The sequence below is a fragment of the Impatiens glandulifera genome, chromosome 6, assembly GCF_907164915.1.
Source record: "Impatiens glandulifera chromosome 6, dImpGla2.1, whole genome shotgun sequence".
NCBI classification, from domain to species: Eukaryota; Viridiplantae; Streptophyta; class Magnoliopsida; order Ericales; family Balsaminaceae; genus Impatiens; species Impatiens glandulifera.
In genome coordinates this window covers 8706135-8778223 of record NC_061867.1, presented here as the reverse complement: position 1 = coordinate 8778223, position 72089 = coordinate 8706135, and the positions used below count along the sequence as shown (strand labels likewise).

The 72089-nt window shown below is 27.3% G+C and overlaps 3 protein-coding genes and 2 pseudogenes across 3 annotated transcripts; 1 reads left to right on the top strand and 4 right to left on the bottom strand.

The window, feature by feature from the left end:
* Nucleotides 1-7657: 7657 nt before the first annotated feature.
* LOC124943086 (60S ribosomal protein L35-like) lies at nt 7658-10552 on the bottom strand. Its single transcript, XM_047483645.1, has 3 exons — nt 10548-10552; nt 8001-8157; nt 7658-7878 (listed from the first exon to the last, which is right to left on the bottom strand). The coding sequence occupies exons 1-3, from the start codon at nt 10550-10552 to the stop codon at nt 7762-7764; spliced, it is 279 nt and encodes a 92-aa protein (XP_047339601.1). The 3' UTR covers nt 7658-7761.
* Nucleotides 10553-37328: 26776 nt separating this feature from the next.
* Nucleotides 37329-40897, top strand: LOC124941268 (protein DOWNY MILDEW RESISTANCE 6). The gene is made up of 4 exons (XM_047481567.1): nt 37329-37588; nt 37722-37969; nt 39940-40264; nt 40360-40897. The coding sequence occupies exons 1-4, from the start codon at nt 37391-37393 to the stop codon at nt 40609-40611; spliced, it is 1023 nt and encodes a 340-aa protein (XP_047337523.1). The 5' UTR covers nt 37329-37390; the 3' UTR covers nt 40612-40897.
* Nucleotides 40898-40950: 53 nt separating this feature from the next.
* LOC124941267 (caffeic acid 3-O-methyltransferase-like) lies at nt 40951-43662 on the bottom strand. Its single transcript, XM_047481566.1, has 4 exons — nt 43144-43662; nt 41711-42021; nt 41480-41544; nt 40951-41403 (listed from the first exon to the last, which is right to left on the bottom strand). Exons 1-4 carry the CDS (start codon nt 43533-43535, stop codon nt 41101-41103), a joined length of 1071 nt encoding a protein of 356 aa, XP_047337522.1. The 5' UTR covers nt 43536-43662; the 3' UTR covers nt 40951-41100.
* Nucleotides 43663-50960: 7298 nt separating this feature from the next.
* Nucleotides 50961-51802, bottom strand: LOC124943085 (annotated as a pseudogene).
* Nucleotides 51803-61262: 9460 nt separating this feature from the next.
* Nucleotides 61263-62653, bottom strand: LOC124943084 (annotated as a pseudogene).
* Nucleotides 62654-72089: the final 9436 nt, after the last annotated feature.

Here is a 72089-nt window from a genome sequence, read left to right as displayed (position 1 = left end):
AAAAATCTGTAAAGTGGATTTCAAATGCCCACAAGAAAAATGGGAACCGAAAAAAGATAAGGATTTGAAATCAAGAGAAAGCCAAAGATTTTTTGCCTCCGTGAATTTAGAAAAAAAATAATTTAAAAATAACTATTTTTTTATTTAATTATTTATTTATATTATTTCATAACACAGTCTAATAAGATATTTATAATAAATTATAAATAAAATTATATTTTAATAAATAATATTAATATTTTAATTATATGTATATAAATGTTTGAATGTACATCAAGCTCTCTCCAAAATGATCTTCATCATATGTATTTTCTCTTTATTTATTTATATATATATATATTTTCATTAATTCTTAACAAAAATTCATCATTAATTATTTTATGTCGGTTACTTTTTTATATATATACTTATATATATATTAATATTTTAATAGTAAATCTAATAATTCTCATCTAAAATATTATATATATTAATTATAAAAAAATGCAAAAATAATAAGAGTTTCACATTTCATATATTAATTATATAATGTGATGGCTATGTATAGGAAAATCTGTAAATAAGATTTTAAATGCCCACAAGAAAAATGGAAGGCAATGATTTGAAATAAAGAGAAAGTTGAAGATTTTTTGTCTATGTGAATTTAGAAAAAAAATTAAAAATTATTATTTTTTATTTAATTATTTATTTTTATTATTTCATAACACAGTCTAATAAGATATTTTATAATAAAATTATAAATAAAATTATATTTTAATAAATAATATTTTAATTATATGTACATTAAGCTCCCTCCAAAATATCTTTTTATATATATATATATATATATATATATATATATATATATATATATATATATATATTTTATGATCTTCTTTTGAATCCTATAGGGTCAAATTATGAGTAATGATTAAATTTTATGACTCATTAATAAAATAAAATAAAAAATTAAATGCATATGATCTCTATATTCTTAGCCTAATATTTTTTACTATTTTTTAATTTTTTTTCAAATATTATTATTATTTATTATAACATTTAATTAATTTATTTATTATTCACATTATTTTATAATATTTATTTAATTAATTAATTTATTATTCTCATTATTGTATAATATTTGTCTTCATTATCCTATTTAATATATTCATATTATATTAATAATAATGTGATTTAGTCTGAATTTAATCATAGCAAGTTGTTAATTCTATCATCATTTATTATTTGGTCATGCGGTGTTATCCTATTTGTTGTTCTCGCTAGATACCTACTGTTTTAAGATGATAACGTGATGGTTATGTATAGGAAAATCTGTAAAGAGATTTTAAATGCCCGCAAAGAAAATGAGAAGCAAAAAAAGACAAGGATTTAAAATCAAGAGAAAGCCAAAGATTCTTTGCCTCCGTGAATTTAGAAAAAAAAATTTTAAAATCATTATTTTTTATTTAATTATTTATTTATATTATTTCATAACACAGTCTAATAAGATATTTATAATAAATTATAAGTAAAATTATATTTTAATAAATAATATTATTATTTTAATTATATGTATATAAATGTTGGAAATGTACATCAAACTCTCCCCAAAATATCTTCATAATCATATATATTTTTTCTTTTTATATATATATATATATATATATATATATATATATATATATATATATATATATATATATATATATATATATATATATATATATATATATATATATATTAATATATATATATATATATTAATTCTTAACCAAAATTCATCATTAATTATTCTATGTTAGTTACTTTTTTATATATATACTTATATATATATATATATATATTAATATTTTTTTATTAATTATTTTAATAGTAAACCTAATAATTCTCACTTATCATATATATTAATTATATAATGTGATGACTATGTATAGGAAAATCTGTAAAGAGTATTTCAAATGCCCGCAAAAAAAAAATGGAAGACAAGGATTTGAAATAAAGAGAAAGCAGAAGATTTTTTGTCTATGTGAATTTAGAAAAAATATTAAAAATTATTATTTTTTATTTAATTATTTATTTTTATTATTTAATAACACAGTCTAATAAGATATTTTATAATAAAATTATATTTAATAAATAATATTTTAATTATATGTACATCAAGCTCTCTCCAAAATATCTTCATATATATATATATATTCATCATTTCTTAACAATGTTTCATCATTAATTATTCTATCGGTTACTTTTTTATATATATACTTATATATATATATATATATATAAATATTTTTTATTAATTATTTTAAAAGTAAACCTAATAATTCTCATCTAAAATATTATATATATTAATTATAAAAAACTGTAAAAGAGTTTTAGTTATCCTATATATTAATTATAAAAAAAATTATTAGTTAGTGAAATTTTGATCATTTTATCATAAAATTCATTTATTAAAAGATATTTTAATTTTTTTATTACATTAATTTCTAATTTTATTTGGTTTGTTTCAGGTACTTTAAGTCATTGTAAGCCATTATACTTTTGGATGCAATCTATTATATTTCTAAATGTTTGTTCACTTAAAATACTTTAATTTTAAGATAATTGTGTTTAGCTCTACATTTATATATTCATATGTATACACTAACTTGGAATAATTAAAATCAAGTATTTTGTTTAATACACCTATTTTTATTGAAATAATAATGTGTTTTATAAATTTAATTTTATTGTGCAACTTTTATTTTTTATACTCCTATTTTTAAAGAAAATATGTTAGTAAAAATAAACTCAATAAATATAACATACCATCCATATATATTAATATTTTTTATTAAATATTTCATCTAAATAATTTGATTATTTATAAATAAATTCAACTAAAATAAACCCTTCTCATCTAAAAAGTCATCTATAATTATTGAGATTTGTATTAAATATTAATATTAATTATAAAAATTATTTAAGATGAAAAATAACCTCACATCCATAAAATAAATTATTTAGTTTTATTCTAATTTATAACTAATTAATGAAAATAAAATTAACAGATAATAAATATTATTATAACATTCCATTCATATATATTAATAATTTATCCAAATAATTAACATCAAACAAAACTAACCCCTTCAGTTTATTTCAGCCATAATTCATAACTAATTAATGTAAATATTGTGGAAATTGAATTATAAGAATTTCAACACAAAAAAAAAACAAATGAGTTTCATTTTACAAAATTTTAGACAAATTATTTAGGTGGTACAAATAAATTCATAAACAATGGATACTTTATTTTTATTATTATTATTAACTTTATTATTATTATTATTATTATTATTTTTTGTCATATTTTAACTTTAATGTTATATTGCTTGATGTTCAATATCTACTTTATTTTGGTATTTATATATGTATTTGTCTTTCCATTTGGTAATAAATTTATTTATTTTTCTTGTCACTATTCTATATTTTGGTGATTTGAAATTGAAATAATAAGATGTTTATTGAGAAGGTTACTAAACTCTTAGCCTTTTGATATTATACTTTTCATTCTTTACTACTTTTTCATCTATTTCATTTAAAATGAAATTGTCTACAAGAACATAAAAGGAGAAATTTCGAACATCAATTTTATTGTTTGAATGTGTAAAACCACTAAATCCTTATGAGATGGATGATAATTTCAATCGTATTTATTGATCTATGTAATTTAATTTGGATAAATTTTGATTAAATCGACACTATGAATAAGAGTTTTGTTTGATATTTATAGTCTCAAATTGGTAGGACTTTTAATTGATATTTATAGTCATAAATTTTGAGAAATTAAAACTTCTTATTTCTCGTGTTGTGTCTAATTACGATCCTTACAACCTTAAAAAAATGTAGTAATAATTGTTTAATTATCGATATTCATTCCACTTATTATTTCATCTTATATTTTTTTATATTTACAACTTAGACTAACCATTATAATATCTATTGATATTAGAATCTCAAAAAATAACACAAAGGAATCCATTTGAATGGTAGATTTAATTAGCGTGGACAACTACAAGCATTTAGTGGTCGTTCGAAGAACACGATAATTTATTAAGACGGAAAAAAACAAAAAATGTAATTTTTTTTTTAATTTTCATTTTTTTACATACTTTTTTAATTAATATATGTGTTAACTTAGCTCCGTGCGAATTTTTGCTAGTGACATTTGTAATGATAAAATTTTGAAAAGTCACACATTAAACTTTAATAAAACAAAAATTAAATTTTAATATTAATATAGTTAGTATAAGATTTGAGTTTCGCATACTCCCTTTCCACAACTATGTACCCGACCGGGTAATTTTTTCTCATCCCCATATCCGACCCCAATTATCGTGTACCCACGGGTATAGGGCATACGAGTATTCATTGATTGTCATTCCTACGTATGCCTAATATTTATGGGTACTTGATTATCGGGTACCCAATAGGGTACGAAGTAGGTGCCAGAATATGTAAAATTCAAACTCGATACCTTATTATATTAATATTAAAAACAAAATATTTTTTTTATTTAAACTTAAATGTCACCTTTCAAACTTCTCATCATTACAAACATCATTTATGATAAATCATTACAAACATAATTACAAACATAGTCATAAATATATCATTTACTTTGATATTATCCACCTTCCACTTCATTATATATTTTATTACTTTTATTATTATTATTATTATTATGTATAGTTAAAAGAAATAATATAAAAAACATTAGAACAATTGAAACAAATAGCGCATTTGGCTTTTGACTGGTTAGAGACAGATCGAACGGAAGAGCACACCCGGTCAAAAATGAGACGCGCAAAGAAAACTTCCGATCGGGATAGGGGATGTAGGGAGCCCTCGGTTAAAGGAGGAAGCCACGGGAATCACCCGATCGATCGACGGAGGTTTAAACGTCTAGCCGCGATCCTATTTCCTCACATTTTCAACTTACAAAACCATCTAACGAACCTGATAAACGTGTCTTGAATTAAACAAGATCAGAAAAACAAACAAATAGAATAAACTTGATATATAGACTCTTATAAAGGGAAATTTGATAATATAACCCTAAAAAGAAACTAATTTTGATATTTAACCTCCATAATAAATTTTTTGATTTTTAACCTTTTTTTAAAAATTTTTCCAATTTTACCCTTAATAACCTTTTTTCTTTTTACATTTTTTTTTTCTTTTTTTCTTTTCTTTTTTTCTTTTTTTTTTTTCTTTTCTTTTTCTTCCTTTCCCCCATTCCCTTTCTTTCTTTCTTCCCGTTTTCCTCTTCCCCTGAAGCCGCGGCGACCGTTGGCTTTTCCCGACCATCCCCACCATTCTTCCGGTCCCTTTCTTCCTGCCGAGCATCCCGACGATCGCCAAGCCACAGCCGGACGATCTCCAAGCACCAGCCGGACGTTCTTCGTTTCTCGTTCTTGTTCGAATCATTCAGAGACTGAGGTTAGTTCTCCCTTCTCGTTCTAATCATTCAGTTTAGTTTAGGGATTAATGATTACTGCAATATGCCTAGATTACTGAAGTTTAGTTTAGGGATTACTTCATTTCGGAAATGCTCAGTTAGTTTAGGGTTTGGGCTTGGGCGTTGGGTTTGGGTTTGGGTTTGGGTTTGGGTTTGGGCGTGGGCGTGGGCGTGGGCGTGGGCGTGGGCGTGGGCGTGGGCGTGGGCGTGGGCGTGGGCGTGGGCGTGGGGCGTGGGGCGTGGGGCGTGGGGCGTGGGGCGTGGGCGTGGGCGTGGGGCGTGGGGGTGGGGTTTGGGCGTGGGCGTGGGCGTGGGCGTGGGGCGTGGGGCGTGGGGCGTGGGGCGTGGGGCGTGGGGCGTGGGGCGTGGGGAGTGGGGCGTGGGGCGTGGGGCTTGGGGCTTGGGGCTTGGGGCTTGGGCGTGGGCTGGGGCTGGGGCGTGGGGTGGAGCTTGAGCTTGAGCGTGGATCATGTTCCCTGGCTATACTTGTGTCTGCTACTGGCTGGGCAAATGCAGCAACCATAGATGTCATCTATGATTTACCGAGGTAATCTTCTTTCTCCATTTAGATCTACAATCGTCGTTTCATTTCATCTTCTAGTTCTGTTTCCATCTCTGATTGATAAAAAGTATTGCTTGGGCGTTATTTTTTTATGCATTTGAATCGATGTTCATGTTCATGTTTATGTAACAACAGATGGAAGATGATTCATCGAATTTATTGGTGAATTCGTCTATACATGGGGGAGAATCAACCATTGTAAGTGGTTTGAGAACAACCCCTGTATATGAATCTGACCTAATTTCTGGGACCAGAGTTGAAACTGAGGCCTCTCATTGAAACACTTGCGGTGATATATGGTCAGGTTTTATGCATCATGAGGAGGAGCTTGAAGAATCGTGTTCAGATCATATCTCTGTGGAAAATCATGCCAGCGATGTTTCGACAAGTTATAACCATGTTCCTATTCGTTTGCCTAGCCATGAACATATCAATGTTAATGTTTCGGATACAGAAGAGGATGAAGAGGAAGACGAACAAGACATTGATGATGAAGGACAGACGGGGAGAATGGTTAGTATTTTGTCGAGTTCTAGTAGTCCTTCTGAAACTAGTTACAGATTAACGAGGGAAAACAGTAGAAGGCTTTTCTGGGATGCTTTCTCTAGACGGAATTCTATAAGAAGGCATAGAGGAGATTCAATTGCTGCTGCTGCAGATGGTTTAGGATCTCATGATAGATTCCTCTTCGACTTTGATCTTAGTGCTGATTCTTCTGATGATGATCAGGGTAATAGAATTCACAGCTCTAGCATTCAACGTCTTCAATCACAATCTGAGGTACTATTATGTAGAGCTTTTGGTTTTTCATGTTATCAAAGAGTTATTTGAACAATGGTTTTTTCGTGTTGTCAAAGAATTGAATAATGAAAATAGATGATATAGATATGGTATCCCCATTGATCAATTTGACGAATTCGTGTCAATTCTTCTTCCAGGCCCTTTCGAAGAGAATTCACTATTGGAAATTTGTATGTAGCAGAGGTTAAGTTTCGAGCTTCGCCCGAGGACTATACAAGTGCAATAAAAGCACAAGTAAGTGTGTGGGAGCACTTACATAAAGTTCCTGTTAGTTGTTACAATAGAGCTTCCTCAGGTTTTTCACAACCTCAGTGTCGCTCAGTGTCGCCTGGAGCACTTACATAAAGTTCCTGAATTTATTATGAGTATCGGTGACTGAGTAAGCAAAAGAGGCAAATGTTTATTTTTCAATAAAATTATAATTTATTAGTTTTCATTGAAATGGAATTGAATAATAATCTTTTAGTTGGGCTTGGACAAAGGGGTTGAATAAGACATATTTTATTGTTGAGCAATGAAATTTGTTTGCATGTTCTTGTTTGATTTGTAAGGTCTGTTTGCCTTTACTGGTAGTTAAATTCACAGGGTATATAGTGTTGATTTTAATATTTATTCTTAATAATATAAAATATATTATTAAGATTCAGAATAGATATATTAATAATATATAAAAAAAGAAATTAAACATATAAATGAAAATTTATCTTACTTAGTTCTGGATTCAAAAAATTAGCATAATATATTAGTGAGATTATAATGAAAAAAATTGAAAGGCTTGAAAAACATTATAATCTAGCATAAATTTTTTAAAAAAGAAATAACTAAGTTGAAATTCAATTCAAACTTCAAAACAAAGTTACAACCAAAATAGCTATTGAATGGTCAACAATTTCAAAACAACCAATAAATCCCTTCAAAACATGATTTTAACAATGCTTGGAAAAATAAAACAAACACAAAACAGCTTAATTGCAAACTTCCTCAATGGGTAATAGATCTCCTTCTTCTCCCTTTCAGTCTTCAATGATACCTACAAATAAAAAAAAGTACCCATCAAAGATTATGTAAAGACAAACCAACCCCTTCAATATGCCCTCATTAGAACCCCCGTCAAAGACAACATTTGATCATTCATTCATCTATGAATATTACCTGATGTTTTGTGAAACGCTTTCTAATAGCTCTGGTTTTCTTGGGACGAAGGTTGAGTGGCAAATACTTATTGTTCTTGTACATTTCTCTCAATGCAGACTTCTGCTTCGGTGAAACCACATTCAGAACTTGGGCAATCGACAACCTCACCACCTTACTGCACAGCAACATCCAACAAAAATTTAATGAAGACCCAATTTCTCTTATCTTATTGTCAAATTATTAGAATCATAAACCAAATACAGAACATTACAATGAAAAACTGTTCAATAGTTTCATCAATTCTGAAAAAACATAACCAACCAATCATCATTTTTCAACCCCAACTATTATCTACACTTAAATAAGAAAGCAATGATAATCAACAAATTCTCACAATGCATAAAGGACAGATAGCCAAAGACTTCTCAAAATGTTTGTACACTGAAGCCACGCCCAACTCCCACGACCCACGCCCCACCCCCACGACCCACGCCCCACGCCCCACGCCCACGCCCACGCCCAACCCCCACGCACCACGCCCAACCCCCACGCACAACCCCCACGCACCACGCCCCACGCCCCACGCCCCACGCCCAACGCCCAACGCCCAACGCCCAACGCCCAACGCCCAACGCCCAACGCCCAACGCCCAACGCCCAACCCTCACGACCCACGCCCAACCCTCACGCCCAACCCCCACGCCCAACCCCCACGCCCAACCCCACGCCCAACCCCCAACCCCACGCCCAACCCCACGCCCAACCCCCACGCCTCAACCCCACGCCCAAGCCCACGCACTAAACCCTAAACTAAAACCCTAAAAGTAATCTTGAGGTTTTAAGCATTCAGGTTTGTTCAGGTGAACCCTAACTAAGCATTCAGGTTTGTTCGACATTTAAGAACAGAACGAGAAACTGAATGATTAGAACGAGAAAGGAAGAATAGAATGTGAAAAACCTGAGGAAGCTCAGCGTCGCTCAGTGTCGCCGGGGCTTGGCGATCGTCCGGCTGTGGCTTGGCGTCGGATGCTCGGCAGAAAGAAAGGGACCGGAAGAATGGTGGGGATGGTCGGGGAAAGCCAACTGTCGCCGCGGCTTCAAGGGAAGAGGAAAAGGGGGAAAATGGGAAGAAAGAAAGGGAAAGGGAAAGGGAAAGGGAAAGGGAATGGGAAAAGAAAAGAAAAGAAAAAAAAAAGAAAAAAAAAAAAAAAAAAAGAAAAAAAAAAAGAAAGAAAAAAGTGTAAAAAATAAAAAGGTTATTAAGGGTAAAATTGGAAAATATTTAAAAAAAAGGTTAAAAATTAAAAAATTTATTATGGAGGTTAAATATCAAAATTAGCTTCTTTTTAGGGTTATATTATCAAATTTCCCCTTATAAAAGTCATATATGATTTTGTAAGACTCAACCTAATTAAATCCTAAAAAAAGTGTATAGGAATGGGCTTTGGTAATCTGTTAAGACATGGTTCTTAATAGATTTTTTAAAAACTCATAAAAATTAAACATCATTTCACATCTCTTTATTAATTATATTATTCAATTTATTTTTCAAAATATTAAAATACTCATTATTTTAAATTATTATTTTTTAATTTATTTATATATAACAATGCTTTTTAAAATTTTTAACAAAAATAATTATTATCTTTTTAAAATTATCACTCATTATCCAATTTTTTCTTTTCTATTTTTTTAAAAACTAATAAGGCTTATGAAAAAACGGTAACTAATAAGGCTTATTAATGGGATAGACTAATAATTTTTTTAATACATATGAATTTACTTGAAATTATTGAAAAAGTTAACAATATGTTCATTTTTATTAATTTGTTTGATTGTTTTTATTTGAAAATAAACTTTATAGTTAATATTTGTAATCGAATTAGATAGTGTTTAGGTAATGATAATCAAAGTTAAGTAAAGTTAAAATTGATTAGTTATCAAAATGTTTAATCATTGAGGACGGTGTATTAATTATATTTTATTCAAATATTCCATTTTTACTTAAAAAAAAGAAAAAGAAGTTAATTTCTTTCCGCATAACCTATAATTTCAATAAATCAAGATCAAACAAGGCCCTATTGAGATATTTTTGTCAAAATAACCATGATAAATAAGTCCAAATCATGCTGACGGCATTAATGATCATAAGTAATCACACATACAATCTATCTTATTCAATCCTCTTTTCTTTTTTAAATTGTTTGAAACCAATTTTTTAATTAAATCCAAATAAATTAATATCTTATTATAAATCACTTAATTTATTGTTTTATAAAATTATTAATTAAAATATCAAAATAATAAATATTTAATTAATTAATATATAAAAAACAAATAGTAGTTACACAATGATAAATAAATATATATATATAAATATATATATATATATATATAAATATATATATATATATATATATATATATATATATGATTTGAGAGGTAATTTGGAATAAATAGATAAAGAAATTATGTGACACAATCTGATTAACCGATAAAATAATAAAATTTATTTATTTATTATTTTTTCTTATATTTTTTTTTTGTCACGAATCTATTGTCTCACCTCATATCTAAATGTATGTCCCATTCTTTAAAACTTTTTTAAAAAAAAATTCTCACTTGATGAAATTTTTTTTCTCTATATTGTTTAAGGACAACATATTCTGCTCTTCTTTTCCATGTATCATATCATTCCATCTCACATTTCTCCTATATAAATATATAGAAAAATACATTATTGGTAACCAAACAAAAACTCACAACTTTGGTATTTTGGTATGCCTTAAGCGCCTTGCATTCTATGCGGTCCGGTGGGCCTAAACTCTGTAAGGTCTTGGTCTAGTTAAATCCTCCTTAAATTGGACCAAGACAGTTCACTATTTTTTATTTATTTATTTAGGTTTATGTTACTATATCAATTTTTTTAAGGTTTCGTCTTAGTTTTACGATTTTATCCTAAGGTAGTTGACCCTTGAATTATGGGAACGTTATACACCGGTGATTGTTCAAGTTCGATGGGTTATTTTCTTTTTACCGGGCAAAGTGATGTCCCTTTACCGGAATTTTGTGTAAGTTTGAATCTTTAAATAATCTCAACTTAATTAAACATTATTTTACTCTCATCATAATTAAATTATATCACTTAATTTATTAACAAAAATATGTAAATATCTTATATTTAAAAAAATATATCAATATATATCAATACTTTTTAAATATTTTTACCTAAAATATTCGAATTCATCAAAATATCGCTCTATCAATTTTTTTATCGATTAAAGTTATAGAGTGATCTACGAGGAGAGGGACCCTATTGATACGCGTTGATTGTTAGCACTTTTCAAATAAAATGAAGGATTAATGTAAGCCAATCCTTATTATTAGAGGTCATTTGATCTTCATAGCTAGAAAATGAATGTACACCACCCAAAAATCACATTAATTTGAAATGAATAATGCAATGAAAGATTAGATGTAGATAATATTTTAGATTGAAAGGTTGGGAAATCATATGAGATGATTGCATACAAATACCGTGTCTTTTGGGGTTATATTAATATGATGTGGTCCATTTCATTATATATGGTCCATTTTACAATCTAGACTTCTTTTAATCATAAAATAGTGATATTTATATTTATTTCTTTATTTTTTTATATTACTTTTTAAAAATATATAATATCTGAATTTACTTATTGTATTAATAAATAAATTTGAAATACATCTATTACTAAAAGTAAGACCAATTTATTATTCTTATTATTATTTTAGTTTTCATTTTTTAATTTATTTTTATTAAACTTTTTTATTTAAAAATATATAATTTTTGAATAATAATTTAATTTTTTTTGTTTAACAATAATATTAATTATTATTTTTATTTATCAATATACATGCACATAATAATAATAATAATAATAATAATAATAATAATACAAATATGATGGTATAATAATAACATAATATTAATATGTTATTTAAAAATATACCACTGTAATAAAATTATAAATTAAAAAATAAATATTTATCAACTATTTATTACATAAAAAAAATATAGTATTAAATAAATTAATTGTTTTATTTTGATGTTTGAATATATATATATATATATATATATATATATATATATATATATATATATATTATCTATATTTTATGAATATATATTCAAATGGTTTTTTGTGCTGCCTTAATATATATATAATTATTTGTATGGTAAAAATATGATTATAATAATTTTTAATTTTTCTAAATTTAATTATTTATTTTTTTAAGTCATAAATAGTGTGACAATATTTATATATTCATTTTAATTATAATTTTTTTTCTCCTTAAATTTATTTCAATTTTTGTAAGGTCACTTAACTCAAATCTTGAATTTATTCCTATATATATTAATTAAGGAAAAAAACTCACTTAGTCGTATATACTAGTTCACTTAGACGTATATACTAATAAAAGGTCATTTAAACCTATGTACTATCAAAAATTGGCTCATTTAGTCTCTTTTAATAACCATAGTTAACTTTTATTTTTAAATTTATATATTTATTAATTAAATATTAATATATTTTCTCTCTTATTCTTTTTTATTAATTAAACTAGGTAATTTATTTTATTCTTAATTTTTTTATTATTTTAATATTAATTTCTCTTTTACATTTCATCTTCTTTTTTTATTAGTTTTTATTTCTTATATTTCTTAAATTCTCATTTTTTTTTAAATTTAACAACTTATTTATGAATTTTATGTTTTACTGTAATATTTTTTTGAAGGGTTTATCTTATTTAATTTAATATAATAAAAATGAAAAAGAGTTTTTTCTAATTTAGTTTATTATAAATAAAAATGAAATTAATAATTTGTTATTTAATTTTTATTCACAGACTTATATTAATAGTAAAGGAATTGTTTTGTCTAATATTTGATTATTACTCTTTTAGTATTTGATGGATGAGTTTTTATTATTATTCAATTCTTAATTTTTAATTAATTTATTTTTGTGTTGAAGGATTTTCATTGTTATATTCCATTATTGGGATCAAACCATTTTAAAATAATTAATAATTAATGTGAATATAAAAAATATATATAAAAAAGAAGAAAAATATAAAGTTAAAATAATTAATTATGAATGCTCATAAAAATAAAATTAAAACAATCAATCATAAATACTCATATAAAAATAATAAAAAAGATAAAAATAAAGAGTTCATTTATCAGTAATAAATGAAATAATAAATGAAAAAGAAATAGAGAGAAAATATATTAATATTTAATTAATAAATATATAAATTTAAAAATAAAAGTTAACTATAGTTACTAAAAGATGCTAAATGAGCCAATTTTTAATAATACGTTTAAATGACCTTTTTATTAGTACATACGTTTAAGTGAGCTAGTTGTACAAGTAAATACGTCTAATTGAGTTTTTTTCATTAATTAATTCATTATATATGTTTAATTTAATTTTGTTAAATTTCTAAATAAATTATTATATTTTATTTTTGTTATTATTAATTAGTGTGAATTATTTGAATAAATTGAGCTATTAAATACCGTGATTGACTCACCAACCCAATTGAGAATTGAAAAAAAAAAAAGTGCACACATAATTATAAATTTACGACCGACATAAAGAAAGCGGCAAGCCAATTAAGCTTAGCCCACACATATTGAAATTATTATTATTTTATTTGAAAAGTCCCTTCAATGTGATATAATTATAAATGTGAGTGGAGAAATGTAATTAAAATAATTTTAAGCAACTCAAATATTAAATTACTCAATTTATTAAAATAAATAATAAAATATTTTTTATTTTAAATTATTATTTACTATTTTATTTATTTATTTCAATATATTTTAAGTTTTTTTAAGAAAAAAAAAAATCACCAGCTTAATAAAATCATTATCTATTATTATTTTTTTTCAATCTCATAATTTAGATTAACAATCGTATCGTATGTATAAAGTGTCATTAAATACATTAGCAAATCTTGAAGATTAAAGTCAATATATGTATGGTAATTTAGTTTTGTTTTGAATAATTATATTAATTTCATTCTATATTATTTTTATAAATTTAAATTTTGAAACCAAATAATATTTTAATAAATTATTATAAATGCGTTTTGTGTTAAAGTGATAGGCCGTTTTAGTGATTGTTCGGACGTCTCAAACGTTGAGACATGGGAGACTAGATCAAGTTTTAGGAGCAATGCTTTGATACGAAGGTCTATCACTCAAAAAATCTCAAGATCAGGCTAATTTTTCGTCCACATTTCTTTACTATTGACTTATTTATTATTATTATTTCTAAAAAAAAAAAAAAAAAAAAAAAAAAAAAGACAGAATAGTGAATTAGATGGTCGGCAAAAAAGTTGATTTCAAATATCTTTCTTTTCATGATTTTCAATTTTTTTTTTATTGCATCTCGCCACAAAGTAGGTGGGTTGGCTAAATAAGTTTTCCGTGAAAAAAATCTTTCAAAAATCTTTTTTTTTTAATGAGTTTTCTAATTTGATTCCCACATTAATATATTCAATTTCAAAAACGAATATATAAGTGAAAGTAATATTATCTCGTAATAAATACATATAAATATTATTATAGTACAACTAAACGATAATTTAAGAAATATAATAATTTATTAAAAAATTAAAATAAAAAATACTCTTTTGTTTCGAGAAATTTGATAATCATAATTCCCTTAAAACAATTTTAATATTTTTATATTTTGCTAGAGAGTTTTTCGTCGATGACAGCTTATCTGCATTGATTTAGTACAAAAAAAACTTACTACCTAACAAACATATAAATGGAACTTATTCACAATTATCGAATTTAAAAAAACAAAGTTGTCGAACAAGAACTAAAAAAACACAAGCTAACAAATAATAAAAAGTTAAAAAATAATTTTTAAAATTCTAGATTGTGAAATAGTAAAATAATATTTTAAAAAAGTTTAAATAAAATATATATATATATATATATATATATATATAACTTGAAATTAAGTTATCAAATAAATAATATCATTCATCAATCATTAATTCAACAATTATTATATGGACATTTTCTCATGTATTAAACATTCGATAATGGTTAGATAAGGTATTAATATTAATTAAATAATTTAAATTTTATCATTAATTTATATTTGAATTTAATGTTAAATTTATTAATTTATTTGTCCAAATTTTTATTTCCATAAAATTAGTTTACTACATAAGAAGGATAAATTAATTTTCTTGAAATTTTACTTATATATTAGACATCTCATATTACTAATCAAAATTATTATTTCTTACATAATAGACATCTTATATTACTAATCTCATAACATCATTTTTGCACTCAACTATCTCAACAATATCAATCCATTATTACTTGTCTCTTATCCTTCGACAAATCAACCATCAATCTCTCTCTCTCGATCAAATAATCTGGACACTTTAAAAATTAAGATCATTATATACATATAGATTAGTTAGTTAAAAAGTTGAACTTATATTGTTAAAATGTCCCGCGTTCATTAAATTTGATGTTGGATTTAAAATATAAAGTGTTATTAGCATAGTTGTTTAAAGGGTTTTACTTATTTTGTTAGGTTGCAAGATTAAAACATACATATAGCATTTTTATTTTATTTTTAATTATTTTAAGTTTATGGGCAGGTCAACCCACAATCCGACTCAAGTATTCATTTACTCTCACATATATATCCAAATTAATCACAGCCCTCGACACGGAAATCCAAATACTTTAAAAATTAAGCATTATTATATATATTTAGTTAGCTAAAAAATTTAACTTATATGGTTAAAATATCTCGCGTTCATCAAATTTGGTATTGAATTTAAAATATAAAGTGTTATTAGCCTAGTTGGTTAAATATTGTATTTTTTTTGTTATGTTGCAATTTCGAAACATACATATAGCATTTTTAATTTATTTTTAACCATTTTAAGTTTATGGACAGGTCAACCCATAATCTGACCCAAATATCAATTACTCTCACATATATATTTAAATTAACCACATCACTCGACCCGACAATCCAGACACTTAAAAATTAAGCATTATTATATATATATATAGATTAATTAGTTTAAAATGTGAACTTATATTGTTAAAATATTCTGCGTTCATCAAATTTGGTGTTGAATTTCAAATATAAAATGTTATTAGTTTAGTTGGTTAAAAAGTTGTACTTGTTTTGTTAAGTTGAATGTTCGAAACATACATATAACATTTTTTATTTTATTTTTAACCATTTTAAGTTTATGGGAAGGTCAACCCACAATCCGACCCAAGTATCCAATTACTCTCACATATATATCAAAACTAACCACAACTCTCAACCTGACAATCCGAACATTTTAAAAATTAAGCATCATTATATATATATATATATATATATTAGTTAGTTAAAAAAATTGAACTTATATTGTTAAAATGTCTCGCGTTCCTTAAATTTGGTGTTGAATTTAAAATATAAAGTGTTATTAGCTTAGTTGGTTAAAGAGTTGTACTTGTTTTATTAAGTTGTAAATTCAAAATATACATATATCATTTTATTTTTAACCGTTTTAATTTTATGGGCGGGTCAACCCATAATCTGACCCAAATATACAATTACTCTCACATATAGATTCAAATTAACCACAGTTCTCGACACGGCAATCCAGACACTTTAAAATTAAACATCATTATATATATATTAGTTAGTTAAAAAGTTGAACTTTTATTATTAAAATGTCTCGCGTTCATTAAATTTGATGTTGAATTTAAAATATAAAGTGTTATTAGCCTAGTTGGTTAAAGGGTTTTACTTGTTTTGTTAGGTTGCAATATTGAAACATACATATAACATTTTTAATTTTATTTTTAACCATTTTAAGTTTATGGGTGGGTCAACCCACAATCCGACTCAAGTATCCATTTACTCTCACATATATATCCAAATTAATCACAGCTCTCGACCCGTCAATCCAAACACTTAAAAATTAAGCATTATTATATATATTTAGTTAGTTAAAAAATTTAACTTATATGGTTAAAAATATCCCGCGTTCATCAAATTTGGTGTTGAATTTAAAATATAAATTGTTATTAGCCTAGTTGGTTAAATATTGTACTTGTTTTTGTTATGTTGCAACTTTGAAACATACATATAGTATTTTTAATTTTATTTTAATCGTTTTAAGTTTATGGAAATGTCAACCCACAATCCGACCCAAGTATCAATTACTCTCACATATATATTCAATTTAACCAATCTCTCGACCCAACAATTCAGACACTTTAAAAATTAAACATTAATATATATATATATATATATATATATATATATATATATATTAGTTAGTTAAAAATCTGAACTTATATTGTTAAAATATTCTGCGTTCATCAAATTTGGTGTTGAATTTCAAATATAAAGTGTTATTAGTTTAGTTGTTTAAAAAGTTGTACTTGTTTGGTTAATTAAGTTGCATGTTCGAAACATACATATAACATTTTTAATTTTTTTTAACCGTTTTAAGTTTATGGGCAAGTCAACCCACAATCCGACCAAATATCCAATTACTCTCACATATATATCAAAACTAACCACAGCTCTTGACCCAGCAATCCAGACATTTTAAAAATTAAGCATCATTATATATATAGATTAGTTAGTTAAAAAATGAACTTATATTGTTAAAATGTCCCGTGTTCGTTAAATTTGGTGTTGAATTTAAAATATAAAGTGTTATGAGTTTAGTTGGTTAAAGAGTTGTACTTGTTTTATTAGGTTGTAAATTCGAAACAAACATATATCATTTTATTTTTAACCGTTTTAATTTTATGGGCGGGTCAACCCATAATCTGACCCAAATATCCATTTACTCTCACATATATATTTAAATTAACCATAGCTCTCCACGACAATTCAGACACTTTAAAATTAAGCATCATTATATATATATATATATATATATATATATATATATATATATATATATATATATATATATATATATTAGTTAGTTAAAATGTTGAACTTTTATTGTTAAAATGTCCCGTGTTCATTAAATTTGATGTTGAATTTTAAATATAAAGTGTTATTAGCCTAATTGGTTAAAATGTTTAATTGTTTTGTTAGGTTGCAAGTTTTCAAACATACATATTCATTTTTTATTTTATTTTTAACCGTTTTATGTTTATGTGCGGGTCAACCCACACTCCGACCCAAATATTCATTTACTCTTACATAAATATTCAAATTAATCACATCTCTCGACCCGACAATACAGTCACTTTAAAAATTAAACATCATTATATATATATATATATATATATATATATATATATATATATATATATATATATATATATATATATATATATATATATATATATATATATATATATATATATATATATATATATATATATATATATATATATATATATATATATATATATATATATATATATATATATATATATATATATATATATATATATACGGTAATATAGTTTTGTTTCGAGTGTTTTATATTTCTTCTAATAATTATATTAGTTTCATTCTATTATATTCTTATAAAAATAAAATAATATTTTAATAATTTATTATAAATAGCGAGAACCACTACAATAAACATGGGAGACTGAATGTCTCCCACTATAATAAGAATCTCAAGGTCAAGCTATTTTTTTCTTTTAAATGTCCACATTGCTTTACTACTGACTTATTTATTATTATTATTATTATTATTTCTTTTTTAAAAAAAAGACAGAAAAGTGAATTAGATTGTTGGAAAAAAAAGTGAATTTCGAAAATCTTTCTTTTCATGATTTTCAATTTCTTTTTGTTTGATTGCATCTCTCGGGCACAAAGTAGGGGAGTTGGCTAAACAAGTTTTCCATGAAAGAATCTTTCAAAAATTAATTTTTTTTAATGAGTTTTTTTAATTTGTTTCATACATTAATATATTCGATTTTAAAAAAGAATATATAAGTGGTAGTAATCTTATCTTGTAATGAATACAAATAAATATTATTACAATACAACTAAACGATAATTCAAGAAATATTATAATTTATTAAAAAATTAAAATAAAAAAGTACTTTTTTGTTTCAATGCATTTGATGATCATAATTCCCTTAAAACAATTTCAATATTTCTATATTTTGCTGGAGATTTTTTCGTCGACGACTCCTGAAGCCATGTATAACGAAATTTGCAATGATTTAGTACAGAAAACTTATTACCTAACGAACGTATAAATGTAGCTTATTCACAATCACCGAATTTAAAAACTAAGTTGTCGAAGAAGAACTCAAAAAAACACAAGCTAACGAATAATAAAAAGTAAAAAATTATGAAATAGTAAAATATTATTTTAAAAAATTAAAATGAAAAGATATATATAGCTTGAAAATTAAATTATCAAATAAATAATATCATTCATCCATCATTAATTCAACAATTATTCATTTTCTCATGTATTAATATTAATTATTCTAGAAAGATTCTCATTAGATTAGATTCATATAAATAATATAATTTTAATAAATAATAATAATAATATGCATTTAATGTTTAAAATTCTTAATAAATTATGAATAAAATAATAAAATAAAAAATAGAACGCTCTTATTTCACATTTTATTCACTTCGGTAAAACAACTTATCTTCTTACATATCTCATCACATATTTTTTTCGAATAACTTTTATCTCGTAACCTTACACTTTCACTTTTGTCAATCAAATATTTGATTCATATTTTAAAATATTTAACATCGTGACATCACACTTTGATTAATCAAATATTTGATTCATATATTTTTAACCACTTTTAATTGATATTGGTCTATTATCCTTCGGCAAACCACATCTCAATCACACTTAGTTAAAAGGTTGTAAGTTTGAAACATACATATATTATTTTTAATTTTATTTTTAACCGTTTAAGTTTATGGGAAGGTCAACCCATAATCCGACCCAGGTATTCATTTACTTTTACATATATAACCAAATTAGCCATAGTTCTCGATCCAACAATTCAGACACTTTAAAAATTAAGCATCATATTATATTATATATATATATATATATTAGTTATAAAAAAAATTAAATTATTGTTAAAATGTCTCTCGTTCATCAAATTTGGTGTTGAATTTAAAATATAAAGTGTTATTAGCTTATTTGGTTAAAATGTTGTACTTGTTTTGTTAGATTGTAAGTTCAAAACATACATATAGAATTTTTAATTTTATTTTTAACAGTTTTAAATATATGGGCAGGTCAACCCAATCTTACCAAAGTATCCATTTACTCTCACATATATATCAAAATTAACCACAGATCTCGACCTAGCAATCCAGACACTTTAAAAATTAAGTATCGTCGTTATATATATATATATATATATATATATATTAGTTAGTTAAAATTTTGAACTTATATTTTTAAAATGTTTCGTATTTAATCAAATTTTGTGTTGAAGTTAAAATATAAAGTGTTATTAGTCTAGTTGATTAAAGGATTGTACTTGTTTTGTTAGGTTGCAAGTTTGAAACATACATATAGCATTTTTTTAACCGTTTTAACTTTATGGACGGGTCAATCCACAATCCGACTCAAGTATCCATTTACTCTCAAATATATATCCAAATTAATCACAGCTCTCGACCCTGTAATCTGGACACTTTAAAAATTAAGCATCATTATATATATAGATTAGTTAGTTAAAAAGTTGAACTTATATTATTAAAATGTCTCGCGTTCATTAAATTTGGTGTTGAATTTAAAATATAAAGTGTTATTAGCCTAATTAGTTAAAGGATTTTACTTATTTTGTTAGGTTGCAAATTCGAAACATACCTATAACATTTTTATTTTATTTTTAACTGTTTTAAGTTTATGTGCGGGTCAACCGAAAATCCAACCTAAATATTCATTACTCTCACATACATATTCAAATTAACCACAATTCTCGACCTAACAATCCGAATACTTTGAAAATTAAGCATCATAATATATATATAGATAATTTAAATTTTATCATTAATTTATATTTGAATTTAATGTTAATTTTATTAATTTATTTGTCCAAATTTTTATTTCCATTTACTACATAAGAAGGATAAACTAATTTTCTTGAAATTTTACATGGTATTCAAATTTAATTTTGATTATAATTGTTTATGTGGTGTCAGCATGTTCGAGGCAAGATCCTTTGCTCTTAATATCTCTGTGTCCCTATTTCCTTTCACAAGGAAAGGGCAAAACTATTCTTTTAAAAATATATATATTTATTCAACTTTTATCTCCTGTAGGGGAGAACTAGGAAGAAAAAAAAGGGAAGGTGGGAGTAGAAGACCTGCTTGGCTAGCATGTTCAACAAAATATTATAGTTAAAAAGTGTTAATTCTGAATTTTCAGAATGTGTTTATTTAAAAAAAATGAGAATTAATGAAGATCATCTCTTTGTTGAAAATGAAAAATATTGTGTTGGTACATACAAGATTTATGAAAGAGAACAAAGTATCTAGACACGAAGCATCAATGAAAGAATGACATGGTCATTGAAGAAAATCTTAAAAACAAGAAAAGATGTCTTTCAAATAGTACAAACCACAATTGGAAATGGAAGAGAGGTACTATTCTGGCATGATTCTTGACTGGATAATATTCTCATTATATTCAAAGAAGAAATGCAAGGAAGCAAAATAAAATTGTGTTTAGGGGTGTGCAAATGATAAACTCAACACAAATTAAATTTGATCAACCCATTATCCAAACCATATTAATAAATAATACGGGTTTGGTATAGGTTGGTTGGGTAACCCAAACTAAATTTTAGTTTGTAACCCTTTATATTTTTATTCATTTAATATTTAACACGTTTTTGTCTCGATTAACACATTTTGATCCGTTTTAAAATTGTTTTATTTGTTTTACATAATTTAATACGTTTTTTTACTTATTTAACACGTTTAACTAATATTTAATTTGTTTGCTCAGTTTTGGCTCATTTAATATGTTTTTAGTTTTAACAAGTGTAACTCGTTTTAATTAATTTAATACATTTTTAGCAATTTTAACACATTTTGGCACGTCTAACACGTTTAACACGTTTTTTGTACGCTTAACACGTTTTTGATATTTTTAACACATTTTGGTACGTTTAACACGTTTTTGACACATTTAACACATTTTTTACATTTTGGCATGTTTAACACGTTTTTGACATGTTTAACATGTTTTGACTCTTTCAACACATTTTTGACATGTTTAATGCATTTTAACACGTTTAACACACTTGTGACACATTAACATTTTTGGTCCGTTTAATTTGTTTTTTGTTTCGTCTAATATGTCGTTAACATTATTATACGATTTTATCTGTTTCATATAATTTTGATTTGTTTGAAATTATTTTGATAATTTAATTATTAAATTAGTTGAAGAAATAATATGTTAGATTAATATGAATTATTTAAATAATTCATATTAAATAAAGTTTTGAATATTGTAAACTCTGTTATTTTTATAAACAAGTTATTTCATAAATATATGTTAGTTGTGTATGACTAGACTATAATTAATAAATATATTAATAATGAGTTTTAAACTTTTCAATTATTTTTCATTTGACTGTAATGGAAATCAATGTAGTAAAAATTAAGAGAATATATTAGAGTTGGAAGGTGGTTAGTTATATTGAATTGATAAGAGAAAATTAAATTAAATTAATTTGGGTAACCATAACTCAACCTGAAATCAACTCAACTCAAATTCAACAAATCCCAAATTAACTTACCCAAATTAATATTTTGGGTTTAGGTCAACCCAAACTAAGCTCACCCCTAATTATGACCTCGTTTGATTCGGCGTTAATAAGTCGCGTATGAGCGTCTGCGTAATAAGTTGTTACAGTAACTTTGCGTAATAAGCTCACGCAAAAAATTATAATCAACCACACAATTTGCGTTTAAACTCAATTTTCTCTCTACATCCCTCTTCAGCGTTTAAAATTATAATCTAATCGTTTTTTCTCTTATCATTTTTAAATATTTTTTATTCGTTCTCTCTCATCTATTTCATTATTTTCTAATTATTTTATTCATTATCTCATTTATTTAATCTCTTTATAGTCATTTTATTTATTCTCTCATCTATTCTATATATTTATAATATATATATATATTTATATAAAACTATTATAATAAAAAAATTTACATTTAAATATATTTTTATTTATAATATATGTATCTTAATATATAAAATAATTAAGCAAAATATAAAATATAAATACACTGCAATTTTTTTATTTATAATTATGGTTTCAGAAATCAACCTAGCCTTAATTAGTTATCGAAAAGTATCTATTACAATTGAAATTAATCAAACGTGACCTGACCGAAAGAATGATAATACGAATAGGGTGAGAGAGCTCGAAAATGAAAAGCTCGAAAATGAATTGACAATTGAAAGATTGAGTAGGAGAGGAAGAGTTCGTGAAAAATATATATAATAATAAATTACTTTCTTTATTCATTTCATTTATTTTAAAATATATTAATTTTTAATTTAAGTCATTTATTAATATTTAAAATTATATATTAACGAAAATTTATAAATATTAATATATTAATATAATTTATTTTCAAATATATACTATTTTTTAATTTAAATCATTTATTAATATTTAAAATTAAATTAATAAATATAACATTATATATATATATATAATATTATTTATTAAATAATATTATAAATATAAAAAAATAAATAAGCTGAGCGTATAAGCAGAATCAAATATACCCAAGGTTAACGATTAAATAAGTTGAGATCATATCAAACGTACCTCAGAATAAACTGAATAAGCTGGCGAGAATAAGCTAATCAAACTAGCCTAGGTTCATCCAAACAAAAAAATACTTAGAATTCGAAAAAAAATATATTTTTTTCTAATTGGAAACCAATATGTTTATACACAATTATAAACTTAAGTTTAAGTTAAGACGTTTTTATTAGTAATTGAATATGTGATATTTAATCTTTTAAAGACGACTATTGACATTTGAACTGAACTACTTCAGTGAGTTTTGAAAACGATAATTCTTTAGAAAAAAATAACATTAAATTGTATTGATTTGGAAGTAGTTTTCTATTTTGATTGGTGTTTCTTTACTATTTGTTTTGCAGCCTTCTCCTAACCAACGCCACTTATTAAATTTAGTTATAATTAATTATCACAAAGATTGATAATTGTTTTATGATTTTATTAATTGAGAAAAGTATGTTTATTTTGAATCATAATTTCTTGCATGTTTTTTTTATGATACAATCAATATTGAATTTTAGGATGAATCCGATTATTTTTGGGAAGTATTTGTTAGTCTTTGCTGTGACTTGTGAGGCTGGAAATACTTTTTTCATCTTTTATGTATATATATAAAATATATATATATAAAATATATATATATATATATAAATATATAATATATATATATATAAATATATATATAATATATATAATATATATATATTTAAATATATATATATAATATATATAATATATATAATATATATATATATATATATATATATATATATATATATATTGTAAAATGTGACAAATAGGAACACTTAAATCATACATTTTATGGAGACATCAGAAAAAATAAGAAAATTGATTTAACTATTTCTTACAACTTACAAATCACCTTTTTAGTGTATTATTTAAATCTAAATAATAAATTAAAATATCAAAAAAATTCTACTTTTGCATAATTTATATGAATTATAATAATCAATTATGATTGTCTATACATTGTTTGTTATGTGGTTATTTGAATAATTAGGTGGTATATTATATTATATTATATTATATTATATTATATTATATTATATTATATTATATTATATTATATTATATTATATTATATTATATATATATATATATATATATATATATATATATATATATATATATATATATATATATATATATATATATATATATATAATGATGCTTAATTTTTAAAGTGTCTGAATTGCTGGGGTCGAGAGTTATGGTTAATTTGGATACTTGGGTTGGATTGTGAGTTGACCCACCTTTAAATTTAAAACGGTTAAACATAAAATAAAAAATGTTAGACGTATGTTTCGAATTTGCAACCTAACAAAACAAGTACAACTCTTTAACCAACTAGGCTACAAAAACTTTATATTTTAAAATTCAATACCAAATTTGATAAACGCGGAACGTTTTAATATTAATATAAGTTCAAATTTTTAACTAACTAATCTATATATATATAATGATGCTTAATTTTTAAAGTGTCCGGATTGCCGGGTCGAGAGTTGTGGTTAATTTGGATACTTAGGTCGAATTATGGGTTGACCCGCCTTAAATTTAAAACGGTTAAAAATAAAATAAAAAATGCTAGAGATATGTTTTGAACTTACAACCTAACAAAAACAAGTACAACATTTTTACCAATTAGGCTACTAAGACTTTATATTTTAAATTTAACATCAAATTTGATGAACGCGGGACGTTTTAATATTAATATAAATTTAATTTTTTAACTAACTAATATATATATATATATATAATAATGTTGAGTAAATGAATACTTGGGTCGAATTGTGGGTTGACCCACCTATAAACTTAAAACGATTAAAAATAAAATTAAAAATGTTATCTATAATTTTTTTTCACGATTTTTTATATTATTAATTTGCACGGGCTAAATACTAGTTTAAATAATAATAATTGATATGAGTTATAATAAATCATGTTATTTGAGGTTTTTTTAAAAGGTATAGACAGTATTTTGTTTGATTATTGAATTATATAAATTATTAGTAGATTAGTTTTCATTAATTAATTATTTTAAAATATTCTAAATTTTAAATTTTCATGAAGTTCTATAGCTTGTTCGATCTTGGTTGTTTTGAAATCTTTATGATATATTTTAATTAATTAATATTTGAATTTTCTTTCCTAATTTTTGTGTAAGACAATTAGTTCGATGATACATTGTATCCACTTGGCAGCGTCATATATAAAAGAGAAGAAATCATAAATAAGAAAAGATGATGCTTCATTTTTTATCTACATATATTTGAACTTTAACGTGTAAGTCGAAAAAACCTTGTAAGATTTTTTTTTTTTTTTTTCTTGAGCTATAGATGGATGACTTTTCTTGGTTTCAGCATCTGTGATGATTTATTATTCTCTGGGTTTTTGCAGATTAAATCTTGAATGATGGCAAAATCACGTGGATATGAAATTTGAAGATCTTTTTAATCTGACCAAATCCTGTAGGTATAGGAATTCACAATCGAACTATTGTCCTTTTTTACATTCGTTTACAATTTTAATATAATATATTACTAATGGGGTGAAAGGCAACCGTCATTACTCGTCAATGACTCGTCATTCGAATGACGTAGTGTATAAAGATTATAATGACGTCACATATATTACGTCATTAAACCTCGAGATAAGTATTATTAAACCGTTTATATATGGACGGTAGATCTACAGCTTCGACTGGACGGTGGACGGTGGATATATATATATATAATAGATTCCGTTCCTTTCACGCTGTAGACCCCTATTTATTTAAATATGATTACAATAAAATATTATTATTTACATATTTTTAAATACATTAAATTAATTTTATCTATCACTCAGGCTTGTTAGGTAAAGGTTATTTGAATAGCATAGTGAAAAAAATGATGATAGTTAATAAGTTTGAGGAGATAAAAAGATATTTTTTTGAAATTTTTTTTTAAAATATTGATATATATAAATAAAATAAAAAATAATAATTTTAAATAATAGTATTTTAATTAATAAATTAATTTATTTGTTAGATTAGAATAGAGTAAAATTAAATTAAATTTTAATTGATATTTATTTTTTAAATCATTTAATTTATTAAATAAAATACTAAAATATTCTTTATTTTATTTATATATATATATTTTTTAAGTTTTCAACCTCTCCAAATTATCACTAATATCATTTATTTACTAAGGTCTTGTTTTATTCAGGTTTTTCAAATAGCTCAACAAAATTAATTATCACATCACTCTCTCTTTCATCCATCAAATCAATTAATTCATTAACCAAAATACTAAAATATCTTTTATTTTAAATTATTATTATTTATTTTATTTTTATATATAAATACCTTTTAGGTCTTTTTACCAAAATATTAAAACATTATCATTTTCTTAAAATCATCACCCGTAATCCTTATTTTCTCCCTCCAAGTTATTTAAATAACCTGAAACGAACATGCTTAACAAAAAAAAATACTCCTTAAAAAAAAAATCAGTTTCAAAACATGATTTTTCATTATTATATTTTTTAAATATTTTTTCATTACAACAATTTCCATACTTTGAATTTTTATCTCAAAATTAATAATATAAATTTTTGTTTGTAATTTGAACTTTTATTGATTATGAGTCACTCATTAATATAGATAGAACAATTTCAAATTTTTAGTTTATATTCTTGAATTTCAATCCTCACAAAAAAATCTTATCTCTAACATGCGTCCCTTTTACCTCAAATCACATAGAAAGAAATCACATCCACACAAGGATTTAAATAAATATATATATTATTTTAAATTTAAAATAATTTATCTACTTATTAAAATTATGTTAGTTTGTGTACAAGGATTAAAAATATAACCCTTATAATAAAATTCACAATTCATTTAAATATTTTCATTAATTTGTATATACTTTATATTCTTACATTCTAATTTGGATCCATATTAGAAATAAGTTTTAAAATGGATCTATAACTAAATTTAAACATAATCTCATATAAATATATTTTTATCAATAATTTATGTAAGGACATATAATTTAAATATTATCAATGCTTCTTGTTCACGAAAATTAATATTTATTTTTCTAAAATAAATTGAATATTGAAAGAGGAAGTTTATTAGGTTGTGTATATCTGGTGCAGGATTCTTTGTCATCATAAATAGTAAGTCTCTTGCCCATTTTATACTCAAAGGTCACCATTTTCCTTAGGTTTTGTTTGGATCGAGTTTATAAAAAAAAATTAATATAATAATAAAATATAAAATATTTTAGTGAGTGAATTAGTAATTTAACCGAAGAAGACTTTATATTATGACTTATTCTAAATAATTCAAACTAATTAAAAATTATTTTATTACTTTTCTCATTCATTAAATTATTTAATTAATTAATTAACAAAACTATTATAATATTATTTATTTTAAATTACTATTTATTATTTTATTATTATATAAATACTCTCCTACAAATATTTATCAATCATTACTTTAATTTTATTTTCTGAATTATTAAAAATTTTCTAATTCATTTTTCCAAAAAAAAAAATTCTAATTCAAACAAGCCCTCAAATCAATTTAGATTGAATCTTATTTAAATAAATTTTAATTTATTTAAATGTTAATGGGTGATAATTTAAAAAAATATGTTTTTTAAATATATATAATACTTCTTTTAAAAAATATATTTTAATATTTTAATTAATAATTGAGTATATATAAAAAAAATAATGTTTTGATTTAAAAATAAAATCTAAATCAAGCTAACTCTAAGGAAATTTTTAATTCATCTTTTTTTTTTACGATATTAAGGACCTGTTTGGAAAAGGAATTTTTTATAATTTACTTAGATTATTTCCCTTTAGATTATTGGATATAGATGAAATAATGTTAGAGATTTATTTTAATTAGGTATATACTAACAAAGTAAAATTTTTGTAAGTTTAAATATAGCTTATAAATTTAAATTTTTTTTTTTTTAATAAAAGTAATACTAAACTCCACTAGACACCTGGAGCCGCCGAGAAAACATACTATCAAAGGAAAGAGTCAGTCAAGAAGGCATTTTTAACTTAAACTGAATTTTCTCCGGCTGCCCCCAACTCTATTTGACTAGGTATTGAGTGGCATCAACGTTTCAGTTGTGTCTTTCAAATCTGGTCGTAAATCTGGTCGTAGGCCGAACGTAGTCATTCGCCTTCACAAAGAGGATAGTGCTGGGGTCGGCATGAATATGCTTTGATCAATCCCTTCCCTACGACACAAAAAAAAAAGGGCCTAACTTAACCCGCCTGCTTCCATCGAACCAGTGTTTCCTATAATGTGTATTCATTTTTTTTTATCATAGTTCATTAGATATAATGGTTAATAAAATTAAAATTTTAGATTCTATTTTAATAAATAGTTAACTTTGGAGTTTGTTACGTTTGAGAAGGTGAATTTAAAAAAAATAATAATGAAAAGGTATATATATATATAAATTTAATATAATACATTTTAGTATTTTATTTAATAAAAAAAATTTATAAAGAAAGGGGAAGTTGAAGCCTAGAGAGACGGAAGCAGCAAATCCAACCTTAAATGATATTTATTTATTTTTCATTATTTAAATAATTCAAAATTGAAGGCATTGTATTTAATATCATAAAATTTAAATATATTGTAATTTGTATGTCTTGAATTGTCAAAAGTGTCAATCATTTTTCCATACCAGTTAATTTTATGGACCCATAAAGATTCCCATTTATTTCTTCTTTACCCCCATGTGCTTAGATATATCATATATGGACATTCAGAAAAGAAAAAAAAAATCAAACATCTATACCTTTTTTTAATTCATAAAATGATACTTTATCATGATAATATTTAAAATGTCACAACTCAAACATTGTTTTTTTTTTTTTTTTTGTATTTTTGTAAAAAAGAATGTTACAAATATCTCACTATTTGAAAATTAAACTAAGAGATAATTTAAGAAATTTATAGTTTATAATTTATTTCATATCTAGATCTAAAATTAGTTATAAAAATAAATTTTATAAGTGTTTTCAAATGGACAATAAATACATATATCCTTTAAATAATTTAACTTAAAAAAATATTTCCGAAATAAATAAATATATATATAAATGATAAGAGAGAATTTGAAAAAATAAATGTAATATGATTAACTCATTTTTTATTTTTATTTTATTTTGTCTAATATATACAGAATGGCCTATTTTTATAAATAATAATAATAATAATAATAATAATAAATAGTTCATATCCACATATTGGATGGTGGAATGGTCACATGCATGCATGACAATTAAAGGTAAGCCCATCATGTGTATTGTCCCTTGTAGAAATGTGTGTAACATGCTATATAATATTCCACAAAACAATTATAAGATTAGAATGAAACTCTAGAGAAATAACATAGTTTGGATTTTAGTGTTGATTTTATAAGTGATCAAATTGTAAATGATTCACTTGACTTGCCTTGACTAATCAGTTTGTTTTGTGTATTTTCTTACTTTAATCATTCCAAAATGGATAGGGTAATAACATGTCTTGAAATATGTTAGAGCATCTCTCTAAAAGTATTCCTTACCTAAATCCAAAATGGTTTTCAGCTATTTTCTTTCAACGACACTCATTCTCAAACCCCAAAACGAGTTTTCACTCATTTTCTCTTTTTTGTTCATTTTGCAAACGCAAATATGCGTTTGCACTATTCATAAGCGCAATTTTTTTTTTTCATTTTTTAATTCAACTCTTAAACTTAATTTAAGTATATTTTATATATTAAACTTATTCATTTAATTTATTTATATAATTTATTATTTTAATTTATTTATATAACATAAATTTATAAGAATATTCAAAATTGATAATAATATTAAAAAAATTATAATAATGTTTAAAAAAATTATAATAATGTTAAAAAATTATAATAATAAAGAATATTTAATGATATTTTTTTAATAATGTTTATTTTATCAAACAATATTATTTTATACAATATTTTTTTTATAATTTTTTTTGGTATGTATTATTGAATTTTTATAATTAATTTATAATCAAATAATAGGATGATATTAAAACATTATGGTATAATTTATAACATTGAAAAATATATGGGTAATATTAAAAAGTTATAAAGGTTGTTATAAGAAAGAATATTATAAGAATATTTTTTTGGGATTGAAAATGAGTTTTTCGGTTGGAGAAGAATTACTGTTTGATTTGACATTTACACCAAAATGAGTTTGAAAATGAGTTTTTCGGTTGGAAATGATATTAGAGAGCTGAATATTGGTATACTCTTGCATTAGTCAACAGTTATTTAATAACTATTTAGTGAGCTTATTTTTATATTCTTGTTAGATATTGAGATTATGTGTTTAATTGTAGACAAAGTACTCTATTTTTCGAAAATAATATTTTTTCCTCTAACATAAAAAAAAATCATGTTACTATTGGTCGTCCCCTAATTACTATACCCACATATCAAACAAATAAAGTGAACCATTTCTTATTCTACCCACTTTTCAAACAATTTTTTCCAAATTACCCACCTTTTCATTCACATTTCCAAACTACCCACATTTCTCTCTCTAAATCATTAATCAACATTTTAATTACACATCTTCCATATTAAATTTACTAATTATTTTATTTTATAAATACAAATATATATAATTAAAATTAATAATATATATTAAATAAAATATATTACATAAATATTAAAATAACACATGTATTTTATTTTTACTTAATTTTATAATTATAATATATATAATTAAAAATATGCATTATAAATTAAATAATACAAATAAATATTATAAACTAAAACAAAAATCATTACCTACACCTTTAATATTATATATTAAAATAAAATATATTATATTATATAAATATTAAAATAACATATATATTACATTAAATATTAAAACAACACATATATTTTACTTCTACTTAATTTTATAAATATAATATATATAATTAAAACTAAACATACTAAATTAAATATCAAAATAAATATTATAAACTAAAATTAAATAAATAACATAAACCTTAAATAAATTAAAATAAACTAAATCTTAAAATAAATTACCTAAATCTTAAAATGTTTTTTAAAATGTTTATAAAAGTATTAATTTAAAAAAACTTAAAATAAAATAAATTACAATAAACTTTAAATTATACGTGTTATTTTAATATTTATGTAATATATGTATTATTTTAATATTTATATAATATATATTTTATTTTAATAAATAATATAAAATTAAAACTTTATGTAATTTAATTTATTTTAGTGTATAATATTTTATTTTAGTTTATAATATTTATTTGAATTATATTTATAATGTTTAATTTTAATTATATATATTAAATATATATATATATATATATATTTTTTGTATTTATATAAAGTAATTAGTGAATTTAATGTAAAAGATGTGTAATTAAAATGTTGATTAATGATTTAGAGAGAGAAAGGTGGGTAGTTTGGGAATGTGAATGAAAAGATGGGTAGTTTGGGAAAAATTGTTTGAAAGGTGGGTAGAACAAGAAATGGTTCCAAATAAAGTAGCCCTATGTTTGAATATGACAATACCATACCATAATCAAAAGAACCATTTCTTGTTCTACCCACCTTTCAAACAATTTTCCCAAACTACCCACATTTTCATTCACATTCTCAAACTACCCACCTTTCTCTCTCTAAATCATTAATCAACATTTTAATTACACATCTTTCACATTAAATTCACTAATTACTTTATTTAAATGCAATATATATATATAATTAAAATTAAACATTATAAATATAATTCAAATAAATATTATAAACTAAAATAAAATATTATACACTAAAATAAATTAAATTACATAAAATTTTAATTTTATATTATTTATTAAAATAAAATAAAATATATATTATATAAATATTAAAATAATACATATATTATATAAATATTAAAATAACACGTATAATTTAAAGTTTATTGTAATTTATTTTATTTTAAGTTTTTTTAAATTAATACTTTTATAAACATTTTAAGATTTAGGTAATTTATTGTAAGATTTAGTTTATTTTAATTTATTTAAGGTTTATGTTATTTATTTAATTTTAGTTTATAATATTTATTTTGATATTTAATTTAGTATGTTTAGTTTTAATTATATATATTATATTTATAAAATTAAGTAGAAGTAAAATATATGTGTTGTTTTAATATTTAATGTAATATATGTGTTATTTTAAAATTTATATAATATAATATATTTTATTTTAATATATAATATTAAAGGTGTAGATAATGATTTTTGTTTTAGTTTATAATATTTATTTGTATTATTTAATTTATAATGCTTATTTTTAATTATATATATTATAATTATAAAATTAAGTAAAAATAAAATATATGTGTTATTTTAATATTTATGTAATATATTTTATTTAATATATATTATTAATTTTAATTATATATATTTGTATTTATAAAATAAAGTAATTAGTGAATTTAATGTGGAAGATGTGTAATTAAAATGTTGATTAATGATTTAGAGAGAGAATGTGAATAGTTTGAGAATGTGAATGAAAATGTGGATAATTTGGAAATAATTGTTTGAAAAGTGGGTAAAACAGGAAATGGTTCATAATCAAAATGTACAACTTTGAAACGGTTCCAAGAAGTTTAGGAAAATATAGTAAAATGCAACTTATAGTTATAGGAGCAGAAAATAAAGAAACTTAGATCTCCGTGTAACATGGGACAATACAGATCAGAAGTGCGCTTTGAAAAAAGGTATGAAAGATATGAAAATTCTGTTTTTTTTTTAGACTTTTATTAAAATATTAATTTGATCAATTATATATCTTGCCTAACATTTCTTCTAGTTACTTTTTATAAAAAAAGAAAGGTTAATTCAATAGGATATTAATTATATCTCTTTTAAGCATAATGACAAAAATATTATAAAATATAAATATTTACATTGTCAAAAAAATACACCCAAAATATAACGAAATTAACTATTTGAGAGTAACAATGAAAACATAATAAAAAAATATTTATCAACGAACAAATATAGTATAAAATTTAGTGTTAACAAGCTCAAAGATTTTCAAGAAGATAGATGAGTTCACCGATCACCTCCACCAATTTTTCAGAAACTATCTCCACTATCATAATAATAATATTGTTGTGTCGGTCAAATTTCTAGTTACTATTCAACTATTTTATATTATAATCAAATATATTAAAACTTTATTAAAGTAAGATTCTAATATTTGACTATGATTAGTAATGACATCTATTTTAATTTAAAATGTTGTAAATGAGAATCAAACTCATTACTTCATTACTTATGAACTTTTTGAAACTATTAAGATTAATAATTTTCACAATATTGTCTATATATTTATAACAATTTATTCTTGATTTTTTTACTTAATTTGATATGTTAAATATTGTATACTTTTATCACATTCAAATGGTATATAAATAATATTGGTTATTGGATTAAAAAACATGCAAAGTAGATACATTGTCTCTTCCTTGCCTCCATGTTCTTTTGTTTTTCCATTGGTTCTAATTAATGAAGTGTAATCATTTAGTTAGTGTGTAATAGTTTCCAAATCAAGTATTATTTAAATATCAAATTGCTTGATTGGTTCGGATTCTTCTTTCAAGAATCTTTAAAATGACATGTATGTCGGCCAAAAACTTTGATTTGTCACGAATTTATTTATTTGATTCAAAACTTAAGTGCTCGATCCGGTTTAATAATAAGTTAATCAATTTTGATTGAAATTTAAATTCTTCAATTTAAAATTCAAACACTCTACTCCACCTCTATGATATTTCACATGATTGAATTTTAAAAAGTCAAACTATTTTAAAATTAGTCACTTTTTATGTTTAGGGATTGTTTGATCTTATGTTTTTTTAAGACTTTTAGGTGATATTTAAAATTAGAAGAGTGATAGGAAGAAATAATTTAAAAGAAGGATTGAGAAAAAGATAAAGGATGAGTGGAGGGAGAAGAGAGACAAACGAATTAGATTACACCATGTCATTAATTCTCAAATTTTCTCTCATAACATTTTTTTTAAATTATTTGAGATTTTTATTGGATACATTATTAAAACATTTTTTTATATATTTTTTGAACTGAAAATACATTTACGACGTTTACTTCAAATTAAGACATTTTAAATAAGAATTTAATTAGTGAATTTTGAACTTTTTATAAATTGAATGAATTTTATTTTTAAAATTTAATAAAAATAAAAAATAATATTTTAATATTTTTAATCAATCAATTCAGTAATTTAATAATTAAAATGATAGTGATGTATCAAACAGACTTTTATACTTACAAAACCCACATTTGATATTGGTTATTTTATTTTTGGATGCTTAATAAAATTATTTATCTTCTAATAATTTTATTTATCAATAAACATATTAAAATATTTTTATTTTACTTTATTAAATATAAATTTTAAATATAAAAAATATTTTATTAATTTATTTTAAATAAATCTTAAATAACTTATGTTTTATATGAAACAAACTTTTTTTTTTAAAGTTCAAAATCAAACAAGTTCTTAGCCAGTATATTTGAACGTCAAAACCGGTGTGAGATTTTAAATAAAAAATGTAATTTTTTTTCAGTAGGCCTTTCATGGTAGTAAAAAGTCGCCACTTGGAAAATGTGAGATGCTTTAAATCAAATAAGTTGTTTTAATAATAAATACTTATTTAATTTAAAATGCACCACTCTCTATTGTATATCAATGTTTTAATTTAAATAATGAAAAATAATTATGACTCTAATTTCTCATATGTGGGTCCGATGACGATGACCGGATGTTGTCGGGCGTATGAATTACTCTTAAGTAACTATTAGAAACAATGAATTTTTTTTTAAAATAAAACTTAGTTTTTATTTTATAACTCAAATATTTTATCAAATATTAAATTAAATAATTTTATCATTTAAATATTAAAATTAACCTATAATTTTATCATTTTTCTTTAAACCATCGTTCTTTTATATATATATATATATATATATATATATATATATATATATATAATAATGTAAAAGGTAAATTAGTTTTTTAATTTTAAAAACCAATTTTTTCTTAATTTTTACTAAACAAGGGTTCTTGATAAAACAATCTTTTACTCAAACAAGGCCTAGTTTATATGTAATTTAATAATAAAAAAGAGGAGTGATAGAGTAAGGGAATTTGGTGAGGGAATTTGGTAAGAGAATGACTTGGCATCACCTTCATTGGTTGAAAAATGTAAAAGTGGGAGGAAAGAGAAAAAAGAGAGAAATTATTTGATTTTTTCAGCGAATAAGATTATGCCAAGTCATTCCCTCACCTAATCATTTCTCAATAAAGAATTTAATTACCAACTGATATATTTTAAATAAATGACATAATTTATAATAAATTAATTTAAAAATATATAAACTCAACAAATAAACAAATTAATGGAGCTCAATCAATAAAAATGAAATATCATTTCCATTTAGAACTTCTATTGAATAATCCTCCAAAACTAAAAGAATATTATAAAATAAATAAGAGCTTGTTTGAAGAAATAGTATTTTTTCAATTTTATCATTGATTTTAAAATATGAATTATTTTAATAAAAAAAAATATTTTTTTCGGGATTAATATATATATATATATATATATATATATATATTTTTGGTTAATAAATTATTTTTGTATTATAATAGATAAAAATAGCAATGAAATGAATCTTTTAAGTAAAATATGTTTCGAAAACTTAAAAATCCAAATAACAAACAAGCTCTAAGAACATTTAAATTTACAAAATAAAAATATATATATTTTAAAATTAATTATATATATTTAAAATAATAAAAATAATTTAAACACACACCAATCAAAACATTGTATTATATAATAAAAAACACAAAATATTAAAAAAAAAAGAAAAAAACTCTTTACCCAATATGTATGTTATTGAGTTCGTATATACTAAAAAAAAAAAGCGTAAATAAAAAAAAAAAAGTTGATTGGTTTAGGATATTAGCCGTTATATAAATAGTAAGAACAATAATTTGATTTGTAATTCACTTTAATTAATAAATTGATATAACAATATTTTGATTGTGTAACCAAAACCTAATCAATGACGTACACATATAGATTCATAGTTGATAAGTATGCTAATATTAAAAAGATAAAAAAAATGATGCTTGAAATAATATATTTCTTTATAAATAACCAATAAATTAATAATATAAAATATGGGTTTTTCTTCTTCTTTCCAATACTCAATTATTTGAAATAACTTTTTTTTAATTTAATTTTTTTATTTTTAGAATTAGTAATTTAAAAATAGTTCACATAGGACGAAGACCTAGCCAGTCAACGGATCTATCCTATAAAAACACATGATCATGGGAATCCTTTTCTCTCTCACCAAGTCATCACTCTCATCTTCTTTTCATTTTAATTTATGGTCATCGGCGCCGGCCGATGGGATGGACACAAAAGTCATATCCACCGGAATCCCATATACCACTGTACCCGAATGTTATATCCGACCCGAATCCGAACGACCCAAATTATCTCAAGTACAAGAATGTGAAGATATACCCATCATCGACCTCGGATCCTCCGACCGAACCCTAACCATCCAACATGTTGGCTATGCTTGCCGTCACTTTGGTTTTTTTCAGGTAAAAATCAAAAAAATTGAATCTTTATTGAACTTTTTTGTTATTTTTGTTACCCAAAACCTAATATTAAGTGAACCCTAAAAAACCCATATGATGAAACAAGCTCTAATTGCATTTAATTGATTAATTTTAGGTAATAAATCATGGAGTATCAATGGAAATGGTGGAGGAAATGTTAAAAGTGGGATTGGAATTCTTCAATTTACCAGTGGAAGAAAAAATGAAACTTTATTCAGATGATCCAACAAAGACGATGAGACTTTCAACAAGTTTTAATATTAAAAAAGAAAAAGTTCATAATTGGAGAGATTACTTAAGGCTTCATTGTTATCCTCTTCACAAATATGTTCATGAATGGCCTTCTCTCCCCACTTCATTCAAGTAAATAATTTCTTCCTCTCTCTCTTTAATTTTATTGTTTAATAATATAATATTCTCTTTGTCCTTATTTAAAATAAACAAATATAAATATATTTTTCTTATTAATATCGGGTTTATTCTTTACGAGATACATTTATCGTGACATTATCTTAATCTTAAGTCATTCTTAGCGAGAATATTCGATTTAGAGATTTCGAACAAAATAACATGAATAATTGATTTATTGTCAGAGATTTCGTGTGATTATATATAATATTTATATAAGAAGATTCGATTTCGAGTAAGACAAATCAATCATACGAGAATGTAGTTGGTTCAGGTGTTTTAGATAAAATATAATAATAAACGAACTAGGTTTTATTCATATTTGTTATATTATTGATGTATATTTATATTTTATGTAATTATTCATATTAATCTTTTTTATTACATGATATAATTTAAAAAAAAAATATTATAATATGTAAAAAGATATTTTTTTTATAACTTATCTATCATAGAGACAAAAATGAAATAGAAAATAAAAAAAGAATTAGTCAAGGAGAAGTGTGGGTCCGGATTTACGACAGCAAGCCGCGTTGATGTAAGCAAATATATTATTTTATTATGTTAAATTTTAATTAAATTTGTATTAGTAATTTTTTATTAATTATTTTTTTAGTTAACCTTACTTATATCTTAATTCAACTTGAGGATTAAATTAGTTTTTATTCAAAATGTATTAATTTATAAAAAAATAAGATAAATAAAATAATAGTTATTCCGTCAGCTTGACTTTGTGACATGTGAGTATTTCTTTAGTGCTGTCTACGTGCTTCTAGAAACTGTATTTATTATATTTGCTTTTCAAATTTATTAGGTTAGCTTAGAGATTTTTTTTATATTTTTATTTATAAATAATGTAACAATATCTAAAGTTGAATTGAAATTATGATTTTAGATATTGGTTCTTAAATTATTATTATTTTTCACTTATATATATATATTTTATTTTATTTTTAATTTTAGATCTTGTTCGAATAGTAGGGTAAGTAATTTTTTTTGGTAAAAGATTTAAAAAGTATAAATAAGATAAATAATGAAATAATATTTAATTATGTTAAGATTATTTAAATAACCCTAAATCAATAAGCATATTTACTATTTAGAAATATTTTCTAAAGTTGAATATAGAAGTAAAACAAGTAAATATATATTTTAAAAAATATTATGTATGTGTAAAGACTCCAATAATTTAACTTAGGTAACAAGTTTAAGTATTGAGTAATTATTTACTTTTTATATATATATATATTATTTATGTCGAATATCTTATTTAAAATATATATTTAAAAATTTATTGATTTTTATTTTCATTGAATAAGATGGGTTAGTCATCAATCTAATTTATTAGAGCTGCATTTTTCTGGTCCATACTAGTTTAATATAGAGGTAGATTGACGAGGGTTATTAATGAATTTTTATTTAAATTTTTATTGTTTTTAATCATTTAGTTCATCAGTCTTATTCAATTATATATTTTATTAAACTAATAATTTTATGGTTGAAATTTTAATTCATTAATTAAAATACAAAATAAACTATATTTATCTTAAAAGAAATTAGTTTATCATTGTATATTAATATTTTTAATTTTTTTATAAAAATCTCCTCAAGATCACTCCCTCATCAATATTTTACGAACAAACACTAAGATAATTTTATTCTTGTAAAATTTAAATACAATAATTCAATTAACTAAAATTCAAATAATTTTTCTTTATCAAATAAGATTTTAAATTTCTTTTTGTTAAAATCCCCCAAATAACAAAAACCGAACAAGTCAATATTGGACCCTAGTCTCTTGAATGTTGGACCCCAGTCCATTTAGATGAATATAGCCCACGTTTTTAATTGAAAAAAAAAGAAATTATTAATTTATTATGTTTTGAATATTTTTTAAATAAAGGAATTTAATTAATTATGTGTAGGGAAATAGTGAGCAAATATTGTGAAGAAGTGAGAAATGTGGGATTCAAAATACAAGAGCTAATATCGGAGAGTTTAGGCCTCGAGAAAGACTATATAAAGAATGTCCTTGGCGAGCAAGGACAGCACATGGCGGTTAACTTTTACCCGCCATGCCCCGAGCCTGAACTCACATACGGTTTACCCGCCCATACTGACCCAAACGCCCTCACCATTCTCCTTCAGGACCCGAGTGTCTCGGGTCTTCAAGTACTTAAAGACGCCAAATGGTTGGCTGTCAAGCCCTACCCTGGCGCTTTCGTCATTAATCTTGGTGACCAAATTCAGGTATACATTTAAAAAGACTCTTTGTTTTTGTATATGTATCCGAATTTATATACATATGAGAAATAACTAATAAAAATTTGAATTTGTTTGATTAGGCGTTGAGTAATAACAAGTATAAGAGTGTGTGGCATAGGGCAACCGTGAACAATGAAAGGTCTAGGTTGTCGGTAGCCTCGTTTCTTTGCCCCGAGGATTGTGCGATGATTAGTCCGCCAAAGAAGCTAACCGAGGAGGATATGTCTGGAGCTGTGTATCGAGATTTCACTTATGGAGAATACTACAAAAAATTTTGGAGTAGGAATCTAGATCAAGAGCATTGCTTGGAACTCTTCAAAAACTCAGAATAAGTATAAGTTTGTCTCTATGTTCAATTCTCACGAAGAACAACTTAATTTAAATATCGGTTATGATATCAGTTCAAGAAATTACCACGACCATAAATCATGGTCACAAAAAGAGATAGTGTAAATCATCTCTTGTTGACAATCTCTTGTTGAAAATGCATAAAAATATAAAATAATTCAAAATCATTTCAAGCATTAAGTAAGGAAAAGAAGAAGATAAGTGAATATTTAATTATGTTTGTATTACTATTTGATCTTATTGTTGTAATAAATGTATTTAAGCTTATTTTCATCTAGTTTATAATAATTGGATATATTACTGTTGTTTGTGATGGGCTCATAGGAAGAAAAGGTGGATAATTTCATTGATAAAATCAATTTGGAATTTATAGATGTTTTATTTGATGAAATGGTGATAAAAGTATTCAATTACATATCACAAGATTCATAACAATGCCATAATAATGATTAAGACCATTACTTAGCTTCATTTCAAGCATTCTTTGAGAACTCAATTACATAAGTGTTGTATGCGCAACAAATGACGCTAAAACCTTGGAATCCGGCTCCTTTTGCGAGGGCCTCAAATTCATCTTTAGTCCTTTCTTTACCTCCGGGATTATGAGCCAACATGATTACATCGATGTGGACTACATTTTTGGTGGAAAGACTTGTGTCGGGTGCTATCGGTAAGATACATTCTGCAACTATCACCTTTCCATTGGCTGGAAGAGCGTCGTAACAATTCTTCAAGAAACTCAAGCAATGTTCATCACTCCAGTCGTGACATATCCACTATACACAAAAACACGAACAATTAATGAGGAAACGAGAAATTTAGGGTATATTTTTCTCAAGATGTTGCTCTCACCTTCATAAAAATCGCATCACCTTTGGGTACACTCACAAACATGTCCCCTCCAACATGCTCCACCCCTAGTTCCATTGCCAAAATCTTAAACTTTTAAAATCTAATTAAATTTCCAATTGATTTACACTTAGGCATTATTTAATATTTTACTACAAGTTCAATAATTTGTATTTCAAATCTTTTTATACATATTAAAATCATACAAATGTTCCACTAGTTACAAAAACATACCGGGATAAGCAGGAGCATCTTCAATAACATGAGGCAAATCAAAATTAACACCCTTAATTGAAGGATATTTAGAAATGATCATGTTGAGTGTAGCCCCAGTTCCACCTCCAACATCAACAAGGGTACCGAGGCCTTCAAAACCCTTATACATCTCGAGGATTTTCTTCATGGTGATCGTGGAATGGTTCGACATTCCGTTGTTAAACACCTTATTAAATCTCGAATCTGTACCGTGGTAATCAAAGGCTGACATTCCATAAGCCTTGTTGAAAGGAATCCCTCCATCAAGGACCGCATCTTTTAAGTGGTACCTATCATAACAAGGTAATACAAATTTATTTAAAATACAATTCTAATATTCATATGTCGCTTTTACGTGCCATTTCTACTCTTTTGAAAATTATTTTTTCTTATAAATGAAACCAACTCATCTTCCACTCAACATGACCACCCCACCTTTGGTGTCACTTTCTTTATAGAGATACAATACAAATAGAATTTAATAATGTCATCTTTGCAAGGTTGTTAATTAATGAGTCTAATGATTTAATTAGGACAATATATTGGGATTTTGATTATTTTATTTAAGAATTTTAAAATATTTTTTAAAAATAGTCATTAAAATCTCCAACCACTACCATGTAGTTGCTAAATGAATATTCTTTATTTTATTAACACAAAATTTAAATAAAAATATAATAATTTGTGTTGACCAAACAGACCCTACACCATCTATTTATACCATTAGATTAATCATGTATCATTAAAACTACAAGAAAAATAAATACTTAAGTTCAAAGCTTTGACATTGATTATTTAGGATTAATATTTTCAAACAAATCATTATACATCAACCACCAATCTTAAGAGCTGGTTTGATATTGTTTTTTTTAAGAATTTCATTTAAAATAAATTTTATAAAAAAGTGAGTTATTTGAAATGAATTTAAAATATATTTTTGTATAATTTTAATAAAAATAAAATAAAATATTTTAGTGGATGATTTAACATAATATAAATTTGAGTTTTCAAACCATTTTAAAAAAAACTTGAAAAGACCAAAAATAACCCAAGATCAAATTAATATTATGATTTTTTTTTTGAATTTTTTACTTAAAAACTTAATATTTTTATTCTTCAAAATACAAAAATACCCTTTATTTAATATATAATGTTTTATCTTAAATTTTGAAAAGATAGAATGATGATTAAATTAAAAAACACTAATTTTACAAAATTAAGTATTTTACCCAAAACCAGATAAAACTAATAAAATACCCAAGATCAAACAAGCTCTAACTTAATTTTATCATTGAAATTTATTAACAAAAATGTCAATAATCCTATTTCATAATTAAATCTAAATAAATAAAAATTGAAAATAGTTATGATCCAATGAGATGATGAATAAAAGAGAGAGAGAGAGTAAAAACCAGCTTTCCATGAGAATCTTATCTTGATTCATGAGCAAAAGAGGTGCATTTGAAACACCATCTTCATTCTTGATTAAGAATTTGCAGACAGGAGCAAGAGCATATAATCTTTCAACCCCTCCACCAGTAATCTCCTTCAATTTACAATCCAAAACAGAGTAACTCGTCAACAATCGAAGAATTCTGTCAAGCATAACCGCCGCACCTGGATTCTTTGTTGGGAGTTCAACCGCCAGCTCGGTCGGAGAAACATAAGCTCCTGGTCCGGCTTTGGCTATGATCTCGAGAAGATCTAGTTCTATGGCGGATTTTAGAACCATGGGTAGAACAGAGGCACTGGCTAATTGCATAGCAAAGAGGAAGGCTTCTTCGTTTTCATTGTTCGAACCCATGTTAGTGCTGGCTGTGGAAGATGGTTGTTGTTGTTGGGATGGAGAAGGGAGATTGAGGGATGCTTATATTTTAACATGAATCTGATGTGGTTACATGTTTGGTGGTGTGTCTTTTCCACACCTAACCTAACAACCTCTATTTGTGCCAGTTTGGAATCCATTTTGTTGAAATAAACCTAGATTTTGATAGATTAATATGGTCTTTTTTTTTGTTGATGGAGATGATTGATGTGTTGATTTAAATGAAATAATGTTTGAAAATATATTAATAAGTTTAATAATATTTGTTACTTCAGTTTTATGGGTTTTTAAAATGGATCAATATAGTTAAAATTAATGTTGTAGGTGAAAAGAGCTGAATATTAATCTTAAGATTCTGGGTTCGAGTCCGACAGACGGCAAGTTCTGCGCCTGATTAAATGGTTAAGTGTGTTTGCGGACTACTTATTTAATCCGTTACCACATTTTTTTTCCCAAAAAAAGATGTTGTAGGTGAAAAACAATCCTAATCGAAGCTGAAAAAAAAAATCTATTATTAAGTTTTAATAGAGAATTAGGAATTCATAGTATCTCAAAGTTAAGTAGTAGGATGTAATAAGTAATGATAATGAGTTTGAGTTTTCATATTTTGAACATTAAAATTGAAATGATTTCTTGTAATTTAGTTTTGGAATATATGGGTTAAGAATATATTGGCCCAAATTTGAAAACGCTTGTAAGCTAGATTTGAGTTTGGAAAAAAATATTTTGAATTTGTTTAAAAACTATATATTTTAAATATTTTATTTGAATATTTATTTAAATTAATGTTTGTTTGAAATAAATTTATCAATAGTAACATTTTTTTCGTTCAAATTCAACTCCACGCTCAATTAATTTTAAAGTGCTCATTTAATCCTTTGACTTAATATATGATCTAGATAGGGTTACTTGTTGCATAAAATATTTTCTATAACCACTCCAACAAAATGTAGTAAATGAGACAACTCATGCTACTTTTATTTAACAATAACATAAGCTTTCATAATTTAGACATAAATAAACCAATATGCACCCACTCTCTTAATTATTAACCAAACTTGTAATTGAAGATTTAGAAATCTAATCAGCAAAAAGAAGTAATGATATCAAACTTGTAATTGGCCCATATTTACTTACATATGTAGAATATATTAGAACTACTCCTACAACTTCAATATTGTCCATTACATACTTTAAACTTTACAATTTTATTTAAATAAATTTTAAAATTAAATACTTAAAAGCTTATCATAAATGTGACCGTTATTAAATTTCCGAGGCTAAAATAATTGTTTGACAAATATTATTAGTAGACTTCAATTGATGATATGGTGAATTATAACTTACAACTTCTAACTCAATCCAATAATCTTGGTGAAGATTATGATTTCTTAACTTTTTTGATTAGCTAGTTCAACCTTTAGACACATTTTCATACATAACAATTTATTTGGTAATTGATAACTTATCTAAAGTAACATGAGTTTCAAGTCCAATACTCATTAAAAACGCTCTTATTTTAGGTCGTGATTGGGAGATCGAGTTAGCCACATGGAATAAATTCCGGTCCGAAAAAAAAATATTGCCTTTCTTGGAAGCAGGGCCAGTCTGGGTATGCCCGATAAACGCTCAGACTATGAAAACCAACTTTCTAAGGCAGTCTATTTAATAAAATATTTTAAAATTTATGAATTTTTAAACATAAAATGTTATATCTTGGTGGTTCAATATATAAACTTATAATTTTTATTAGGTTATAAGTTCAAATCTTACCAAAACTAATATTTTTTTTATTAATTTAAATACTAGACTTATGGCAATAATAAAAAATGATTTATTTTTACTATCTTGTTATGGCCCCCCAAAACTCTTTTTTTTTATTAATTTAAATACTAGACTTATGACAATAATAAAAAATAATTTATTTTTACTATCGTGTTAGGGCCGCCCAAAACTCAGAGTCGACTCTTTTGGAAGTTAATAGTTATGAAGATAATATAATGTATGGACTTTTTATTACTTTATTAATTAGAGTGGAATAAATAATGCCTCACTTCATATTATAAGTTATTCATAAAAAGAATATAATTCTAAGTAGATACGGAAAATATAAAATATATAGTTATTGTTAAAATAAACCTCTAAGTTAGTAATTTTATTTAATTAAAAATGTGGTATTTTTTAATCTCCTATAAATGAGTACGTAGTAGGTCAGAGATTAAAATAACTTATAATGGAAGGGGACCTTTTTTATATATATATATATATACATATATATATATCTATATATATCTATATATATATATATATATCTATATATATATATATATATCTATATATATATATATTATATATATATATATATATATATTATATATATATATATATATATATATATATATCTATATATATACATATATATATATATATATATATACATATATATATATATATATATATATATATATATATCCACTAAATTATCGACTAAATTTTGATAATACTAAATTTTGATTTATATTTATTTTTCATGGTTAGTTTCTAATTATCAACTAACCATAAAAAAAAAGTTGAGTAATGTAACCCGGGAATTCCTTTTCTTCATGTCAGAGAATTTTCGATATCGGTTGGGATGTAAAATTTTTTAATAAAATATTATTTTAAAAGATTTATGAAAATATATTTTAAAATTAATTATAATAATAAATAATTTTATAATCAAATTTAAACAATATTTTATATTTAAAAAAAAAAATCAAGTTATAACTTGATTAAAGAAATTTGTATTTAAATTAATTAATTAAAATTATTATTTATCCGATGAAATTGTCGTTAATTGATTTTTAGAGTAAAATCAATAAAATGTTTTGTATACGTGTTTGTATACTTGACCACAAATTCTTTTAAGTTTGATGTTTGATGATTACACAAGAAAGAACTTTCACACTATATCTCTTTACCTGTTAAAAAACGGTCTATACTTTATAAAATATTAGTTTTTCAAAAATTGGATTAATTACGTTTTAATTAATTATTTTTCCACACATACATATACCTAATGCATAAGTTTTTCTTGTATTTAAAATTATAAAATAATATTTAAATGCTGGTACATACGATTGATGTAGACGATTATCGAGGAAGGTACTTGAAAAATATTAGTATAAGGTATTAGAAATTAAAAATAAATTTCAAACGAGCCTTTATTAAAATATATTTTTATAAAAATATTCTAAAAATACTTTGAGTTGTTTTCTACTTTTTTTTTCCAGATTTTAAAAAATAGTTTATGGTTTTTAATTTAAAAAATGATTTTTAAAACTAAAAATTCAAACAAACAGACCCTATAATCGGTCCTCTCTGTTGTGGGTGTTAGTCCATTATCTCGGCTAACGTCCTGGGTCGAGACCTCTGGTTAGACGCGGAAGAGCTCTCAGTCCTAAGCTAGAAGTCCTCATCCAAGAGCGGGAGCTCTCAGTCAATGTGTGGGGAGCCCTCGATCCTGGGCTAGAGATCCTTGATTAGGTGCGGAGAGCTCTTGATCCTAGAATTGAAATCCTTTGTCAGGTGCGGGGAGATTTTGGTTGAGGTGTGGTGAACCCTCGGTCCTAGGCTAAAGATCCTCGGTCGGGTGCGTGGAGCTCTCAGTCCTGGGCTAGAAATCTTCGGCCGAGTGCGGGGAGCTCTCGGTCCTGGTGGCGGGAGGTTACTCATTAGGGCTAGGAATCCTCGGTCAGAAAACCATTAAATTGCAGGTTAGGGCTAAGATTTTCCTCGTCGAAAATTGAATCCAGGTTGAAGACCCTTAGTCGAACATCAAGAATATTAAAATGAAGGTTTGATGATTTTGACTGAGGCACTAATCCTTTTATTCAAAGACATGTGAGCTTCGTCTAGTCCCAAAGATCATTATACACATCCCAATGCATCATTCGATCGAGATGATGTTCCATTCAACTCAATAACTTTGAAGAAATAACGTGTTTTCGATTTTAAAAAGCGTAAGGGAATTTGCCAATAGCTTTCCTTATCTCCATATAAGTTGAATGAAACCAAAACATGAACATTGGTCCGTTCATTTTGACCAATTCAAACTAAAATTTATATTTTTATAAAAAAATCGAAAACACGAAATGAACCCCGAATTTTCAAAATTAAATTTAGGTACTTTTTATTTGGATCGATTGATTCAAATTAGTTTCGATAGAAACTTATAAATGATCTTAGGATCGTTTTTTAATCAAAAAATTGAACAATCAGACAATATATAAAACTGTTGACTGAAAATGTAAAAAATTCAATTTGAACTTGTAAATTGAATGTAAAGCATGATTGGAAATTTGTTGGAGTTGGAGAACACTCCTGAACTCTTTTAGAAGCGTTATGAAATGTATAGATCCGAGCTTTAGAGCCTTATACAAAGTTTTAAAGTTTTTAAGAAAGTTTGAGAATTTTATTGACGGATTTTGTATGGGATTGATTGAGAGCTTGTGATTGCGATCTGTGCCTTCGGTTTGCCAAGAGAAACTATTTATAGCCTCACAGGTCGGTTGATCGACAAGTGGATCAAATTTCAGTCAAAACGTCATTAATGTATTTTGGTTGTTCTTCTCTAGTTGATCGATATAGGCGATTGATGAAGCCTATAATCGTAGGCGAAAATAGATCACCATGTTAGGGGTGATCATTTCATCTTTCGAATCAGCCGTTTGGTGGAGTATCGACCGAGTTTGGACTTTTGAAAAATCAAAATTCGGTCGATCATCATGGATGTTCATCGCAGGAAGAAGATAAACCAAAGTGGAAAACGACAGTCGTTTACTTCTTGCCATGTTTGAGCACTGAGGGAGTCTTAAACGTCATCGTTTTCTGAGTCAAAGTGCGGATGCCTGAGCATTCCGTTTGCGTTTGAGCTAACGACGTTGAGGCACACTTAATTGATCTAGTGTTGCGCAGAAGCGCTTCTCTTCTGTTACGCAAGCGGATTACGATGTCCTCTATTGTGCGTCGGATGATATTTCAGCGCTCATCCGATGTATGTGAGGTCTGCTACACAAAAATTCTCTGATTTCGACTACAACAGATTCCGACCCATTGTTCAGCCTTGGAGCTTGTTTGAAATTGATTTTCTTAATTTTTTTGGCTTCATTTTTAACTTACAAAATATTTTAAATAGACATAATATTTATTTTGTCTATTTATTATTATTATTTTTTTTATAATTTTGGAATTTTATAAATAATTTATTTGAGATAAAATGGATATAACATTTATCCTAAATTATTATTTTTATTAATTTTTTTACCCTGTTAAAATTAATTTTGAGATAAATGAACACAATATTTATCTCAAATTATTTTATTTGTTTTTCTTAGTCATTATTTTAATTAATTGATGTTAATTACTATAATAATTATTTTTATTAATTATTTAATCAAGTTTTTGACCTTAAATTAAATTATTTTAAAATTTATTTATTAAAAAAAATCAAAATACACCGACAAAATTTCCTCAATGAAAATACATATTTTAATTCATGAATTAATTACCCAAAAATGGCCAAACAAGTCCAAAAGACACAACTTTCACTCAAACTTGTTTTGAATATGTCTTTAAAATATCTTTAAAACTCCCAAATCTCTTGGACTAAAAAGTCTAAAAAAATCCTCCAATAAAAAATGAAATTTATTTTATTTTATTTTATTGAAAATATCACTTGTAGTTGTGGGAGTTTAACACAAAAAAACAAAGTAATTGTTATGAACAAAGCTACTTAATTGCTATTAAACTAATTAACAGGTATTTAATGAAGAGTTTATTAAACTGTTTAAATTATTTCTTCATTTTCTACCTCCATTCCTTAAAATGAAAGTTGTGAATTTGTCCAAGTTTGAGCTATTTCTGTACAGCCCATCAAGAGTTAGTTTGGCCCAAAATTCATTCAAAGCATGCATATGTTTCATTCTTCACCAAGTAGAGAAATTCATATCAAGAATTCAACAATCAATCCACAAATCAATAAAAAAAAAAAATGTAATTCATTTAGTTAGAGTCGCGCTAATTTCCTATTTTAAAAAAAAAAATCAATTTAAAATGTGAGAATGTGGTAAATGATCTTATTCAATTTAAAAGTTTAGTTCTTGATAAAATGCACAACCAAGAATTGAATTCTAAAGCATAGCATGTACAAAATTCATTTTACTTATTTCAATGAAATGCATTTTCTCTTCATTCAAGTCATTGCTCAACATAGAAATATATTAAAGCACAAATCGAAATCCAACTCCAAAGAAATCTCAAAATAAAATAAATGTGGTTTAGTGACCCTATTCAATTTAGAAATTTAGTTTATTAAATCCTAAAGCATATATCAAGATCTAGTTTATTTATTTTGGAAAATCACATTAATAAATGCATGTTTGAGTTTGAATAAAAACGGGACAATCGACTCTACAAAATCTTAATCAACCTATGGAACTATGACTTGGTCAATTTTCAAGTCACTCTGTCAATTAACAAATTCTCGAAATCTTATACCAAACTTCTCAGCACAAAATGATTTTTAGATTATTTAGAGTTTAAGAAAATCATGAAAACAAACAAATTCAATTAGATTTATAAGATGAAGTCTCTTCTTGATTTGTTTAAATCGCCATTGAAATGCATTAAACCCGCAACAGAAGGGAGATACAAGATAAAATTCTTATTTCTTTAAGATGATTATCTATTACAATCGAACAATTAAACTAGAGACGAGGAGTATCCACCACTTTTATATTTCTAAACTACTTAGATTCTATTAATTTATAGTGATTAAAATTTGTAACTAAAAACATTAGTTGGTAATATATTTATATATATATATATATATATAAATTTTTTTTGCATCAAAACTCACTACTTTTTATTATGGGAGTGTAAATGAGCTGTTAATTTGTAGATCACTTAACTGAAAAAAAAAATATTTTTATCATAGATATGTATTTATCTCTTATATATTTAAATCTACTCTAATACAATTTCTTTTTTATCTATATTTTTATAAAATCTTTTGGGACTCCTTTACATTATACATGTATAAAAATATATGTTCAAACAAATTTAATTTCAACAATCCCCCAAACCAAGATCTTCTTATATCAAGAAGTCAACGGAAAGATCGAAGAACAACATAAATTCTTGTAAGAGGACGTGATCACAAATGAAGTTAATTAGATGTCGATTCTTAGAAAAGAAAAATAGGATAATTTAAATTATCAAATCAATTAAAATTTTCTAAATGTTTTTATTTAAAAAGTGATTAAAAAAGGTTGTCAATTACACCCAATGATTCATAATAATACCAATATATTGATGAACATGCTTCAAATGTTCTTGTGGAATTCCATTACATAAGTGTTGAACTTACGACAAACTATGCTTTAACCTTGGAATCCGACACCTCTAGCTAGGGCTTTGAACTCACCTTCAGTCCTCTCTTTCCCCAAGGAAAATAAGCAAACATACTCATATCCGCGCTGGTCATGCTTGTGTCTTGGATCTTCGGCATGCTGAAATCTGCCACTACCATCTTTCCATTGATAGGAAGGGCGATAACAAATTTTCAACAACTTGAGGCAATCTATCGCTCCAATTATGACATATCAACTATTACAAACACATAGAATTAATGATGTACAAAACTTAGACCAAGAGAAACCTAGTTTAGCTTTTTCCAAGTTGTTGTTGATTTCACCTTCTTGAAAATAATATCTCCTTTAGGTACCTTACAAACATGTCTCCCCCAACGTGCTCCACTCCTATATATTTCATCGCAAAATCCTCACATAAACATTCAAAATAATTGTCATAGAAACTCCAACATATTTGATCCTATATATACCTAAATAAGACTGGTGAATCTTTAACAACGTGAGGCAAATCAAAATTAACACCCTTAATGGTAGGGTATTTGGTGATGATCATATTGAGTGAAGTGCCGGTGCCACCTTCAACATCAACTGCTATTGTACAATCATTAATGTCTTCGAAACCCTTGTAGATCTCGAGAACCTTCTTCATGGTTAGGGTGGAATTAATTATGGGACATTCCATCTTCGAACAACTTATTGGCACCCGGGTCTATGCCAATGTAGTCATAAAATGACATCCCATGAGCCCTGTTAAATGGAATTCCTCTTTCAAGGAACACATCTTTACATGGTACATATACACGAAATTAATGACACGACACGACACAAACTCATTAAATATTAATCTTATGCATATATAGTATTCGAAAAAATATAAATAATATCAAGTACCAGCTTTCCATTAAGATTTTATCATGATGCATGAGTAAAAAGGGGCTAATATAAGGATACTGTTGGGTCAGCTCATTTGGCAGCTGGGCCTAACAAATTAATAAAGCCCATTAGGACATATTTAATTAAGAAAAAAAAAAAACACAGCAGTTTTCAGATTGGTTTTTTTCTCTCTCTCTTCCAGCAGTTCTTTCTCCATTGAAGCAGCAATTCCTCCATTGAAGCAGCAGATTCTTCTTCTGATTTCCTTTATCTCTTCTCTATTTGGTTAGCCATATTTAGTGATGATGATAATGTATGTGAATGACAAGTTAGGATGAGGTCAATTGATAACTTCTGTTAGATTACCTCTAGGCTTGTATTGAACAACATTGTATACCCATTTGATATAGTGGATGATTTAAGTGGCCGAAGTGTCCCGTGGTTTTTACCTAATTTGGGTTTTCTACGTAAAATCTTGGTGTCCTGCTCTCTGTTTTGATTATTTGATTGTTTGATGCTAAATTGTTTTGGATGCCTATTTGATTACACAAAAGGGAAAAAGAATTGTTAGGCCTTGTTGTAGCTTGTTTATTTCTGAATTGCTAAACAGGTGCTATTATTCAATTTCTCCAACAAGTGGTATCAGAGCTGAGTTCGTTTGGTGGTGATTCTTGTATAATTCAAATGGAAGAATCGTTGAGCAGTAATGGAACGATGATCAAACTCACAGCTACCAATTACACAATCTGGAAGTCACGGATGGAGGACTTATTGTGTAATTATGATTATGAAGACACTATTTTGGATGATAAAGGCAAACCAGAGGCTATGACAGATGCAGATTGGAAGAAGCTGAACAGAAAGGCAGTTGGTAAAATCAGGCAATGGGTTGACAACAGTGTGTATCAGCATGTGGCTACTGAAGTTAATGCTTATAAGGTGTGGACTATTTTGAGTGAACTGTATGAGAAGAACAACACTCAAAACAGAGCATTTCTATTTAGGAAGCTTTGCTCGTTGAAATATCAAGATGGGTCTTCTATGTCTGAGCATCTAAATGCTTTTCAGGGGATTCTAAATGAGTTGGCTGCGATAGGAATGAAATTTGATGATGAGCTTCATGCTATGTGTTTGATTAATTCTCTGCCTGATAGTTGGGAAACACTTGTGGTTTCAATTACCAATTCTGTTCCACAAGGTAAGCTCACTTTGAAAATGATGAAAGAGAGTGTGCTGAATGAAGAGGCTAGAAGAAAAGAACAGGGCTTCTCGATTCCAAGTCAGGTGTTCGTGACTGAGAAAAGGGGTAGAAGTAAAAGTAAAACTCCAAAGAATCACAGTGGCAGTTCAGACAGGTCACGGGGAACATCCAGCTCGAGAAAAGAGATTACATGTTATCATTGTGGCAAGCCAGGACACAAGAAGTATCAGTGCAGATCTTTGAAGCGGGAACAAAAGGAGAATAAAAAAGATGGAAGTAGTAAGGTTGCAGATGTGGGTGGTAACGACATCGATATTGTTTACGACAATGATAGTATCAACCTTGTTTCTCAAGATACACAATGGGTGGTAGACTCAGGTGCTTCTTATCATGTCACCAATCGTTGTGATATATTTTCTTCTTACACTAGTGGACAGTTTGGTTCAGTGACGTTGGGAAACCATGTTACGTGTAAGATTGTTGGAAAGGAGATGTCTGTTTGGATACTAACACTTCGTGCAAGCTACTTTTGAAGAATGTTCGACATGTTCCTGATATTCGGATGAATTTGATCTCTACTGGTATTCTTGATGATGAGGGCTATCATAGTTACTTTGGTGAAGGAAAATGGAAACTCACTAAGGGGTCTTTGGTGATAGCTAAAGGAAAGAAGGTCGGTTCTCTTTATGTGACAGAGACTAAGTCTTACAGGGGAGAAGCAAATACAGTTAATGATTGTTCAGCACAACTTTGGCATAAGAGACTTGGTCACTTAAGTCAGAATGGCATGCAAGGTCTCTCCAAGACAATCGATCTCCAGGGCTTAAAGTCCACAGATTTGAAGACATGCACAGATTGTTTAGTTGGTAAGCAACATAGAATTTCCTTCAAAAGTTTCTCTCCATCTAGGAAGCCCAATATCCTAGATATGGTTCACACAGACATATGTTTTATGGATTCCTTGACTTTAGGTGGTGCTCATTATTACATCACTTTTATCGATGATTGCTCAAGGAAGGTGTGGGCATATTGCTTGAAGACTAAGGATCAAACATTGGATTACTTCAAGTTGTTTCATGCTGAAGTGGAGAGAGAAACTGGGAAGAAGTTGAAATGTGTTCGTTCAGACAATGATGGCGAATACAGAGGACCATTTGTGGAATACTGTAAAAGTCATGGGATCAAGCTTTTGAAGACTGTGCCAAAAACACCTCAACAGAATGGAGTTGCAGAGAGGATGAACAGGTCTATCAATGAGAGAATTTTGTGTATGTTGTCTCATGCTAAGTTGCCAAAATCCTTTTGGGGAGAGGAAATGAAGACAGCGATTGATCTGATAAACCTTTCACCCTCAACTCCTTTAAATGGCGACATTCCAGAAAGAGTTTGGAGAGGTAAAGACGTCTCTTATGATCACTTGAGAGTTTTTGGTTGTAAAGTGTTTGTTCATGTTTCTTGAGATGAGAGAGCTAAGCTTGATAGCAAGACGAGACAGTGTATCTTTATTGGGTATGGCCACGGAGAATTTGGGTACCGATGTTGGGATCCGGTTAACAAGAAACTCATTAGAAGCAGAGATGTGGTATTCTTTGAAGATCAAACCATTGAAGACTTTGAGAAAAAGGAAAAGCCGAAGTCTACGGAGAATGAATTTCCTGACAATGGTAGGATTCGTACACCACAATCACAGCCCAATGATGTGGAGAATGCCCAAGTTGAGGTTGATGAGACTCCTTTAGTTGATGCTGAGCCAACAGAGGAAACTGAACAAGATGATGATAGTTCTCTAGAGCCACCTGATGATCAGCATATTAGAAGATCTAGTAGGCAGCGACAACCTTCTAGTAGGTATCCTCCCAATGAGTATGTGATGTTGACTGACGGGGGAGAACCAGAAACCTATCAAGAAGCATTGTCTCATGAAAACAAGAACAAGTGGTCGATGGCAATGCAAGAAGAGATAAATTCCTTGCAAGAGAACGAAACTTATGACTTGGTGAAACTTCCAAAAGGAAAGAAGACTTTGAAGAACAAGTGGGTATTCAAGTTGAAGCACCAAGAGAATAGCTCACAACCTCGATACAAAGCAAGACTGGTTGTGAAGGGCTTTGGACAGAAAAAGGGAATTGATTTTGAAGAGATCTTCTCACCGGTTGTGAAGAGGTCATCCATCAGAGTTGTGTTAGCATTGGCTGCTAGTCAAGATTTGGAAATTGAACAACTGGATGTGAAGACTGCATTTCTCCATGGTGACTTGGAGGAAGAGATCTATATGGAACAACCTGAGGGTTTCAAAGTTAAAGGTAAAGAAGATCTTGTCTGCAGGTTGAGGAAAAGCTTGTATGGGCTCAAGCAAGCGCCTAGACAATGGTACAAGAAATTTGACTCTTTCATGGAAGCAAATGGGTACAGTAAGACTACTTCTGATCATTGTGTTTTCATCAAGAGATACAGTGTTGATGATTATGTTATTCTTCTGCTCTATGTTGATGATATGCTGATTGTTGGGCAAGATATTGCGAAAATTGAGAAGCTCAAAAGGGAGTTGAACAAGTCTTTTGCGATGAAGGATTTAGGTTCAGTGAAACAGATCCTAGGCATGGAAATCACAAGAGACAGAAAGAACAGAACACTTTGGCTATCACAGGAGAAGTACATTGAGAAGGTACTTGAGAGGTTTGCAATGAAAAATGCAAAACCGGTTTCAGTTCCACTTGCAGGTCATTTCAAGTTAAGTTCTAAACAATGTCCTACAAGTGAGAAAGATAAAGATGAAATGAAGAATGTACCTTATGCCTCTGCAGTTGGTAGTCTTATGTATGCCATGGTATGTACAAGACCGGACATAGCACACGCAGTTGGTGTTGTTAGTCGGTATCTCTCCAACCCGGGAGAAGAACATTGGTTGGCTGTTAAGTGGATTCTCAGATATCTTCGAGGCTCTTCGAAAGCACGTTTATGCTTCGGAAGTGATACTCCTATTTTGGAAGGCTTTACAGATTCTGATATGGCGGGTGATGTTGATTCAAGAAAATCTATATCAGGTTTTTTGGTTACCTTTGCAGGCGGTGCTGTTTCGTGGCAGTCAAGGTTACAAAAGTGTGTTGCTTTGTCTACTACAGAAGCTGAGTATATTGCAGCTACTGAGGCATGTAAAGAGGTGTTATGGATGAAGAAGTTCCTACAAGAGTTGGGCCAAAAGCAAGAGAAGTTTACTTTGTTTTGCGACAGTCAAAGTGCCATTCATCTCTCAAAGAATTCAGCTTTTCATTCGAGATCCAAACACATCGACGTGAGATATCATTGGATACGTGATGTGCTTGAGGCAAAAGAGCTGAACTTGGAGAAGATTCATACAAGTGAGAATGGTGCCGATATGTTTACGAAATCCTTGCCTAAGGACAAGTTTGAAGATTGTCGGGAGAGAGCGGGTTTATTGGAGCCCGCGAAGTTGCGCTGACGGGGGAGATTTGTTGGGTCAGCTCATTTGGCAGCTGGGCCTAACAAATTAATAAAGCCCATTAGGGCATATTTAATTAAGGAAAAAAAAAACACAGCAGTTTTCAGATTGGTTTTTTTCTCTCTCTCTTCCCGCAGTTCTTCCTCCATTGAAGCAGCAATTCCTCCATTGAAGCAGCAGGTTCTTCTTCTGATTTCCTTTATCTCTTCTCCATTTGGTTAGCCATCTTTAGTGATGATGATAATGTATGTGAATGACAAGTTAGGATGAGGTTAATTGATAACTTATGTTAGATTACCTCTAGGCTTGTATTGAACAACATTGTATACCCATTTGATATAGTGGATGATTTAAGTGGCCGAAGTGTCCCGTGGTTTTTACCTAATTTGGGTTTTCCACGTAAAATCTTGGTGTCCTGCTCTCTGTAAATAGTATTAGGAATCCATTTACTCTCACATAAATATCCAAATTAACCACATCTCTCGACTCTCACATAAATATCCAAATTAACCACATCTCTCGACCCGGTAATATAGACACTTTAAAAATTAAGCATCATTATATATATAAATATATATATATATATAATTAGTTAAAAAGTTGAACTTATATTATTAATGTCTCGTGTCCATCTAATTTAGTGTTAAATTTAAAATATTAAGTGTTATTACCCTAGTTCGTTAAAATGATGTACTTGTTATCCATTTACTCTCGTATATATATTCAAAGGGAAGAATGTCAATTTTATCACTAAACTATAATGAAATATTCATGTTTATCACTGAACTAATTTTTGTTCGCTCGTACCAATGTAGTTGAACTTAATATTCATCTATGTCACTACTCTACCAAATCTCTAACCCCGTTAAGTTTCTGATAAAATAGATGACATGTGAGATTGACATGTCATCTTTTTTAATTAATATATGGTACGATTTACATTAATCTTTATTAATTAATATTATATATATATATATTTATTTATAATTCTAAATAATAAAACATTTATAGAAGCGCTAATAATTTTTTTCTCCTGTCATAATTAACTAAGTTTACTATTCTTCTTCTTCTCTTCTTCTTGTTTCTTTTTTAATTTATGATATTATATGAATTTTTATTAATGTTATTTATGTATGTTTTTAGCTTATTTTTTTTGACTACTTAGTGAATTAGGATAATAAAAAATGAAAAAGGTAAAAGTAGTTTATTTTATTATTTAAGAATGTTAATAAAAATAAGTGTTGAAAATATATTAATTTAAAAAAAATGAATTATTGTTAATGTCTCTCAAAATGTCTAAATTATTGGTTAATGAATCTAAATGTAAGCGTTTTATTATTTAAAATATGAATAAAAAATATATAATATATATTAATTTTTAAAAAATGACATGTCAATGACATGTGTCATCTTTTAACGGAAACATAACGGATTTGTATGTTTTTGTTAACAAATGATATAGATGAACATTAAGCTCAAACACAATGGTATGAGCGAACAAAAATTAGTTCAGTGATATACGTGATATTTCGTTATAGTTCAGTGATAAATTTGACATTCTTCCCTATATCCATATCCATATCTATATCTATATCCATATCCATATCCATATCCATATCCATATCCATATCCATATCCATATCCATATCCACATCCATATCCACATCCACATCCATATCCACATCCATATCCACATCCATATCCACATCCATATCCATATCCATATCCATATCCATATCCATATCCATATCCATATCCATATCCATATCCATATCCATATCCATATCCATATCCATATCCATATCCATATCCATATCCATATCCATATCCATATCCATATCCATATCCATATCCATATCCATATCCATATCCATATCCATATCCATATCCATATCCATCCATATCCATATCCATATCCATATCCATATCCATATCCATATCCATATCCATATCCATATCCATATCCATATCCATATCCATATCCATATCCATATCCATATCCATATCCATATCCATATCCATATCCATATCCATATCATAATCCTATCCATATCCATATCCAGTATTCTGATGTGACATTGCTCATGTGCTGGAGTGAATAATTCTTTTTGGAAAATTGCATTTCGGAATATTTTTGGAACCGTCTGTAAGATAGAGAAAAAAAAAATTTTATTTTAGAAAAAAATGACAATTTTTCGAAAGACTTTTGTCCCAAACATGTCCATATTCTCGAGATTTTTGTCTTGAACATAATCATGTTAGGGAGATTTTTGTGATCATGTGGAGAAGAGATAAATTTTTTTTAAAAGGAAAATTGTAATAGATTTTTGTGGCAATGAAGAAAGAAAAAATATTTTTTTTAAATTTCTTTTAGGAATATGGCAATGTTCAGAATTTTGTGTCCTTTTAATATGGAGATTTTTGTTTCAAACATGACCATATTTGAGAAATTTTTATCTTAAACATGACAATGTTCGAGAGATTTTTGTCCCGAATATGGCATTATTCGGATGGCCATGTACAAGAGAGAAAAAAAAATTAATTTTTGTAGTTATGTTCTGGAAATTTTCAAGCCATGTGCAATATAGAGATTTATTTTTAGAAAAATAAGGAGGAGTAATTTATGAGATTTTTTTTTTGCCATGTGGGTAGGGAGAGAAACAAAATAATTAAATTTTATTTACTTTATTTATTTTTTTTTAGAGAATGTACATGCCCACAAAAATCTTTTGGGCATGTGTAAATGAGAATTTTTTTTAGTCATTAAAAAATTTTATTTTTTATTTTTTTCTCTCATATAAAGAAGAGAGCATGTCAGATTTCATTTTTTTTTTATATATACTTTTAAGTATTATTAATAATTTTGAAATCCTTTCTTTACAATATATTTTTTATTATATAACCCTTAAAGTATTATTATTATTTAAATCCGTTATTTAATTTAGCAGAGTAATGGGCTTCACCAGTAGAGGAATGGGTTTCACCCTTATCTTATCAATGAATGCGAGATCTTACTCTTATTGATAATATATACACCTTAATTATTAATTTTTGAAATCCGTGCATTTAAAATATATTTTATTATATTTTTACATTTTAAGTATTATTATTATTATAATATAATGTCCTTAAAATTATAAACCTTGATTTCATTAATTATAACTTAATTTTTTTTTATCATATCATTTAATTTATTAATTAAAATATATTTATTTTTATTATTTTATTTTATATATTAATATTATTTTTAAATTTTTTACTAAACAAATAATTATTAACTCAAAATTATCACAAATAATTTAAATAACCAACCAATAATTATCAATTCAAAATTATCACAAATAATTTAAAGGGCAAATTACCTGGGATTCTCTAACTATTACCGATAGCTCATTTTTAGCACTCAAATTATTTTTAAAATAAATCACCCCCTGCAACTTTTAGAAAAGTCACTAATGGCCCTTCCGTCAGCTTTTTATTTAAATTAACGGCTTAAACTTAAAATATAATTTTTTATATTTATATATATAATTATTAAATACTTATATATATATATATATATATATATATATATATTATCATTAACTTTTATATAATAATATAATTATTAAATTTCTTTCATATATAAATAATATATATTATTTATTTTTATCTATATCTATAAAAAAAATTAAATATTATTTTAAATCATTAATTTTTATATATAAATTTATATAATATATATATTTAAAAATATAATTTGAAGGCTAAAAATATGGGTGACTTTTCAACTACTCAATTACTTTTAACCTTCAAATTATTTTTTAAAATATCTATTACATAAATATTAAATATAAATTAATAGTTAAAAATAATATATATAAATTATTTTAAATTTTATTTTATATAAATAAAAATATGTATAAATAAAAATAAATAATATATTTTTATTTTATTTTTATATTATATAAAAAATTTAATAATTATATAAATATAAAAATTAATAATAATAATATATATATATATATAATATTATATATGTAATCGATTTAATAATTATATATATATATATATATATATATAATGATTAAAGATAATATATAAAAATAATACTTTTAAACTGTTATGTTTAATCAAGAATTTGACGGGAAGGGTCATTGTTGAACTTTTTAAAAAGTTGAAAGGACGATTTGTTTTAAAAAATAATTTAAAGGCTAAAAGTGAGCTATCAGAGTAATTAAATGGCCGTTCAGATAATTTGCCCTAATTTAAATAACCAAATGATTTAAATAACCAAATCATTTAAAACTATATATATTGTCTAATTTTCTGAAAAAAAAATTATATTGTCAAACTTTGGCTATATATATTTAGAAGAAGTGTTAAAAAAATAATGCAATTTAAATAAAGACCAAAGAGAATAAACACATTGACTTATGTTATGCAATATTTGTACCCACACATAACTTATCGCGGTAAGGAATGTATAAATTTGGAACAGTATATAATAATTAAATCTTTCCCTATTTTTGATTTTTTATTATTATTTTATAAATACATGGATTAAAAGAAGAAAGTATTCATTGCATGGTAGAAATATGAATTAAACCCTTTTTTCCTAGGTGTTAATCTTTGATCTATATATATATATATTTATTTATTTTTTTAAATGTTATTTGTGATGGATCGACTTATAAGAAAGAAAGATAGGTAGTTTAAGTCAAACTAATTATAAATTCCATATGTTTATTTAATCAAATCATAACAAAGGTAGCCATGCATTACATCAAATTATTCATATCAATTAATACCATATTAATGAACAAGTTTCAAACATTGTTCTTGCAGAACTCCATTACATAAGTGATAAACGCAGGACAAATTAGATTGAAACCTTGGAATCCGGCTCCTCTTGCGAGGGGACTCGAACTCACCCAAAGTCCTCTCTTTGCCTCCGTGATAAGCGAACATCCTCACATCCGTTGTGGCCATGTTCTTGCTGAACATGCTCGTGTCGTGGACCGTTGGGACGATGAAATCTACCACTATTATCTTTCCATTGATCGGAAGGGAGTCGTAACAATTCTTCAAGAATTTCAAACAGTGTTCGTCGCTCCAATTATGACATATCAACTTTATAATCAAGTAAAAACAATTAATTAATGAGTGACATAATTTTGTATTAATTAATTAGGATATTTATTGATCTCACCTTCATGAACATGACATCTCCTTTAGGTACACTTACAAACATGTCTCCCCCAATGTGTTCCACTCCTATTCCATTGCAAAATGCTCCCATAAAGTTTCAAAAATATTTTCATAGAAACTCCAACATATTTGATCATATATATACCTGGATAAGATGGTGCATCTTTAATAACCTGAGGCAAATCAAAATTAACGCCCTTAATGGTAGGATATTTGGAGATGATCATGTTGAGTGTGGTGCCGGTGCCACCTCCAACGTCGACAAGGGTACCATTAATGGCTTCGAAACCCTTGTAGATCTCGAGGATCTTCTTCATAGTTATGGTGGAACCGTGGGACATTACATCGTAGAACAACCTATTGGCACTCGAGTCGATTCCCATGTAGTCAAACATTGACATCCCATAAGCCCTATTAAATGGAATTCCTCCTTCAAGAACCGCATCTTTTATATGGTACCTACAAAACAACACCACATTAATACTACATATACCACTATTCTGAAAATAGAGACTGAACTTCAATTACCAGCTTTCCATGAAGATTTTATCATAATTCATGAGCAAAAAGGGGCTAAGGTTACACCATCTTCGTTTTTGATTAAGAACTTGCAGACAGGAGCAAGAGCATATAGTCTTTCAACCCCTCCCCCGGGAACCTCTTTTAGTTTGCACAGCCAGGACCGAATAACTCGTCAGCAAACCGAGAATTCGGTCCAGCGTAACCGCAGCAGCAGCTGGCTCCCTTGTAGCGAGCTGAGCCACCAACTCGGACGAGGAAACGTAAGCTCCTGGTCCAGCCCTCCCTATGATCTCAAGAAGGTCTAGTTCTATGACGGATTTCAGAACAAATGGTAGAATAGAGGAGTTGATTAATTGCATAGCCAATTGGAAGCTGGCATTATCATTTTCTTCATTGTTAGAACCCATATTGCTAGCTCTATTTTAGTGGGTAGATTGGATTTATTGATAGCTTATATTATGGCAAAACTTAGCTCATTATATAGTAACTTCAATAATTCATTTTCATATATTACCAAAAAGAAAATGTGGTTTGTATTATTGTATGGTCCCACACGGAAAGGAAAGTGTGGTCCATTTTGTATGTGATTGATCGAGAGAGAAACCACGTACTTTTGAACCAAAAACTACTGCATATAATTATAGTTTTCGCATTTAATAGGCACCAAACATTATCAAACTACTTTAGCTAAAAAAAATAATAATAATATTAAGCCACTAAACTATTCCGAGGAAAAAATAAATTAATCGACTTTGAAAAAGTGTAATCCTAAAAATAACCGATTAATTAAAAAATAAGACTAAGTTTTAACTTTTCTAAACTAATTATTAACTGAACATAAGCAAAATAAATAACACTTTCTCTCCTAAACTAGACTGCATCATCAACTAGTTTAACATCAATGAATTCCATAGACTTTCTGAGTTCTTCAAATGTATCAAGTTTCAAGGTCTTTGTCATAACATCTACAACCTGCCTCACTTGTTTTGCAATGTACGAGTTCCATAATACATTTATTAGACAACTCTCTAATAAAATGATAACTTATATGAATATGTTTACTTCTCCTAGCACTGCATTTTTAGACAAACTAATAGTGGACACTGTTGTTTTTGGCACAATTAAAATCTCACATTGGAAGATGATGGGAGTTGAGGAAGTTTCTTAGTATACAAAAAAAACTCTCACCTCTTTGGTTTATTGCACATAATACTTGTATCTCTTCTTCTTATTAATTGATAGCCTTAGTGTTCGGAGACGTAGACAACATTTTGGCTGAACTCCGTTATCAAATTTTGTTAGTGTGTTCTTTTATTTGTTTTTTTCTTTTATTTCTGTCAGGTTTTTTCCCAACAAGTGGTATCAGAGTCGAAGGTTCATCCTTAGCATGACGGTTGAGTCTTCAAAAGGGGCATCAACTCCTTCGTCATCTTGGACGAGTACATTGATGTCGAATTTGAAGTTTGCAGTGGAAATCTTTGATGGAATTGGGCATTTCGATATGTGGCAAGGTGAGGTTCTAAATTGTCTTTTTCAGTAGGGTCTAAATGTTGCTTGTCTAGAGAGTATAAGTATGTCGTGATGAATGAAACTTCTGCAACACAGAAACTATGACAAACATTGGAGGACAAATTTCTGAAGAAGAATGGTCAGAATAAGCTCCTTATAAAGAAGCGGTTGTTTAGGTTTGATTACCAATTAGGTACTACTATGAATGAACATATTACTAAGTTTAATAAATTAGTAGCAGATCTGTTAAACCTTAATATTAAGTTTAGGATGAAGATTTGGCTATGATATTGTTATCGTCCCTTCCTGATGAATTTGAACATTTAAAAACAATGTTACTTATTGAGAAGGAAATCTTGATGCTGTAAGTTCTACTTTATATAGTCATGAATTGAGAAAGTAGAACAAAATAAAAATAAAATAGGCACAAACAGATGAAACATTGATGGTCAGAGGCCGTCAACAAAGCAAATCAAAAGGGAAAAGAGGATGATCTAAAAGTAGAGTTGACAAAGATGAATGTACTTTCTGTCGTAATAAAGAACATTAGAAGATTGACTGCCCAAAGTTGAAGAAAAAAAGAAAAATTCTGAAGATGAAATTATTGCATAAAACAAATGTGGTGTAGATTCAGAATACTCTTTATCGATGTTACACACAACATCACATCCTGACGCGTGTATATTGGACTCAACCTGCACTTATCATATGACACTAGTTTGAAAGTGGTTCTTTGACTTTAAGGAACTAGATGGTGGAGTTGTTTATATGTGAGATGCTAATACATGTAAAATAAAAGGGATAAGTTCAATCAAGCTGATAAATGATGACGGATCCGCCAGAACTATCAGAGATGTTTGGTACATACCGAATATGAAAAAGAATCTAATTTATTTGGAGGCCTTGGAGTCAAAAGGTCCACATGTGAAATAAAAAATGGAATTCTTAAGGTAATCTCTTGAGAGCTAGCAATGGAACAGTTGCCTTGTAAATTTTCTCATCCTCTATTGAAGGTGACTGATCTTTAGATAATCTGAAGTGACTAGTTAAGGGGGTAGTAACTAATTTTGCATCATACAAGTTGAACCTGCTAAGAACTTTCTTCACATATTCTTCTTGTGAAAGCTTGAGAACTTCTTCATCCTTGAAAATTCTCATCCCAAGGATTTGTTTTGCAGCATCCAAATCCTTCATTGCAAACTTTTAAGACAACTCTTTCTTGAGCTTGTTAATCTTATACAAGTTTTCTCCAGCAATCAATATGTCATCAACGTAGAGGAGCAAATAATGTACGATTTATCAAACCTCTTGATATAACAACAATGATCAACTTCACACCTTAGAAAATCGTTACTTTTCATAAAGCTACCAAACTTCTTGTACCATTGCCTTAGAGCCTGTTTTAAACCATATAGACTCTTTTGAAGCTTACACACAAGCTCATCTTTTCCTTTGATTTCAAATCCTTCTGATTGTCACATATAAATCTCTTCATCTAAATCACCATGAAGAAAAGCAGTTTTGACATCCATTTGTTAAAGATGAAGCTTTTCGTTCACAACCAAACTCAAAATAGTTCTGATTGTCATCAATTTAACTAATGGAGAGAAGATCTCATTGTAGTCAATACCTTCTTTCTGTTGAAATCCTTTCACAACCAACCTTGCCTTGTACCTCATGGTTTTATCATGTTCTTCTTTAATCCTGAAGATCCATTTTATTGTGAAGTGCTTTCTTTCCCTTTTACCGCTCAGTGAGCTCCCAAGTCTGATTCAACATCAAAGAGTCCATCTCATCTTTCATCACAGACTCCCACTTAACCGATTCATTAGATTGTATTGCTTCCTCATAACATTCAGGTTCACCTCTATCTGTCCAACAAAATATAGTTCAGAGATGGAGACCACCTCTCAACTGGTTTTCGATTCCTTGACGATCTTCTCAACTGTATAACTGTTGTTTGCTGATTTACCTTTATGGCCACGTTCTCAACGATTTCATCTTCAATAACACATTGTTTCTTCTTAGACAGTCGGTATATATTCATCTAAAAATTCTCTCAAATCGACGGTACCAGTCTCTTCCAACTTGGAATCACTATCTGATGTCTTCCCAACACAATCTTTGTAGAGAACCTGTTCATTGAAGACAATATTTTTGCTACGAATGATATTCCGATTTTGATTATTCCAGAAACGATAACAAAACTCGATATCACCATAACCAATGAAAAAACATTCAATAGACTTTGGATCAAGTTACTCCTATCACATTCATTAATATGAACATATGATAAACAACCAAACACTTTCAAATAAGAAAGATTTACCTTTTATTGCTCCAGGCTTCTTTAGGAATTCTGAATTCAAGAAAATAGAGAGTCCCCTGTTTATCAAATAGGCAGCAAGCCGTATTAATAGCTTATTCCCAGAAGGTTTTAGGCAGCCCTGCATGCAATCTCATTCTCCTAGCACGCTCGTTCAATGTTCGATTCATCCGTTCAGCTACTCCATTCTCTTGAGGCGTTCAAGGAACAACAATCTTCACCATACTGATCCCATTCACAACACAATACTCTTTGAAATCTGAATTGATATATTCACCTCCATTGTCGGATCTCAAACACTTAACTTTCTGATTTGTTTCATTTTCAACCATAGCCTTCCACTTCTTGAAAATAGAAAATACATCAGACTTGTGCTTCATAAAGTAAACCCATACTTTTCTTGTTGAATCATCTATAAAAGTCACATAGTAGTATGATCCGCCAATAGAAGAAACGAGTGCAGGTCCCCAAACATCAGTGTGTACCAACTCTAGCCTTTCTTTCATAACCTCCTTCACAATCTTTAAGATACTCACCGTTTCTGTTTTCCAAGAATGCAGTTTTCACATAAGTGATGTTCAACAGACTTTAGTTCTGGAATCTGTCCATTATTAAAAAGAATTTTCATCCCTTTTTCGCTCATATGGCCCAACCTACAATGTCATAGCTCACTGTTCTTTGAGTCATCAACTACAGTAGTAACCGTTTCTCTACAAGTTGAAATTGTGTATAACGTTTCAATTTTGTAACCTCGAGCAACAACAATTGCTCCTTTAGTCATCTTCCATGCACCATTTTCACAAATGAAATTGTGACCTCCTTCATCAAGCTGTGTAACAGAAATCAGATTGCGCATTAATCATGTAATGTGTCTCACCTTATTAATCTTCCAAACAGACCATTTGCCATCTTCAATTTGATGTCCCCCATGCCAACAATATACAGTGGCTCACCATCTGCGAAATAAACTTTTCTATAGTTTCCAGCCACATAATTTTCCATTAATTCTTTGTGGGCAGTGGTGTGGAAAGACGCTCCCGAGTCCAAAAACCATGAATCTATCGGGCTATCAACAGAAAGAAGTAACGCATTAGTGACAGTTTCTGTAACAACGTTGGCTGCATCATTTTTATCATCACTATTTCTCTTCGGTGCTTTGCAATTCCTATTTAAATGACCATATTTACCACAATTTTAGCACTCAAATATCCGCCCAGATTTAGACTGACTCTTCTGCTCCTCGACATAGATTTGCTCTTACCTTGGTTGAAATTTATATCATTACCTCTGTCCATGTTTTCCACATTCAGAGCAGAACATTTGCATGTTTCACCCGAATCAATTTTACGAATCTCTTCAGCAAGAATACGATCTCTAACTTCAACAAATTTCAGTTTAGCATTTCCAACTGAATTACTAATTGTTACCCTCATAGGTTCCCAACTATTTGGTAGAGATGCTAACAAAATTAGGGCAGTAACTTCATCCCCCAAATCAATCTTAACAGATAACAATTGATTCACAATTGTATTAAATTCATTAAAATGAGTAGTGACAGAAGTATCATCAACCATTCTTAAGTAATAAAGTATTTTCATTAATATTAGAAAGAACTTTCATCAGACCCATGGTGGTCTTCTCCGTTGCTACATTGTGAGCAACCGTCTTAGCTAACGTCAATTGGACAACTCCCAAAACCTGTCTATCAAGAAGTTTCCATTTAGCTTCATCCATCTTCTCTAGTTTCTCACTCAAAGGAACATGAAGTTTCTTTCCATAGAGATAATCTGCATTCTCCAGAAGGCATAATCTGTCCCATCAAATCTTCCAATCCCATGTTCTATATTGTTCTCACTTGCCCTCATTTCCAATGCTCAGATCTAGCCTAGCTGCTCTGATACTAGTTGTTAGGATTTATATCTCCCAAATCCGATCAACTTGAAACAATCTGTAAAAATGTAAGAAAGAAGAACACAAGAAGACACAGATTTATAGTGTTCACTCAAATTGAGTTACATCCATTTCAGTCACCACCAGATTTCACTATGAAGAAGAAGGAATACAAAGTTTTTGTCTCACACTTTATCTCTCTAGAATTATGTCTCTCACGTGTAAACTCTTAATAATCACATATTTTTAAGGTAAACATTCAGGTAATAAACCTAAATAACTTTGGTCAAGCCTAAGCCCAAAACCAAAAGAAAACCCAATAAACTCTAATTTACAATGTAGAGTTTATTATAAGTGTAGGCTCCATAACTCAACAGAGCGGACTGAATTTCAACAAAAGGAAAACAAGACTCATCAAAGATAATATAAAGACAAACACTTATAAACCCCGGTGGTTTAGTGGGTATCCAAGAAAGACACATGGGGTAGAATATGGAAGAAGTTTATGAATTGTCGTGGATAAAAATAGAGGAAAATACAAACATCCAAACACACATAAATGGTCATACATTGGATATTTACAGTACAAACCATTGTAACAGAGTAACGTATGTCATGTGTTTATGCAGAAGAATATTTAGGAGGTAGTAACCATTGGAGAGCATGATGCCAAAATGAGGTGGGTATCTTGACATGAGTGAGTAATATACGAATCATATTATTGATAGTATGAAACTGTCTATCGGCCTTGTCATTCTGAGATGAAGTGTGAGGACATGAGAAGCGAAAGGTCATCCCATGCATGGACGTAAATTACCTAAACAAATGATTATCGAATTTCCTCCCATTATTACATTAAATTTTTGTATATCAGTCTCAAATTGGGTTTTGACAAGTGTTCGAAATTGCAAGAAAGTACTACACACTTGAGATTTATGAGATAAAGGAAAGTACACAAAAAGACGAAAAGTTATCGAGAAACAAAACATAATATCTATGGCCCATAGAACTTAACCACATGAGACGTCCATACATGACTATGAATAATGTCAAACGGTAACAAATAAATCGAAATAGAAGCATTAACGACAAATGAACATGTTTTTCCTAATGAACATGAAGGAAAATATGATAAACGTATTTTTTTATTACAATGAATTAATTTATTTAATCTAAGAGATTCAAAACTAGAGTTGGCAGGATGCCCATGTGACTATACCACAAGGATGACGACAAAGCAACAAAAGTAGAAGACGACACCTGACTCCCTAGTTGTGACCATATATAGATCCCCAGACTGTCACATCTAATTAGACGTGTCCCTGTTTGAAAATCCTAAACAGAAAACCCAAAAGAATCAAACTCAACTGACATATAATTATCTGTTGTGAATTTACGAATAGAAACTAGATTTTTAATAAGAGTAAAAGCATGAAGAAAATTATTCAAGGTAAATTTAGGATTCGAAGAAGAAATTGTGGTATGCTCAATACCCGAAACCGGAATTATATTACCATTACCAAGAATATCGTTTAATTGCTTGAATCGAAATAAGACGAGAAAGTACCTTGTTGAGATGTCATGTGGGACATCGCCACTAGTGTCCATGTACCATGTCGGATCAGGAGACATAATACCAAGAGTATACATGGACACTTCAATGTCTATCGAAGTTGGTGGAGACTAAGCATGTATGCTTGCACGCGCGGGCCAAGGAGACCCGAGTGATGTTGTGGCGTCAACGGACAAGAGCTTGAATGAGGTCTCTTCCATTGAGTCGTTGGATACGGGCATGGAGGAGAAGCTCATGTCCATTGTCAAGACAATGATGGTGTGCCTGAATGACTAACCCATTGTTGTGGTTAGAGAAAAGGGAAATTGACTTTGAACTTGGTCCTGGGATTGCTCCGATCGACCCCCATTACGAGAGCCCTTCTTATTTTGGTTTCTGCCGAGATCCCCACAATGACATACATTGTGACCCATTTGTCTCAGACGCGTCGGAGACAAGTGCTACACCCTACGTCTATGCCGAACTAGAGGCCACCAGCTTTGACAAGACCGAATTCTTCCAAAATCAACATGGATTGCGCTTAGTAGAACTGAGGCAAATGATCACTCTTCCGGAGTAACGTCGCAATCCCGTTATATGCCTCTACCAAGCCCACGACCAACTGTAATACAAGGCGGTCGTTTGAGATCGGGCTACTGACGCCCTTCAACTGATCGACTAGGACTTTGAGACGTGACAATAAGTCGAAACCCCAGGAAAAACTGCCATGATGGCGGTGGAAAACTCTTACTCGAGGGAAACCGTATAAGAATGACAATTATCTTGAAAATCCACGTAGTCGTGTTCAGGTTTGCTCGATTGTAGAGTCTTGTTCTAAGATCGTGTGAAGGAGATCTTGTGAGATTGTGGCATAGATCCACTAAAGGACAGTGTCAATCGATAGTTAGTCATATATCTTCTCTTCATCCGTCGATGGCGGTGGTAGAATAGGGACCAACGAGATGAGGTGATGAAGGACCCAATGAGAATGAGCATGGATCTTGAACAACATTACCCATGTTGTGTATTGAATGTTTTCAACCCAAGAACAATATAGACGTGATTTATGATGTTTATTTATTATCAAATAAAAATTTAAATATACAAAAGTAATATTATTTTATAAATTAGATATGACACTTTTTTTTTTCAAATTTATATGTATAAATAAATATTATACATACTTATATTTGACACATAGAACCAAGATTATAGGTAAATAGGGTATTATATATTCTCTTAAATATATGTGGTTATGGGATTTTACATACAAAAATCAATATTTAGTTCATTATTGGTATATATCATTACTAATTTGTGAAAATAAGTATCTGAAAAACTTTCTCGATCAAAACTAGTTAAGAGAAGCATTTGAAGATCTTCAATAAAAAGGAGAAAGGTGTTGCATGACCTACAACAATATGGTATTAATGTCTAAATTTAATATCTTGAAATGTTCTTAAAACACTACCCCAATATTTGATTGGTTTCTTCAACAATTTATCTCAACAGCAATTTTACACCACTTGCTCTATCTCCGTCTGTAAAAAAAAGAACCACAAATATTGAATTAAGATTCAAATCAATGCAAGTGAAAAAACATATTCAAAGGAATTAAATGACTTGTATAACACAACATCAAGGTAAATATGACAGAAAAAGTGATTCAAGAATGCAAATTTCTAATAGTTATATGAGGAAAATACATATATTTGAAATAGGAATATTGTTCCTACAAAACAAAAAATATCCCGAGATTAAAGAGAACCAATTTCTAATTTGTAAATCAAATTTGACATATATTTAGTTACATACACTTGCTGCTGGAACATCGACAAGACTTTCAAGGCAAGTGTAAAGGAGGTTAGTTAATCTTGTATCGTATACCCCAATCTCCTCAACTGACTTCTGTTCTAAATTATACAAAACAAATTTATTCATAATTCCCATGTTCAACCATACTTTCTTACCACTATTGAATAAGCAATAGGTATCAAATAGCGATTCGTGTTAAAAGTTGGTGACAGTGGTAATCAATCTCGACCAATGTTCATTCTTCCTACCATATTCCTTCCGCAAAACACATCCACAATCGATGATTCGTAATTACAACATAACGAAAGACATCCTTCAAAATTGCTTAAACATAAATTTAAATGAGGACCGCGGTACTCTGGTTGTGGGAGTACTCTGCATTTTTCCGTCCCAAGATCAAATGCAACAATCAAGCTTTCACTTTTTAAATCTGATTTCACAGTTGACATAAAATGAAAAGCCCCCACCAACAATGGGATAGTCAAGCCCTTTCCAATTGGGACATAGAGGAAACTTCTCTAGCCTATGCCAGGAATTTGATCTTAAACTATAAATCTTAACCTCATAATCCAAGATGCCATAATTTGTACTTAAAAGTATCACAATTCTCACCACCTTGTAATCGTCATTGATGTTATCGTAACCCATTCGATATTCACCAATTAACACTGACATTGAATTTTTCTTTCAAACTGGTTTGCGATTTCTATTGATGCGTAAGGAAGTTGTATTGACTTTCTGGTCGATGGATTCCACAAGAAGACATTGTCAATGGCACGGATC

Bases quoted from the DNA above. Each gene is read 5' to 3' on its own strand.
- LOC124943086 (XM_047483645.1), bottom strand. The intron at 7,879-8,000 runs GTAATATTCATA...TTTTATTTGTAG, and splicing joins AGCGTTTCACAAAACATCAG to GTATCATTGAAGACTGAAAG.
- LOC124941268 (XM_047481567.1), top strand. From the start codon at position 37,391: ATGGACACAAAAGTCATATCCACCGGAATCCCATATACCACTGTACCC. The intron at 37,589-37,721 runs GTAAAAATCAAA...GATTAATTTTAG, and splicing joins GTCACTTTGGTTTTTTTCAG to GTAATAAATCATGGAGTATC. The intron at 40,265-40,359 runs GTATACATTTAA...TTGTTTGATTAG, and splicing joins ATCTTGGTGACCAAATTCAG to GCGTTGAGTAATAACAAGTA.
- LOC124941267 (XM_047481566.1), bottom strand. From the start codon at position 43,535: ATGGGTTCGAACAATGAAAACGAAGAAGCCTTCCTCTTTGCTATGCAA. The intron at 41,545-41,710 runs GTATGTTTTTGT...CAATGGAACTAG, and splicing joins AGATGCTCCTGCTTATCCCG to GGGTGGAGCATGTTGGAGGG. The intron at 41,404-41,479 runs GTGAGAGCAACA...TTTTGTGTATAG, and splicing joins GTGATGCGATTTTTATGAAG to TGGATATGTCACGACTGGAG.